Source organism: Phalangium opilio, unplaced genomic scaffold (genome assembly GCF_054372755.1).
Source record: "Phalangium opilio isolate 3A_F unplaced genomic scaffold, DU_Popi_V2 ptg000040l_1, whole genome shotgun sequence".
In the NCBI taxonomy this organism is placed as follows: domain Eukaryota; kingdom Metazoa; phylum Arthropoda; class Arachnida; order Opiliones; family Phalangiidae; genus Phalangium; species Phalangium opilio.
In genome coordinates this window covers 2054779-2126867 of record NW_028324164.1, presented here as the reverse complement: position 1 = coordinate 2126867, position 72089 = coordinate 2054779, and the positions used below count along the sequence as shown (strand labels likewise).

Here is a 72089-nt window from a genome sequence, read left to right as displayed (position 1 = left end):
TACATGGCTTAAAATACTAGACGATCAATGTGCAAAAAGGTGTCGACGGGTCATGAACATTATATTGACGAAAACATAAAACCCTTTCTTGTCCTTATAGATTGAGAGTTCACGACTGAATTATGTTTAGCAGCCGGAAGTTGTATCATGTGTTCCGGCATCTCGGAGGCCGTTTCTATCTGTTGTCCTGGTTTCGAATTCTTGTTGATAGTTATAGAATTTCGATGCAGCTGCAGTGCAGTGCCCCATTAAAGAAATCTGTGGAAATATGGGTTGTCAAGGCTCGCAGTTAGACTGTTAGAGACAACCGGTGCCTTCAAAAACCAAAGCTATACTTTGAAAAGAAGTATTTTGAGTCCCTTCTCATATTTTAAAAATATTTCCAGGTTTGGTTTATGCTACTCTTGGTATCACAGACACTTGTTTTTATGTATGCTTTAATCGGTTGCTTTCAAATTCAAAAATTTAAAGTCTCAATCGAAGTTATGGATGCTTATATGAGTTTTTAGCGCCTTTGGTTGGCAGTTGTGAGTTTCATTTGTCATAATTTAATCCTTTTTCATTAATTTGTATTTTAAATGAAGGCTATCCTGAGATGCCAAATAAACGCTTTAGCCAGAAATGCATTTTGACGTTTTGGAAACTCGGATCACGATTTTTAAGCTTGGCTATTTCCACTGTTTTACTATCGTTTTTAATTGTCTCCAAACCTGGCAATTTCATCAAAAGCTTCAGTGACTTTGACACGTTTCCTGATTCGATACCGTTGTTTGAAAAAGGATCCAATACAATCAATATGTTTGAGGTAGTAAGCCTTTTAATTCTTATCAACGTATGGTTAAAATCTGGGGTGTTCCCAAACTTGTGGTACGTCCGAAGTACAATGAGTTCTATCGGCATTTTTAAGTAGAAAATATTCCATGACATTTTCCCCTAAGGCCATTGCTTGAAAGATTTGAATAGAATTATTTACGGATGACCCCTTAAATTTAACTTATAATTTAATTAACGTATAATCAGTAAAATACACTAATCATATCTTATGAGCAGTGGTCTTACGGCACAAAGTCAGAAACATTTTCGACTCAAAATTGCCCATCGAACTCTCTTAACTTCGCTCATATCATATCAAGATATATCAACCTGCCCATCTCGTTTAGAAGTATTAGACTATTTCTATAGCCTTACGCTCTTGAACAATTATCTAGCAGAAGAGTCCTATTATATGAGTAGAAGTGACACCACTGTGCGAATATTCCTTGTTTTAGGGACCAAAGTTTGGGAGCACATATCTTCATAACTAAATGCTTTAGGCCCCTTACTTCTAACACTTTCCATTCAGTTTGACCATAAGAACACGGCCATTGATTTATGGCAGACTTATCAGAAACACCTTGCGTATATAAAATCTAATGTTTCATTGTTTATCTCGTTTGCATTCCTAAATCATTCAACCGTCTGCGATAAAACTTATGAGTGGTTTTGCGCACGCCCGCGAAGCTTTTCGAAGTAATTTAGTTGAGTTACTCAAATTGGGGTCCGCGAAAGGCCACCTTCTCTAAAAGATTCCTGTATTTCAAAACTCGTGTCCCATTAAACACAATACCATAGGGTAGAATCCAGTTCGACTTAAAAAAATGGCTCAGAAATTAACTCCCGCAGAACAAAAGTACAAAAGTGACACTTTCCAAAAGTTATAGAAATGAAATTTCTATTGAACTGAACAGCAAAAGAAGGAATTACCTAGTGCATAGAGCCTGGCATTATCTATGAATTATCCACGTCATTTTACCTTTACCCATACTCGAAAATTGTCCTTAGAACTTATGTGTTAAATCGTATTATATTCACAACTTTGATTATCCACTAATTTGTTGATAATGGATAGAAAATGCCAAGCTCTAATTCATTTAACGGTCAAGGACAATAGTTATTATTCCATTATCTTTTGATCATATAATTTGGACAAAGGTGAAAACAAATTCTGTGGGCGTATATTTTGGAAAAAGTGTCCAATAATTGACTTGAGAACGTTCAAATAAAGAATTTGGCTGTAGTGCTATATCGTAGATTTTCCAGACAAATCCCAAATAACTGACATCAAAGAAAAATGAGTGAGAATTCGTGTTGATTTTCAAATAATACTGTTAGCCTTACTTCATTTAAAGTACGGCGAATCATCAGTTAATCAAAAGATCTGGAAACGTGTGCAAGAAAATCCGACTCATTCACTGGTACCATACCAGAATTTACACTCTAATGAATATTTGTCACGTATATTGCTACAAAGGGAATATTTCGCTATCATCGACTACACAACAGGAGTAACTCTTCTGAATAATAGATTCATTGAAAAATTGGAATGCGGGTTTCACTTGACTGAACAATTAGAATATGGGAATGCAGCTGCAATTGCATTAAATAAATTTTTACCTGCAAAAACTAGAGAAGGTCTCACTTACTTGTAAGTGTGGTTATATTTCATCTTATCTATTTAAAGTTTTGCGACTTATATCGGTATAGTCCCATTGGACCGAATCCCATTCGACCGAAACCGCTTTTTGGTTTTTTATGGAGAATATATTTAAATTTCCAGCCCAATGGCGGGCTTCTGCTGAATGGGAATTTATTTGAAAGAATTAGTTAATAAAATGTCTGTGAGGATTTCGAATCACCGCAGCAGCATGGTAGAATATCAGGCTTTTAATTCAGAGGCTCGGGTTCAAACCGCGAGAAGGAAATTGTAAGATTGGTTAGGTTAGTAATATTTTATAAATCATTTAACTATTGTACGCCTTTTCCAAAATATTCATGTTTAGTTTCATTGACTTCTCAAATAATATGCCTTTTCCAAAACATTACTGTTATGTTAGGTTAGGTTTGGGTTGGTTAGTTAGGTTAGTATTATTTTATATATCATTAAACTATGGTACGCCTTTTCCAAAATATTTATGTTTAGCTTCATTGACTTCTCAAATAATATGCATTTTCCAAAACATTACTGTTATGTTTGGGTTGGTTATGTTAGGTTAGTAATATTTTATAAATCTTTAACTATGGTACGCCTTTTCCAAAATATTCATGTTTAGCTTCATTGACTTCTCAAATAATATGCCTTTTCCAAAACATTACTGTTATGTTATGTTAGGTTAGGTTAGGTTTGGTTTGGTTAAGTTAGGTTAATAATATTTTATAAATCATTTAACTATGGTACGCCTTTTCCAAAATATTTATGTTTAGCTTCATTGACTTCTCAAATAATATGCATTTTCCAAAACATTACTGTTATGTTACGTTAGGTTTGGGTTGGTTAAGTTAGGTTAGTAATATTTTATAAATCTTTAACTATGGTACGCCTTTTCCAAAATATTCATGTTTAGCTTCATTGACTTCTCAAATAATATGCCTTTTCCAAAACATTACTGTTATGTTATGTTATGTTAGGTTAGGTTTGGTTTGGTTAAGTTAGGTTAATAATATTTTATAAATCATTTAACTATGGTACGCCTTTTCCAAAATATTGATGTTTAGCTTCATTGACTTCTAAAGTAATATGCCTTTTCCAAAACATTATTGTTATGTTAGGTTAGGTTTCGGTTGGTTAAGTTAGGTTAGTAATATTTTATAAATCATTTAACTAATGTACGCCTTTTCCAAAATATTCATTTTTAGCTTCATGGTCTTCTCAAATAATATGCCTTTTCCAAAACATTACTGTTATGTTATGTTATGTTAGGCTTGGTTTGGTTAAGTTAGGTTAATAATATTTTATAAATCATTTAACTATTCTACGCCTTTTCCAAAATATTTATGTTTAGCTTCATTGACTTCTCAAATAATATTCCTTTTAAAAAACATTACTGTTATGCTAGGTTAGGTTAGGTTTGGTTAAGTTAGTTAGTAATATCTTATAAATCATTTAACAATGTTACGCCTTTTCCAAAATATTGATGTTTTATAGCTTCAATGACTTCTCAAATAATATGCCTTTTTCAAAACATTACTGTTATATTAGGTTAGGTTTGGGTTGGTTATATTAGGTCAGGTTTGGCTTGGTTAAGTTAGGTTAGTAATATTTTATCAATCATTTAACTATGGTACGCCTTTTCCAAAATATTTTTAATGTAAAGAAAGCCGCCTTTATTAGCAATTCTCTCCATTATCAATCACTCTTAAAATTAAATTTTGCATTTCAAAAATCAATATATATATATACAACGAAAACTGTAGGGTAAAATAAATTCCTTAAAAAAAGTGAACACGTTTGCTTTTTAAATTTTGATATATATTTTCCCAAAACCGCACATTTGGGCTGTTTTCGGTTTATTGGGAAACGCGTTCGGTCGAATGGGATTCGCTCGAATGGCACACAAGGCTTATATCCAGGATGCTCCAAAAATAGTCGTAGGTTCAAAGTACAATTTAAAAAATTTGATTAGTGTTTTACGTATGACCCCTTAAATTTAAATAAGAAACTGAAAGACAACGCTACATTTTCTTAGGGAAGTTAGGGGTCAGTGGTTAAACTCCCCAATCATAATTTTTAAACGGTGTTCCTTTGTACAAAATGTCATACTATTTAAGTCGAGAAGATTCTATGACAGTCATTAAACAAACAGTATATTTGAGAAAGTGACTTGCATTTTCTTCATGCACAGACACAATTAGTTTCCGAATTGGACCAAATTGCATGGTTTATTTCTGTAAAACTAGAAGAAGTTTTGATTTGCTCAAAACTCTATAGCCATTATCCAATTAATATTGCCCTCTTATCCACCCGTAACAGTCTAGTTCTATAATTAGGCGCAGTTATTTGATACAAGTAGGACAAAATAATGTTGGTCCTAGTGACTGTCTAGAAACTGTACCAGTCCCTCAAACCCGGGTGGCCTAGGTAGTGAAATATCATATTACTATTACCTCTTTAATTAAATTTCTTTCTTCGTGGTTCCCCCCCCCCTCGACACAAGTGAAGAGGGTAAATTTTTATAGAAAAGCTGGGGTTCTATTCTAAGGCGTTCGTTACGCCGTATACCGAACACATATTTTCGTTATGAGAGAAATTCTTCGGATTGGGGAATAGTAGCGATTCTGAGGCGTTCGGTATGAATATATTTCGGAATACCTCATCAAAAACATTCGGAATCATAACGAAAGGGTTTTAAGTGTCGTTTAAGCTCTCTTTACGAACGTAAGTTTCAGAATGATTTAAAATGGCGGCAAATCTTCTTCAACGCGAGATCTTGCGGCTTGCAATACTCGCGGAGGATCTAGGTCCTAGAGACTTAAGAAGACAAAGGGTATTTAGAGACCGATCACAAGCGTTTGAGCTTGATGATTATAGATTTAAGAGGTTGTTTCGGATTAGTAAGGCATTGGCTTTCACATTATGTGATAGACTTGAGGAGCGTTTATCCGGTCAAAATGCTTTGGGAATTCCTCCAAACATAAAGGTAAGATTTAATTGAAAGTTTTTTTTTATTATATCGCTTTTAACAATGCTTCATCTACATATAGATATTAGTAGCTCTGCGATTTTACGCTGTTGGCTCGTATCAAATGGCAGTGGGACAAGACTTATTTCTTTCGGTTAGTCAGTCCACAGTAAGTAGATGTGTTGCTAGAGTGAGTCAAGCGATTTTGGATGTTTTTACTCGTGAGGTCATAAAATTCCCTGTGACGCCTGACGCAACATTAGCCAATAAAATTGGGTATGTATCATATTAATTGAAGTTTGATAAATTATTTAGAAACACGTGTCCTTCCAAGATTTAGCAGAATAGCAGGATTTCCTGGTGTAATTGGGGCCATTGATGGCACTCAAATTGCCATAGTGGCGCCATCAGTTAATGACGAAGAATACCGAGAGTACCTTTATGTTAATCGTAAAGGATTCCATTCAATCAATGCTCAAATTGTAGGAAATTTTACCTTGTTTATTGGTATACTTGTTTGTCTATTAAATATATTGAAATTAGGTTTGTGACCACGAAATGAGAATAATAAACTGTAATGCAAAATTCCCGGGTTCAGCCCACGACTCTCATGTTTTCCGGATGTCGTCGGTGTCAGAACACCTAGAAAGAGCGTATATTGCAGGAAGAAAAGATTGTTGGCTTATTGGTATAGACTTTCATTATTGATAACATATTTAGTAATTTATGAATTTCTTTTATCCAGGTGACAGTGGATACCCTCTAAAGCCTTGGCTTATGACGCCAATCACACACACTGCAGTTGGATCACCTGAATTTAGATATGATAAAGCCCTCACTCAAACCCGCCAAATAGTTGAATGCACCATTCGGTTATTGAAACAAGTTTTCTGATGCCTGCTTTTACACCGTACCCTCCACTACCATCCAACTGCAGCTGGTTTAATATTTTATGCTTGCTGTACATTGCACTACATGCGTAGAGACGCGGCGCATCGTCCTGAAGACGACTTGTTTACAGAAACCGAATCAAGTGATAGTGAGGACAATGAAATAGATGTGGGAAGGCAATTGCGATTACGGAGACGGCAAATTAGGCGAGAACGACGGGCTCTAGTTATCGATGTTCCAGAATATGAAGCTGGCCCAAATGAAAATTGGCTTCGCGGAGGTCAAGGAGTAAGAGGTCATATCATAAGGCGATTTCGTTGAGCATTAGGAACCATCAATTACTCCAAAATTAATACATATCTTTTTGATGTTTTAAAAATGATGAGAAGAAATGTCTTTGCACACCATTTGTGATGCAATAGACCAACTATGCTAAAATAAGTATTTGTGTCTCTTTTTGAAGTGTTCAATTCGTGTAAAGAATGAAATTTCTACAATTTCTTAGCTATACGAAAGTTAGTACTCTTTAATTAAAGTCTGTTTCAAAAACAAATTGAAAAATACACTTGACATTTATTTTTTAACATTCACAGCTTGCATGCATTGCACAAAGGTCCTCATAGTTTTTGCCATTTCAGAAAACGTGGCAGCTATTTTATCCACAGACTGACTTTTCTCATTCTCGATTACAATCTTCTCTCTTTCAATTTCGTTTCTCTCTCTTTCAATTTCGTTTCTTGCCCTCGCAATTTCGTTTCTCTCTTCTAACGCAGTTTTAATTCCATTGAAAACGAAGTTCTTTTCCTCCTCCATTCCCTTTAAAACCGCAGTGGCTTGTTCAAAATTTTCGGTATTGGAAGTTCGGATATTCTTTCCTAAATTTTAACAAAAAAAAACATCTGTTAAATACATTTGCTATTCATTGATATTTTATTTACGTCTGTTTCGTCTTGTCCTTGTAGCCTCTTCATTGTCATCGGTGGGCTTCTCCTCATTTTGTCCATTTTTGTCAAAAAATAGTTTTCCAAAATGATACAACAAGATTCTTTGTTTAAAAACATTTTATACTCTCACCATTTTCATCGACATTTAAATTAATAGGAACTTGTTCGTGAGATCCATCGTCAACGGTATTTGGCGACATTACCTCAAAGTGAAATAGTCCACTAGGGTCTTCATGAACACTAATTTCCTCTAATGGCGTGGCTTCAATAATATTATGCCTAACATTTGGGTTGGGGGGCTCTTGCACTTCTATTTCCTGTGTCTTAATATTATATTAGTATTTGTGCAAAATTAAAACACTGAACACGTAAATATTGTAGGTTAAAATATAATGTTTAGTCTGTGTTTTTCTTAAAAAATGCTAACTCACGCTTTGAAGTGGAAATCCAATTTCAGGAATTGCGGCATTTCCCTCAACGCAAAGTGTACCAATTATAGCCAACAATCGATGTTCTAATTTGGTTTTTTCTCCACCTCCTGTGCCACTTTGGGCTTTTTTATAGCAGCTGCCTTACCTTTGGTTTCTGACTTCCAGTCAGCCCATGACTAATTAATGAAAGTTAATCAATACAAAAATATGTCAGTCAGACTTAAACAGTAAATTACAAACCTTCCTCCACTTTTTCACATCTTTCATTGCGCCTGTTCCCTCGGCATTTAACTTATCAACTAGCTCAACCCACAGCCTGTCTTGAGTTATTTTCGTGAATTCCGCCGTGAATTTCCCAGACACTAACTCCGGATGCAATTCCATAAACTCCAACATGACCAATCTTTGGTCACGCGATGTTTTTTGGCCGCGAGGAGCCATTCTTTCGCCTAGAAAAGATAGCGTTGTGAATTTCTACACTGACAATTAAAATTGGCCAAGGCTTACTAAAAACTAATGCTTTTAAGGTTCTATTTACCTCATGTATTGAGACAAATACGTAGAGAAACGGATTTTGTAAAAACACTAAAGATAAAAAATATTAAGTCACGAAAATTATACAGAGACTCGATATAATACCGTCAAATGTGGCTTTTAATAAACAACCGACTCACCGAGTGGACTCAACTTCAATAATCTACTTGAAATCGTCTGCTAGATAAAGCAGCGTAAAATGATTGGTCTAAGGAACACTCGCGATAGCCGCCACGTGACATAAACCTCTAAAAAAAACTAGGATGAAAAAAAAACCCCGTCACCCTATACCGAAGCGTTTATCCCCCTACGTCTTATAACGAAGGGGTACCGAACGTTCTTAAAAACAACCATTGAATACGAACTTTAGTTTCCGAAGCACAGCTTTCGGTATGGGCCGTTCGGAATCGCGTTCGGAAATTTTTTTTCGTAAAGCTGAGCGAACGCCTTAGAATAGAACCCCAGGAGAAGTCAAAACGAGTTTTACCGCCGGAATCGACCGAAGAGTCCAATTAAAATTGCTCATTTTGGTGTTATCATTATCCTTAATAGTGTTTCGACACCAGTTAGTTAAAACGTTCATTTCTAGTCACGAAAACAGACTTGGATTAACAGCGCCAAACGAGGAGCTCGTCACCCTCAGATTACCCCTCCACCTATTAAAGCATAGCGCGTTATAATTCTAGCGCTGCCAAGAGTAGGCTTTAAAAGATTAGATGTAATCATTTTTGTAAAAAAATAACGAGGGTGCAGACTTGTTCACTGATTACGCCGAGTGGCTGGCCCCTCGACGGCAAGTTGAAATAATTACTTTTTGAAATGATGGCATACGCGACAAGCAATCACGGAGTGTTATTAAAGTCGTCTAAAAGTCCACTTTGTTTTGCACGCACATTTGCGAAATCGAAACTCGACAGCGTTACGACGCCATGAAGTTAAAATGTTCATTTCTAAAGGCCCGTTTTCAATCAAGACTTTTTTGATAAGAAGATAAGTCTTTGCGTCTAAAGTAATGTTTAGTCAAAAGCGGAAACACAAATTGTAGATGGTTTTCAAACAAGCTTCAAATTTAGTTCAAGAAGCGGATATCTAAAAGAGTTAAGACATTTGTTTCTCATTTTCCTTAAGTTTCAACCGCTCAAAATGAAAGTAATTTAGTTACGCCATCTTTAGTCAATTTTATTCATTTGATGCTTGTTTGAAAACGATCTGAGTTGCGGCTTTTCGATTTCGTTTTCTTTTGTGTTCGAAAACGCGTCAAAAGTTCGAAAGAAAAGGTCAAAGGCAAGAGCTAGTAAAACGTTGATTGAAAATGGCCCTTAATTTAAAGTCAGGGATAACATCTCAGTTAATACAGGCGAAAAGCTGCGATAATGGCTTCGGTAATGATGGTTCTATATTAGGAAAATTAGCTAGCATATCGGTAATTAAAAATTCGATTGCTTAGACAATTGATCTTACTGGGGGGAAAAATCAGACCGGAATACGGTGGAAGGAAGTTCGACCGAAATATTTCACGCCAATTGCATGACGGAATTGCCCTTCAGTTTGACAGAACGAGTTTGATATTTTTCGGTAGAACTTGGCGTAAATTCTGGGTATTCCACCAATGAACAAACGTTTTGGAAATGGTCTTTGAGCTAAAAGAAACAAGTTGGGAAACCAAACTTCATACTGGTTTTAATGTACAAGGAACATTTTTTGATTGGATATAACTTTTTTGTATCGTATTAACTGTTTTGAAACACTTCCACAGAACTACAATTCGGCCCTCATTATATGGTTAAAATTTCAAAGAGATACATTTAATAGTTTATTTCATAAAAAATAAAGTTGCTAAGGGTGGTTTTCACTTCAATAAATATAGTCAGACATTTTGACGAAAAACTCGAAATTTGTATGATTTTAAGGTATCTCCATGTATGCTTATGTCATACTAAAGAACCAGTTTTAATTGCGATAAGGTTTACGTAGTTTATTGAAAATTAAGCCATGGGGTCATTATTTCCATTTTCGACAAACGTCGCTGCTCACTAGTGGCGGATTTTAATGAAACTTTTTTTGTGGGTAGATATACCTACAAAATGAAGTTACCCAAAGTTATTCGCTTCAAATCATATAAATTTGAAAGTTATGTTATTTTGAAATTTATCGTATTTTGTCTAAAATTTGCGGTCTTTTCCCACATTTCTTTTGATATCTTGACCGGTAATAGTTTTAAAAATATAAAAATTGGTATCCCTCGTCAAAATGAGGTCCAGAGTTGGAATTGGAAACCTATTTGGCGCCATCGATTCAAACTTTTGATTTAGGAACCAATTTGTGGGTGTCACTCAACATTTTATTGACAAAAAGGACCACCTTGAAATTCCATGAAAAAATAGGTGTATCATCGTTGTATACATGCAAATGAACCGCTAAAATATGGTGTTTGAGAAATCATTTTTTCTATCAAAAATAAATAATTTTGTTTTCGGCATTTTTTCAATTATTTTTAAATTTTTCTTCCTAATTGCGTCATTTTTCATTAGAAAAAGTATCTTTGAAAACATAGCCTTAAAAAGTAAAAGATAAGTGGTGAAAAGTACCAAATAATTGACATTATTTGGTTATGACTTCATTTCTGAAATGCTGTTCTTCTATTCGTGGATATTGGTGAACCAGAGGTTTCGATAGACTTTAAAAATAGGATTTTTGGAAAAATTGAGCTGAAAAGGTTACATTTTAACATTTGAAAATCTAAAATATTTAGAAAAAGCAGAGAGAATTTAGAAGGGGAGTGGAAGGCCCCCCCTTTGACTCTATTAAACGTGATGACGCCCAAACAAGATGTCGCGTTGAGCTTTTTGGGGTAGGCGAGTTTCCGGTCACGTGTTCTAAAATCTATCTACTACAAACGCATCATAAAGGAAATCGACCTGCCTAGATAACGTTTAGCAGACGACGTTGCGCTACATTCCAAACCACCCCTTCCACTCCCCTTCTAAATTCTCTCTGGAAAAAGGAAAACAAAATGGGCCTTTCCAGGAGACAGAGAGGTGTACCGTCGGATTCGGTATGACTAGGGTTTTTTGATCGATTCTTATATTTTCGAGGGTGCTGATGACGAATCTGCCGGGTGCCAGGTCGAGAAACCTGAGCATTTTCAGTTATGACGTCATCAAGATGGCCGCCGGTCAACTACCCTAAAATTTGTATTACCTCAATAATTATTTGTCATAAAAATGTGTTTTTGGTATCGTTTTATAGATTTTGGCCATATCAACAACAAAATATTTTTAAACTAACAATATCTGACACTAGAGGGCGCTGTCATAAGTTTCAATCCATCATAGGCTTAATACAACATTTAATATCATTTCATGATTTTATTTTAATAAAACTGTGTATTTATGACCTTAGCTTAATAATTAATGAAAGCTTACGCACCAATGTTTCTAATTAGGCGTGTGTATGAAACGCTCGATAATAAACGGGCATCAGGCTTTAGATGCATTTAGCAAAATAAACCAATTTAAACTTTCTTCAGGACACACTTAGTAATAACAACTTCAATTATTATAAGTTAATTCGAATAATATTTTTTATTCATCATCACCTTCATCCTCATCAAATTCTTTAACGGGGTTGCTCGTTGAATTTGGATTTTTACAGTTATCACTGCCTTCACATTGCAGTATGATGTACACGATAAACCTGAGAAATTACCGGTGCATCGTTTTCCTTCACACATATTATTAGAGTGGCAAGAGCAAGCAACTACTTTATGTAATCCTTCAGGGGCTACTTAAATTGTTATTCGGGGGCTACGTGACATAGTTATTTTGGAATTTTGTAATGGGGGTGTTTTGACAGGTTTTAAAATGTAAAGGTGAATTATTATGAAAAGCGGTAAAAATTATGAGCTAGGCATCCGCCAAGATATTTATTGTTTAGTTAGTTGTGTAATTTACTAACCCAGTTACTGGGTCAAGAGGCCTTAGAGTACGACTTCCAATTTTAGATGGTACCGTAATATTACAATCATCGGCCACTGACTCACTGTCACTAAGTTGTCCCAGATCGTTAGCTTTGAGAATAAAAGTACTCCTTTTATTATATGGTTTTAATTGTTAAACATGATAAGTACCCCGAAGTCGTTTCTTGTTCAATGTTTCCAACCTATACGTTAATTTTGATATTTTTTGGGCAATTTTAAAAGGACCGTCAAATTTCGGAGCTAGCTTTCGCGAAAAATTTTCAGTGGCATCTGAAAGGTAGTGAGTGGCTCGAAGGACCAAATGACCTTCTTCATATTCAAAATCTCTATGACCTTTGTCATAGTAATATTTTGTGTAATCTGAGCTTCTTTAATATTACTCTGCGCTTTCGCTATGGCTTTGTGCACCTTTCGAATTAATTGCACAGCATATTGTTTAGAAGCATCAGGGGGCTGATAGGCATCTGGCATTTTATCGGGTATTACACTAGTAGCAGTTCTTATATTTCTACCAAACATCAAATATGCAGGTGTTAACCCGGTTGATTCTTGAACCGCGGTGCGCATAGCCATCGCGTATTGTTGTAAGCCTAAGTCCCAATCTTGATGATCGTCTGAAAATTATGATGCGGTCATCTGGCCTGTAGTTTTATTGAAGTTTTCTGTTAAATTTCCCTGGGGACTATACAGGGATGTGAATCGTTGTTTTAGTTTTAATTGTTCCATTGTTTGTTTAAAAATCTTACTGACAAATTGTCCTCCGTTATCGGAGACAATGCAAGACGGTAACCCAAAACGAGTAAACACGTCGTCTATTAAATGTTTTAGAATGGGTTTAGTGGTTGTCTTACGTAAAGGAAAATTTTCAACCCATTTTGTTAAATAGTCGGAAACGACTAATATATAACGGAAACCTCGTTTACTTCTGGGATATGGCCCCTTCAAATCTATTGAGATTACCTCAAAGGGTTTTCCAACATTACTGGATTCCATTAACCCTGCTGGTTTTTGGGGAGACTTCTTATGTCTTTGACATATCTCACATGACTTACAGTATTTTAATACGTCAACTGGCATTCCAGACCAGATAAACTGACTCTGGATTCTTTTAAGAGTCTTTTTCACCCCAAAATGCCCAGCAGAGGGTATATCATGGCATATATGGAGAATTCTCCCTTTTAATGGATCTGGTATAATTATTTTTAAACTATCCCAACCATGTTCCGACTTTCCGGTATCTTGGTATAATAGGTTATTTCTAACCTCACAAAGAGGAGTCATTTTGATCACGTATGATTTTATATTGGCATCTTTAATATCTTCAAATTTGTAAATTCTTATTTAGACACTCTATCAAAGGACCAAGTTGATTATCTTCAGTTTGATATTTTTCTATTTCCTCTTTATCATAAAGCACACAGGAGGGGCGATCTACTGGGGTAGATCTTATTGTTTCTAAAACCCCTTCTGTCGCTTCAGTTGTATACCCTGGGTCTTGTTCGGATATTAGCGAAAGGGCGTCCGCGACTTGATTTTCTTTACCGGGTATATGGGTGATTATCATATCAAATGCCTGTAATTTTGCGTTCCACCTAGCAAATTTACCGGTGGGATCTGGCGCGGTGTAAAGCCAACGCAAGGCACTAAGATCTGAATATACCTCAAACCTGGTTCCTTCGATATATGGTCGAAACTTTTCTACTGCCCATACTACCGCCATACTTTCTATCTCTGTTGTTGAATATTTGCGCTCGGTAGCGCTGAGCGATTTACTCGCGTATTGTACGAAGTGCTTTTTTCCATTTATTCTTTGGGATAATACAGCACCGAGTCCAACGTTAGAAGCATCGGTATGTATTATAAATGGAAAATTATTATCGGGTGAAGTTAACACCGGGGCAGTAGATAATTGATCTTTTAAGTTTAAAAATGCCATTTGTTGTTTATCAGACCATTTCCACGGGGTATCATTTCTTAGTAGTTCATTTAAGGGACTAGCAATTTTGGAAAAATCTTTCACGAAACGTCGATAGTACGACGCCATCCCTAGGAAACATCTTAATTGTTTTATATTAGTTGGTGTTGGAAATTCTCTTATCACAAGGGTTTTTTTCTCGGTCTACCTTAATTCCTTCTTTTGATACTATATGACCTAATATTTTACTTTCAAGGCGACAAAAATGAGTTTTAGAAGCTTTGATGGTTAAGCCAGCGTTCATTAGTCTATTAAATACATCTTTTAGGGTTGCGATATGTTCCCTAAAAGTGGAAGATGCTACTATTAGATCATCAAGGTAGGAACATACCCCTTTATTTGTTAGGTCGGCGAATAGTTTATTAACAAGTCTCTGAAAGGTAGCAGGGGCGTTTGTAAGCCCAAACATTAATACCTTCGGCCTAAATAAGCCTCTGTGGCAGACAAATGCTGCGTAATCTCTGTGAGGTTCGTATAATGGGACTTGCCAATAAGCTGATCTCATATCTAAGTTTGTAATGAACTGGGGTTTATTGAATGAGTCCAAGGTATCATCGACACGTGGCATGGGGTATGAATCTTTTCTAGTTATTTTATTTAAATTTCTGTAGTCAATGCACAGCCGCCAATCTTCTTTTTGTTCTTGAATATTAAAGGGTTTTGGTACCAATAATGTGGGAGAGGCCCACGGTGAAAAACACTGTTCGATGAGATCTTGGTCTAACATTTCGTCTATCTGTGAGGAGAAAATCTATATGGGGGTCGCGAAATAGGTCGGCTATCCCCAACATCAATATAATGCTCTATGAGCGAGGTTCAACCTGGGGTTTTCGTAAGAATAGTCTGATATTTCCTAACTAACTGTTCCAACACACGTTTATCCGTTAATTGTAAAGGGGCTTCATTTAAAGCCATTTTAATTCCTTCTTCGTCAATCACAGGAGTGACGGGCGATTTTAAATTATTCAATTTGGGTTCAGAGTTCATATTTCGAGAGATATCTGATATGAATGAATATTTAGTATGTATATTTTCTGGTAAAGAAAATTCATTTTTACCGTAATCTATGAGCATTCCCACATGTTTTAAACTATCTTTTCCTAGGATACAATCATATCCTATACCACTTACATAGGTGGCCTCGAATTCGATTTGTTTTCGCGGTAACCCAAACTGAAGTTTTACTGCACCGTCAGTAGCGATTAATGAATTATCTGGTTGCCTTAATGCAACACATTTTTCTAAAGTTTTAAATCCCCAAGTTTCGATTAACGTTTTAAGACTACTTTTAATAACGGTATGTGTGGAACCTGAATCTTTTAAAGCTAAGCATGGAAGGTTCCCTAGGTAAATTTCTACAAAGTCCTGTCCTAGTTGAAGAGTTTTAGATTTTATTATATCTTTTCCTTCCACGCTTTTCTCGGGGTTTTTTGTTACTGATTGGATACGGCCCGACTCTCCCCGCTTGAGTTTGGCCTTTCTTCGTTTCCCGATGACGAAGGATCATTATTATTAGGACAAAAAGGACTCGCTTTTCTTTTCATTTCTTTCACATCTCTCTACTCCAATGGCGCAATCTACCAAATCGCCAACATTATCAAACGATTTGACTACCAATTTCTTTTTAATACTGTCTCTTAAATTTCTACGAATCTGATTTAATTGTTCCTCCAAGGGCATTGGATTATTTAATTGTGCAAAAACTTTTTGCATTTGAGTGACGTACTCACTTACACTTTCTTGAGGCTTTTGATATCTTTGATATATTTTATCTTTAACAATTTCATCATTGGAGGTACGTTCAAAGGCCGATTTTAATCTTTGTTCAAAATCGTTAAAATTTAAAAATGGGGGTTGGTTACAAAACCAATCAAAAGCTGGTCCCTGTAAAACACCAGGGATCCACCTCTGAATGAACATTTGTTCATCCATGCCATTACAAACCAACATCTGCCTCGCCCTACGCAAGAAATCCTTTGGACCAGGATCTACAGGATTTCCAGAAAAATTAGGTACTGATATGGGAGCTTGCCAAAAATGGGTAGGGATGAAAGGAGTTATATTAGAATTAGCGGCTGCTATATTAGTTGGGGGTTATTTGAAATGGTCGGATTGGTCATAACATTACTGACAGGGTAATTACTAGGATAAAAACCGGTTTTAGTTACAGTATTTTGAGAGTTACGAGTTGGAGATGGCATTAAAATAGATGCGTATATAGGCGCAGGGTTATGAAATCTACTTTCTTGTCTTTTCTGATTTGTATCTAATTCATTGAGTCGTCTTAAAATGTCCTGTAATATGTCAGCAGGAACAGGGACAATATTATTTGCAGCCGCAGTTGATTGATTACCTTCAACTGCATTTTCAGCGTTAGTTTCAATGGCATGTTCCTCCTTGTTTTCATTTATATTAGAATCCCTATCAAGAGCCTCACTATAATTTTCAGTATCGGTATCATAGTGTAAGTTGTCGCTCAATTCAGAATTTTCTTCTATCTCATCCATTTCAAAACTTAAGTTATTGATATTATTGATATTATTTATATCATATTATCATCAAATACTCTAGGTTAAGTTTTCAAAATTTTATATTTTTGCAATTGTTAGAATGTTAAATTTTCTCAGTTTTAAAATTTAAGAGTTAACGTTTTAATATATTTTTTTGCTAATTGCTAATTTATTTTTGAACAAACGGAGCGCTAAAGGAATCCCGGCTGGGCCCCCACTTTTGCAAAGAAGTCGGTATATTAAATGTTATATTTTTGGTTTTAGATATGACTTCCCATGCAAAAAGAATATCTCTTTTTGGGTTCGATTCCTTTGGCTCACTATTGTATGAGATTTTGTGTCTAGGGGAATTATTATTGATATTTTAGATATTGGGATTTTAAATTAGCAATTCCATTTTTAAAATAAAAACAGAAACATTTATTTTCTCGAGATTTTACTTAAACTAAATTAAATTGAACATAAAAAAATTATATAGAAAAGGTTGATGGGTGGTTAGTACTTATGTTCATGACTCTTCTTCTTCTTTCGTTGTCGTTGCACGCACGCACCATCTTGATTTAAATCGTAATATTATTTTATTTCTATTTTAATTTTATTGGATACGGATTACGGATGTTATTTCTACGTTACTCAGGTTGCGCGCCTATCCGATGACTTTTTTTATGAACGCGAAGTACCCATCGGGTAAGACTCCGAACCGTCCGTCTTTTGCCGTTGATGGTTTTTCGACTCCAACCTCTTTTTGGGGTTCACCCCTATTTATTAGTTTTTACCTCTCCGAGTGACGTATGTCAGGGAGAGGTTCTAATTTCGACGTGTCTATCTGTCTGTATGTGTATGTGTGTGTGTCTGTCTGTTGTTTTTGACTTACACCCCAGGGGATCGCGTTCGCAGTTTTCAAATCGGAGCAAACGTTTTCCCAAATTCCTGACAGCATTTACAATTCTCGGAAATTTGGAAAATTGTATTCCACTTACCATAGCTATTATCCATTACCTGTCTAACCCCACCGTCCTCTGGCCATTTGGCCATCTCATATGGACACCAGTCTTTTCCTACTGGCTTCTATAGTCCACCATCCTTGGGGCTCCTTTTCCAATACGAGGTTACTAACCCGCACCCCGCGAGAGCGCTCGGCATTCGAGGGATCAGGCAACTAGCGTATTACGCTTCTCATCGTACACGCTCAGATAGACTTTATTACGGAGCGGCTTTCCCCTCGACAACTAGAAACGCACGACGCCATTCGAGGGATCAGGCACTGGCGTATTCCCCCGGTATTACCTTTTTGGTGGCTTTATTGCCGTAAATTCGGGAGATATGCCTTTAATCCGTTCTAATATATAAATAAAACTATAAAAAGTAATCCCTAGTGTATTTCCGCGTTAAACGGCGTAATACGCTTCCCATCTTACACCCTCAGAAAGACTTTATTACAGAGTGGCTTCTCCCTCGTCAATTGCCCCGTATAGAGAATAACATTTTTGCTCCGCCACTAGATGGCGTGTGCAAAAATAAAAATCCAATAATATCCGATAATATCTCAACAATTTACTGTAGCATACTTTTTACCCTAAATTAAATATAAATTGGTGTTTACAAACATTTTACAATAATATCAATGGAAATGTTACGGATTATTGCGTATTTCACCTTTCCCTTATATTTACATAAAACTTCTAATCGTTTGAAAATTTAATTCCTTGTAACGCCATTACTATCGGAGAAAAATGATAATGATCACTTTCGTCAAGTGCAGTCCTCGCAAGCTATTTATCTCTTTTCGTAAAACGCCCAAAGTGCAAGAGTTCGATCTAATAGAATCACCTCCTTTTGATTCCGGTGAATTGGGAATTCGGTCCATTGGAAAGGAATCAACACAAATTAAAGGGGATATAATGGTCCGCTAAACTATTAAAAACTACCACCTTAATTATGCCAATTTGTCACTAAAGCCATTCATAACTGTCACTATAAGCTTTCCAAATTGTCATTTCAACCATTCAAAATTGACACATTATGTCTGCCAAATTGTCAACTATACTGTTCAATTTTGCATCTTTAAGAAGAAATCCTACTACTTACAATGTTTGTTCAACCATGAAAATGTGCTCAACGTAGCACACAGTTTTCGTGTTCTATATTGGTACCTGTATTTACTGTTCAAAACTAAACGCAAATGTGTGCTCCCAGTGTGTTGAGGCTTTGCACAATTATTTGTTCAGGTTGGAACAAATATTTCTTAGAGTGTACTGGCGTTGTTTTGTGTCCTCTTTGAGGAGGCCTTAACGGTTCACAGTGAGATAAATATTAAATACACATAAATTAATAATGTCAGCGTCCTTAAAAAGACTGAAGAAGACAAAAAATAGAGGAGCAGACAGTCTAGGCAAAAGGAAGAAAGAGGACTTGGCTGGAGTGTTCTCGCATTGAAAATTTACCGCTAAACTTCCTGTGTGCGCGCATACTTTTCTCTGCCTTGTTATTGGTCGAAAACGGTGAACCGGATATTTGGAGGGCAATATAGCAAACAAATAAATAAATAAGAAAAGCGAGAACTCAAAAAATCCCTGCCAAAACCGCTAGCTTCAACTCTTCCTCTTTATAACCTCTTTGATATAATTTATCTTAAGCATGAAGGAACGTTGACAGTCATGATATATAACTAAAAATATTGTTGAGGTGTAACATAAGTGCTTACGGGCCAATCAAGTGGTCAATGGAACTCTTAACAACGCTTCAAGAATTCATTGTTTAAAATATAAGGCCTGTAGTGATTATTAACAAGAAGTTATATCAGTATCTCAGAGAGAAGATATAAATTCGCCAGATTTCCAGCTTTATCTACAGTCCTAACGTAGGTCCGCAGTCAATCCCCGTCTCTAAATTACAACCAGCATCTCATTGGTTCTTGAAAACTCACGTCAGCGCGACGACGCGAGTGAGGAAAATTTCCGACTGACGAGAGCGAAATAGCCCGGCGCCTCCTTTTACGTCCCCCCTTGTATTTTGAAAGGGGGACTGGGACTATGGCGCGCGAATACAAAGGCATCTTATATCTTCTCTCTGAGATACTGATATAACTTCTTGTTATTAATAAATAGCAATAGTTGCATATTCAGAAAATTAATTAGGTAGTCTCGACTCGGAGACGTTTAATTTGGTTTCCCAACTTGTTAAAGATGGAATAGCGGAAGTAACACAACAAGATGAACAATTCGTTTTAACAGCTGCACGGGAAAGTAGAATCTAAAATCAAAAAAATATTATCAAATAAACAGCTATAACTTCACAAAAGAAGTTGATCAAGCGAGAAATGTATTTTGGGGAAATCACGAAGAAAGACATTCTCTACTTACTAAGCCGCTAGAGCTACGAGATCGTAAGAGCTCATATACTCTAATGCCATGGGAAAACAATAGAACCCACTTCTTTTTATTAAAATACATCATTACATTTTTGGACGGTTTTCCAAGACGCACATGGGCGTATTATATGAAAAACAAATTTGAACTGATTAATGAAGAAACGGAAACACAGCTCGGATTCAAAACAAGCACCAACATGACCAGAGTAAAGAAACGGAAACACAGCTCAGATTCAAAACAAGCACCAACATGACCTGAGTAAGTGCTAAGTGTTGAGAGAGGAACAGACTTACCTAATTAGCTATTCATTATTGTATATCGAAGTTGTTACCTCACGATGAACAATGAAACTCTCTTCGATATTGAGTTACTTTTTCTAACGCGAGTTGGCAGTCTCTCTCTAACCGTTTAACTATAGACACATGTCAACCTTTAGCTCAAAAAATTCCTTTCTAATCTATATCTATATAAATCAAAGTCCTGACCGACTGACTGACTGACAGACTGACAATCAACGCCCAGCCCGAACCGCTTGCCCTAGAAGGCTGAAAATTTGCAGGAACGTTACTCATAAGTAGTAGGCGCGTACTAAGAAAGATATTTCCAATCCGCCGCTATCTTCAAAAATGGCGCCCAGAAATGTAAACACTCTTCTCTATGCAACAAAGTCCGCGCGTTTCAACTGATTTCACAGTTATTTAGTACACGAGTTTCCTTTAACCTATAGACGGACTGAATGGTCTTTTGGGTTCGATTTGTTGCCATCTTTTTAAATGGCGGCCAAAAACTAGAAAAGCCTTCTTTATTGACTAATGTCCGCGTGAAAAGTAATAAAAAATGTCCCGACGGGCTAACGGAAAACGCCGAGTGCCTTCTCTCCTAGAGTGTTACAAAAATATTAGTCATCAGTAAAATCTACTCATTCTTTGTATCATTTTGATGGAAGTTCTTATTACACGCGAGCGACGCCGCGGGTAACAGCTAGTAGATGTATAATCTCGTCACATTTGTAGATTAATTTAATTGGGATAAGGTTAGCGCTCTGTAGACTACTATTAACAGTAAATGAAATACGCTGCTATATATGTTGAGTATATTACAATGCGAAATAATTTACTAAAGTGTATACAATCGCGCTCCTTTTTCAATCAAAGAACCTATGAGCCACCAGTTTATGACACAATTTTCTGTAGTCAACATGTTTTACCAGTTACGAGAAAGAACAGTTGCCCATTGGTGTACAATGGATCTTTCAAACAAACATGTTCTAAACTTTTACACATAGAATAATACGAAATGATTTTTTGACAATTTGGCGACAAAAAAATTGCTGTAATATGTATTTTCGTTGCTGTAAAGCATAAACGTACCTCTAGAGTGAATGCCCAAATACAGTGTGGAAGAGATCTACCTACCTTTGTGGAAAACCCCCAAAACCTCTGACGGACTACTTCACTGCAGTACATTTTCGAGCTCGTATACAGGGTGTGACTTGTGTCATTGTATGCAAATGAGAACGTGCAACAAGTATCATAGTGAATATCGTTTAATGATACGCACTTTGAAACGTTAAAGACCTACGATTAAGCTTAGGAACTATGGCATCACACTACAAATTAAAGGGCTTTTTGGTAAACCCATCAGCGTAAATGTTCGATGTGCCTACCGTCGTGGTGTAGGCACTCTTCAAGACGATTGTCCATGCCTTGTATTACGTTTTCTAGCATTTGAGGAGTGATTCGTTCAATTGCGCTTCGAATTCTGGCCTTCAAGTCGTCTACACATAAAGGTTCTGTTGCAAACACCTTCCCCTTAACATATCCCCATAAGAAGAAATCAAGTGGGGTTAAATCAGGGGATCTTGCTGGCCACGGAATTGGTCCACCTCTACCGATCCAACGGTTTGGAAAGTGCTCAGTTAGCCATTGGCGAACATTGACCGCCCAATGTGGTGGCGCATCATCCTGCTGGAACCACAGGTCCCGCATCACTGCTAATGGTAATGCGTCTATCGCATCACTAAACTCGTGGCTTTGGCCTACTTAGATAAGGAATCCATACGAGGTTACGAAGGTCAGAATTTTCTGCGGCACTGAGAATTCGGCACATTATTCAATCAAACGTACGCGTCGTTACTAGCAGCTTAGTTCGTATAAACGTTGTAAGTCCTGTTTCGTAGACGAATGGCAGCCTACTCCAACCGAGAAAAATTGGACATGACGTTTATTTTGGGTGAATGTCGCGGTAACGTTCAACAAGCGGCATTGCTTTATGCCGAACGCTTCCCAAACCGACGAAGGCCGGTTCGAAGAACCTTCACGAACATTAGAGACAACCTACGAGATTTCGGGAGTTTCGTCGTGCAAGACCGTCAACGTAGAAGAGACCGTATAATTGGTAATCATGATACACTCTAAGAAAAAAAGGTTCTACTTTGCCGAGAAAAGGGTTCTTAACGCTTGTCCCCTATTTTAAACCCTTTTTTGATCTACATAGAACCCTTTGATATGAGTTCTCTATAAAGCCCTAAGGAGTTCATCTACGATCCGAGCTGGGATTTTTCTTTGAACCAAGTTAGTTTCTTTTGGAACCGTATTAGGTTCCTACCTGAATCATGTGGCGTGTGCTTCAAAACCTTGTTCAGTTGTAATCGGAACCATGTGTAGTTTGACTGAGAACCGTGTTGAGTTCGACTCTGAACCTGGTTTAGTTGACTCTGAACCTGGTTTAGTTCGACTCTGAACCCCACTTCGTACGGTTAAGAACCATATTGCGTTAAAGCCAGAACCCGGTTTATTCGACTCAGAACCCTGTTTAGTTCGACCCAGAACCCTGTTTAGCTCGACCCAGAACCCTGTTTAGCTCGACCCAGAACCCGGCTTAGTTCGACCCAGAACCCTGTTTAGTTATAATCCGAACTCTGAATCATGTCGAGTTTGGCTCAGAACCCTGTCGAGTTAGCCTAAGAACCCTGTTTCGTACGGCTAAGAACCGTATTGAGTTAGACCCAGAACTCCATGTAGTTTGACTCTGAACCGTGTTGAGATCGCCTAAGAACCGCGTTGCAATCAACCCAGAACCAGTGTAGCTCGACTCTGAACCCGGTTTAGTTCAAATCAGACACTGATTTATTTTGACTCAGAGCCCTCGTTTGTTTCAACTCCGTTGGAATTATATTATATCATATGACCACCTTATAGAGGTTCTTATTTCAACAGTGTTAGGTTGCAATCATAACAATGATTTTCAATTTTTCTCTCTTGGTGACTTTTTTAAAACTCTTCACCGTGAAGTATAAGTTTACACTATATATAAATGTAGTAAAGCTGAATTAAGGAGTAAACACCAAATTTGAAATATTAATATAAAAATAATTTCTTGGAATATTGAAATGAAACAGAACTTTGTAGCTACAAAACTACAAAAGGAATCGTAATGCCAAAACATATTTAACATATTTTCATTTAATATTCAGCAATAAAAAAATGTTTTGATTTTGTAAGAGATCATTTCATCCTACTCGCTTTATATTAACCTTGTGTTTCTATTCATATGCAATCTTCATTACTCGTTCTATATAAACTTGCACTTGTGTCGTTCCGTAGAAAAGAAGATTATCTTAAATAATTAAACAAATATAACTGATATAAATTTTTTTAATCGTCAGTATTATCCCTTAATTCTAGTTAAGCCGTTTTAAGAAACGTTATTCTTAAAATGAATTTATACATAGCTATTTTTGACGTTTGACTTCTAGCGTACACCGTTTTCACAACTTTTGAAAATTTAGGGTATATAAGGCGATTCATTCGCAAATGATAAGAATAAGCGCAATTGCGTGAGCATTTGGTGGATGCCCTGTCATTGGGAAGCTAAACGTTTCTCGTAACCGTAGCCGATCGCGCGTGCATCTTAACCCCAACGATGATAAAGAAGTAGAAGCCAATGTTGCAGATTGGCGAGTATGTGGTATATGATAGACAAGTGTGGAGATAGCGTAATGAAGTAGAATTTTCCTAATTTCTGTTAACTGCGAACGCGGTCCGGGAATTGTGAACACGGTTGCTCCGATTTGCCAAATGCGAACGTGGTGACAAACACACACACACAGAAACGTCCAGTGTTATACCTCTTCGTGACGTCATCGTCACTCGGAGAGGTAAAAACCGGTGTTAAGGGAAAATTCAAGTGATTTTTATGAATTCCTCTAATTCCAAGACATTCCAGCATATTGAACTCTCCGATTATTATTTCCCAATGATTGAAAAATCAAAATAAGTATGAATCCCCGAAGGATTATAATTTTTTTTTTTGATTTTTAAAAGCTTGGGGTTTTTAAGGATGTTTCACTATACAGGGAGAACTAGTGGATGATTTCTCTCTTCACCCCTCACGCTCTAAGCTCTTATCAAAAAACCTTTAATTTAAAAATACACCATATGAGGTAAAAAAGTGTTAAGTAAAGCCCAAAGGTGTTTATCCGCACCGTTCAAACAGTTTTATATTAAACAACAATGCGATTCGGAATTGGTTCGATTATAAACGGTTGTGTTTACACGTGGTTTCAAATCGTTTCCAATGCGTTGGCAACGGTTTGTGCAAGCTCGTGCAAACGCGGCTTGTATTTCCGTTTAAAAATATTTGAATAAGGGTCAATTATCACCCTGCCGTTTTCCTAAGCACCCATTGATAGAACACCTTCCAACTGAAACAAAAACACCCTTCAGATTAAAGCACACCAGGAAGAGTTAATGCAAGTTGGGAAACCAAAATAAACTTCTCCGAGCCGAGACGATTTTACTTTTTAAACACAGGTCCACCAACCAATTAAAAACCGGAATTACATAGTTCAAATTGGCGAGATATTGCCAATGTCATTTGTGAAGGTTAAAGTGCTTAATAATTCCCTGTGTATCCTCAATAAATCTAATGAGGACCTAATATCCATCACTTAAATGTGTGCTTAACTTTCGTCTCACTCTGAACCGTTAAGACCTATAAGAAGACACGAAACAAGGTCAATTCTGGTTTAAATCTAGGGTATCTTATTTCAAGACCCAATAGCTTCAACACTTGTGGAAAGATGAAGTATTAATATCCATATTATAGTATAAAGATAAAAGTTACGTTTACACTATATATAAATGTAGTAAAGCTGAATTGAAAAATAAACACCAAATTTGAAATATTAATATCAAAAGATGTTCTTCGAATATTGAGATGAAACAGAGCTTTATAGCTACACAACTACTAAAAGAATCGTAATGCCGAAAAATATTTAAAATATTCCCATTTAATATTCTGCAAAAAGAAAATAATATCGTTTAGTAAGTGATCTTTTCATCCTACTCGCTTTATATTAACTTTGACATGCGTGTAGTGTTTCGATTCAGATGCAATCTTCATTACTCGTTCTATATAAACTCTCTCTTGTGTCATTACATAGAAAGAAATTTATCTTAAATAATTAAATAAATATAACTGATATTAATTATTTTAATCGTCAGTATTTTACGTTAATTATAGTTAAGTTGGTTTCAGAAACTTAATTCCTAAAATAATTTTAAACATAGCTATCTTTAACGTTATACTTCTAGGGAACACCTTTATCAGAACTTTTGAAAATTTAGAGTATATAAGGCGATTGATTCACACCAAGGGATAAGAAAATGCGCAATTGCGTGAACCTTTGGTGGAAGCCCTGCCATTGGGAGGCCAGACGTTTCTCGTAATACTAGCCGCTCGCCGCGTACATCTTAAGACTAACGACGATGATGGAGTAGAAGCCAATGTTACAGATTGGTGTATATGTTTTATAAACGAAAGACCAGTAGATGGTGGTGTTAGAAGCCATTAAGAACAGATTAGTGTGTATGTGGTGTACACGCAAGACTAGTGCATGGTGTTGTTTTTAGAAGCCATTAAATACCGGTTGGTATTGGGTGAAAAAATTGGCGGTTAGACAGCAGATGAAGGTGTAACGGTTAGTTAATGATTGGCGTCAAATAAGATGGATAGAGCAATGAAGTAAAATTTTCCAAATTCTTGTGTACCGCGAACGCGGTCCGGAAATTGCGAACACGTTTGCTCCGATTTGCCAACTGCGAACGCGGTGACAGACACACACACAGACACGTCCAGTGTAAAACCTCTCCGTGACGTCATCGTCACTCGGAGAGGTAAAAACCTAAAGGTGTTTCTACGTACCAGTGAATCGCCATTTCCTTTATAAAATACCTAAAAAGAGTCAACTAGCACCTTTTTACGGAGAAAACACCATCTCAGTTACAAAACACTCTAAATAGAGTATATAACACCTCAAGGTATTTCCAAACACCCACGAAACACCTTTTTTTCTAACAGTGTTCTTTCACGAACCTTTGAGGATCTTTCAAGAACCCGTATTTTTTTCATGAACCCTCAAGTATCTATCGAGAACCGAAATGTTCTTTCACAAACCCTCAAGGATCTATCGAGAACCGAAATGTTCTTTCACAAACCCTCAAGGATCTATCGAGAACTTGAATGTTCTTTCACGAACCGTGAAGGCTCTCGCAAGAACCCAAATGTTCTTTCAAGAACGTTCAAGGATCTTTCAAGAACCCGAATGTTCTTTCAAGAACCTTCAAGGATCTTTCAAGAACCCGAATGTTCTTTCAAGAACCTTCAAGAATCTTTCAAGAACCCGAATGTTCTTTCAAGAACCATCAAGGATCTTTCAAGAACCCGAATGTTCTTTCAAGAACCTTCAAGGATCTATTAAAACCCCACACGTTATTACAAGAACCCTTTTAATTAGATACGATCTGCTAAGAACCTTCAAGGATCTATTAAAACCCCACACGTTATTACAAGAACCCTTTTAATTAGATACGATCTGCTAAGAACCTTCCTGTTCTACTGTGAACCTTCATCCACCTCTGGGAACCTTTAGCGTTCCAACAAGAACGTAAGAGTTCTATTGAAAACCCTCGAAGAACCCTTTTTTTTACAGTGTAGGGAAGTCGACATTCTAGCTCGTTTTGAAGCCAATCATCATACTAGTAGTAGAGCGGTCGGAGAAGAGGTTGGTCTAAGCCATTCAACCGTTCTTGCCATTTTACATCGGCATCACTACCGGCCCTATCATATCCACCTCCATCAAGCCTTAACGCACGATGACTGCCTAAGACGTCAAGACTACTGTCTTACCATGCGCGAGCTAATTGAAGCCGATCCATTGTTCTTAAGAAGGGTTCTTTTTTCTGATGAGGCGACATTTCAAAGGGATGGTACGGTAAACCGACATAACTTATATTACTGGACCCAACGAAATCCATACTGGTTACGGCAACATTACCATCAAATTCGATGGAAGATAAATGTTTGGTGTGGCATTCTGGGGAACAGAATCATCTGACGTTTCTTCTTCGAGGACAACATTACTGGTGACAGGTATTTGCACTTCCTGCGCTACGAGTTTAGTGATGCGATAGACGCATTACCATTAGCAGTGATGCGGGATCTGTGGTTTCAGCTAGAATGTCGACTTCCCTATCATGATTACCAATTATACGGTCTCTTCTACGTTGACGGTCTTGCACGACGAAACTCCCGAAATCTCGTAGGTTGTCTCTAATGTTCGTGAAGGTTCTTCGAACGGGCCTTCGTTGGTTTGGGAAGCGTTCGGCATAAAGCAATGCCGCTTGTTGAACGTTACCGCGACATTCACCCAAAATAAACGTCATGTCCAATTTTTCTCGGTTGGAGTAGGCTGCCATTCGTCTACGAAACAGGACTTACAACGTTTATACGAACTAAGCTGCTAGTAACGACGCGTACGTTTGATTGAATAATGTGCTGAATTCTCAGTGCCGCGGAAAATTCTGACCTTCGTAACCTCGTATGGATTCCTTATCTAAGTAGGCCAAAGCCACGAGTTTAGTGATGCGATAGACGCATTACCATTAGCAGTGATGCGGGATCTGTGGTTCCAGCAGGATGGTGCGCCACCACATTGGGCGGTCAATGTTCGCCAATGGCTAACTGAGCACTTTCCAAACCGTTGGATCGGTAGAGGTGGACCAATTCCGTGGCCAGCAAGATCCCCTGACCTAACCCCACTTGATTTCTTCTTATGGGGATATGTTAAGGGGAAGGTGTTTGCAACAGAACCTTTATGTGTAGACGACTTGAAGGCCAGAATTCGAAGCGCAATTGAACGAATCACTCCTCAAATGCTAGAAAACGTAATACAAGGCATGGACAATCGTCTTGAAGAGTGCCTACACCACGACGGTAGGCACATCGAACATTTACGCTGATGGGTTTACCAAACAGCCCTTTAATTTGTAGTGTGATGCCTTAGTTCCTAAGCTTAATCGTAGGTCTTTAACGTTTCAAAGTGCGTATCATTAAACGATATTCACTATGATACTTGTTGCACGTTCTCATTTGCATACAATGACAGATGTCACACTCTGTATACAAGCTCGAAAATGTACTGCAGTGAAGTAGTCCGTCAGGGGTTTTGGGGGTTTTCCACAAAGGTAGGTGTTACTCTGATCTTTTCCACACTGTATAAGAAAGAGCCATTTTTAGTTTTTTGGGGGCTGATATGTAGGTAAGGTAAGCGTGCGTTCAATTTTGTGAAAGACACCGAACGCTCGGTTTGCTTCCGATAAAAGCGTGGTTTAATCTTGATATTGAAGATCATAGAGCGTACCATAATACTGCGGGTGTACCCAAAAACTTTCACTTCCTCTAGCTTTATAACTAACGTATAGCTACGTACAACGTTAGTGACGTGACGCCCCACTACATGATTATTTCGCTAAGGGATGGGTTTTTGTTAGAAAATTGGAACGTGCAAAATCCCCTTTATATATATATATATATATTATATATATATATATATATTATATATATATATATATTATATATATATATTATATATATATATAAAGAAACCATTAAAAATACCGCCACGAATCATCCGGTATGGTTTAAAAAGAAAAGTTGTTTGGCGAGATTTCATCGAATTAACTAACCTGCATTGTTATTAAGCGGTGCACATTCTTCACAAAATATCCCTTCCTGATTGGTATGGGTGCGGTATTTTTGTAAAGGGGATTATTATTAGTAAATTGAACTGAACTGCATCACACGAAACCAAAAAAGAAACCCAAAGAAAAACTAATGTTCTACCAGGATAGATTTAATTTTAGAAGTAGGAATGGTGAACAGAGTAATGTGGGCGCGCGTCAAAGTCCCGGACCCCCTTCCACGGAACGGAGTAAAATGAAAGAAGAGGCGGGTCATAGCGACAGAGGTAAAAGGAATTACGTATTTTTCGCCGCTCCCGTCAGCAACGTCATCAAAACGTAGTTTAAGTGAGCCAATAAGGTAATTTAAACTTTTCGTTACGTGTTGGAGGGAGGGGCTCTATGCTGGGCTGAAGTAAATACTAACCGTTCTCCATTCCTACTTCTAAAATTACATCTATCCCTGGTTCTACTAAGATTGAGGTATCAACTCAAGAGAATCTCCACCAGAACCATTTATTTTTACCTATAGGAACTATTTATAGTTCCATAATTTATATTTTGTTCAACTATTAGCACAGCTAAGAGCACAGTGATTTTGTTACCTATAGTTTAAGATAAAGGCAAATAAGCCCAACAATTTAGTCGTCCAAAAGTAGACGACTGATTGGACGTCCAAATAAGCTATAAAGAAAAGGTGCATGCGGGCGGAACTTCACGTCGTAAACATAATCAAATTGAGCTCAATATACTGCATACGGAGGAAGTATTTTATCACGCCCTTGAGATACTTTGCCTTATAAATTTTAAAATTAAGTCCTTAGATCATAAGCCGATGTAATGAACAAACTAAGCGTATAAACCCTTATGACATATATAGACAAAAAAAGCGCAATCTACCCAGTCCCAGACAGCATTCATTATACAACACGCGAGTTTCCTCTTGGTAGTTGACAAAGAAGATCGAAAAAAGAACTAGACAGCGACAAAAAATTTCCGAGAGTTAAGAATCGAGAATTCCTATCCATTACGTGTTTTTTCTTCTTGCTCTTTCGTATATACAGGGTGTAGCTTGTAAGTCTGCCTTAAGTTAAGGCAAGAAGCGATATCTAGTTTACTAGGGAGAAAGTATGAACTCGCCACATTTCCAGCTTTATCTCCAGTCCAAACGTAGGTCCGGAGTTAATCCCCGCCTCTAAATTACAACCAGCATCTCATTGGTTCTTGAAAACTCACGTCAGCGCGACGCGAATGACGGAAATTACGTATTTTCCGACTGAGGATATGCGAAATAGCCCGGCCTCCTTTTACGTCCCCCCTTGTATTTTGAAAGGGGGACTGGGACTATGGCTCGCGCGAATACTTAGGCATCTTATACCTTCTCCCTAATAAACTAGATATCGCTTCTTGGTTAATGGAGATGTTCTTTTACACGATTTTGAGTCAAAAATGTTACTTCTATCTCCAAGGGACATTGTTTTCAAATTAAGATTCAAAGAGTATTTTACGTATGACCCCATAAATTTAATTAAGAAACTGAATAAGACAATTATTTCTAATTTAATTAAGGGGCCATCCCTAAAACACTCCAGCAAATCATAACTCGAAAACTGTGTCCCATTTGGGCAAAATGGATATAGAAGATACATTTTCAACTCAAAATCGCCCGAATGGCAAACTTATCAAAAACACCCTAAATACAGGCCTTTTTCCGTGCCAGTCTAGGGGCGGTAGCTAAAAGCTTTTAATAGACTCCTGGGTTCTATTATTTCGGGGTTACACACTGTAGAGACAGGCTATAATTGGTATTATAACACCACTGGACCTTACAACGAAAGTGCATTAAACTAAAGCTATTCTCGTGGAACCTTTGTGATAATGCAATTAAACGTGAAGGAAAATTAGAATTAATAATGAAAGACGCGTTAAACGTGAAGGAAAATTAGAATTAATAATGAAAGACAGGCCCTGGTTCAACCACGCTTTTGATGCCAAATTCCTACGGGTAAAGGATAGGTATAATAATTACCTACTTAAGGGGATGTACAAAGTGTTGTTCATAGTGGGCGTGACCTATATCAGGCTTATCATATAACAAATAGAACATGAGTGTTCATTGGGAATGGGAATCATCCTTTCCGTTGAATGATCTATCCGCCGAGTCGTTCTAGCAGACGACATAAGAGTCACGTGATATTACCCATTGACAATGTTACAGGGAATAGTAACACTACTACTTCAAAATATAGTTCTTGAACTCGTATCTTTCTAGGTTTTATAAGGTCTCTTAAATTGATTTAATCGCAATCCTTTGTAACTTTGATTGATATTTAATTGTAAATTAATTTGAATCATCGCTAAAACTTGAATGATGTTTAGTATAGACAAGTGTTTCAACACACTTTATCTCCAAAAATGTAAGGAATATAATAATAACTTTAGGTTTGATCTAATTCGGTGGCGAAGCAAGTTGCAAGTAGGCAACTTTTTTGTCCGTAGAGAAAAGAAAACACATATCTTTCATCCTCCAGAACAAACTTCTTTCCTTCCACATGACTAGAGTCGTATACTGGAGATGGTGGTGGTACCGTACCATCCTTTTCTATATCTAGCAGCTAACTAAAGCAGAAAGCCCTCCCTTTTGAGTCAGCTACAAAAACACTTCCGATAGATTAAAAGTCTGTGGAAGAAAGAGTCTGGTGTGACTCTTCCCCAAGTGGACATTGGACAAATTCCTAATGTATTTTTTTCTTCTACTGCACTTTCAATGACAAAACTCAAAAGTTAAAGGTCTAGTTGTAAATCAAAAGGCTGAAAATTGGGTTATTTCTGGTGATAATAACCCTAGATTCATTAGATTGTGTTGTAATTAATCTTCGAAGGAGTTGAATTTTACATAGTTATAATAAAAATAAAAAAATATATCCAGTTTAAAAAAATTATAAAAAATGTATTAAGGGAAAGAATGCTTACAGGGGAAACCTTCATAATGGATTTTCCATAGAACGCCTGTAAATGTGTTTTACCTTGCAATACATTTGTGTAGGAAAGATCTAAATATTAATATTATAATATTATTTTTAATCAAATAATCATATAAAACTATAACATTTTAAACCAATTATACATGCATTTTTAAAGACGATTAAGTTAAGTTAATTTCTCATATCATCTTTAATTATTGTAGGTAGAATTTATCCTTTCTAATGAAAAAATAAAAACATTCCAGCAAGGCCCTATAATAAAGCGACTAAAAATCAAAATATCAGTGACAAAATCAATTTGAATATCATATCTGACTGTAAAAAAGTAGAAATTAATAAAAAAAACTCCTCTAAGGTAGTCGCTCTACTTGGTCCTTCTTTTTCCTCATTCTTTTCTTTTTAAGTCCTTGAAGCAGACAATACCGATCGAGCCTTAGACGATGGCTCAAATAAAACCCGTCAAAGAATAAAAAAAGCCTTCTGGAAAAAGGAAGCGTTGACAGCCGATGACGCAATTGCGTCAAGACATTCTATATACTTTTATCGCTCGCTAAGCTAAGCCTAACTCTCTTTCTTGGAACCCTAGAAATGTTCGAAGAAGCTATAGTGTAGAAGTGTAGTGGGATTGGCGCAATTTTTTAACGTCGTCTTTAAAAAAAATTTCTTTTTTATTTTACAAGTAACGGAAGTGAATGTGATACATCCTTCGAGGGGTCTAACAGTTGTGAAAATTTATAAAAATATTCAAACGATTTACGGGTGTAAACGAAGATAGTAAATATTTTGGTGAAAATATGTACAACGCAGGGACACTTAGGTAATTAATTATTGAGCCGACTTTTATCTAAGATAGTGACAATTAATACAAAATTAGTTTGAGCATCAGAGGAAAAACGGGATCTGTTGGGACCAGTCAGTTTGCGATTGCATTTAACAAAGATACAGAAAGATTTCAAAATAATAGCGGTTATTTTTCTTTACTTGGTCCTTTTGTTGGGCATAGAGAAGTTTTGTCGGAAAGTTTCGAACCCCTCATGAATTGAAATGTAAGAGGAGCTTTGCACTCTACTTTAAGCCCACGTTAAACGGAAGCATCTATATAGCTACAGCTTTTACGGATGACCAGGCTACAAAAATTGTCCAAGTCCCCCCCTGTGATCGCACGATGGTATTTTGATGGTACTGCATTCTAGGGTTGATTATGACCATGCACCTAGTTTACGTTTAAGCCCCGCTCTATTTACGAACGTTTCAAGTTGAGTGTTCCACACAATATGGACTTTCGACCAGGGCTTAAACACTGCAAAACCAAATTAAGGAATTCGTTTACGGGCTGAGTGACAAGGTTGACAATGAAGGATTATGTACGAATTTATATCACAAAAGGGCCAGGGAGTGGTGAAAGAATATCTTCCCTCCAAAAATAAAATGAAAAAGTTCGCGCCATTTTTGTATTTTTATTTATGTACACCCCAATGTGTCACGTGTCATATTTATAGATTACAAGTTGGGAAAACCAAAATATTACATCTCCGAGCCAAGACGAATTTACTTTCTAATCTAAACACAGGTCCACCAGCCAGTGAGAAAACCGGAAATACGTAGTTCAAATTGGCGGGATGTTGCGATTTGCGAAGGTCATTTGTAAAGGTTTAATCGTTTAACATTTGCCTGTGTATCCTCATAATTCTAATGAGCACCTAATATCTATCACTTATGTGTGTATTTAACTTTCCGCTCACTATGAACCGTTAAAACCTCTTGTAAGAGGAAACGAAACAAGATCAATTCTGGTTTAAATCTAGGGTATCTTATTTCAAGACCCAATAGCTTCAACACTTATAGAGAGCCGAAGTATAAAAACCCATATTATGTACAGGGATGCCAGATTGAAAACCTTCAACCCGCCAAAATCAAATTGGAAACAAGCCCAAAAAACCGCCAATCGGTGTTTCGAAAAGAAGCCCAAAAACTGCCTAAGATATAAATTATCCAGCCCAAAAACAAGCCAAACATTTATCGTGAAAATTTGAAATTAGTTTTTTTTTTAGAAATTTTAATGCAAATTCAATACTGACACCATTTTTAAAACGCAAAACAAAATGAAATCATTTTATTTAATCATGAATTATAAGCCGCTCAAAAGGTTTGACAGCACCATTTGACAGTTTTTTGGGCATTCTAATGATCTTCCCCTATTGGCGGTATTTTAAGTACAGAAAGCCAAACAAAAACCCCGACAAGCCCAATTTCCAGCCAACAGCCAACCCTTTTATTTCAAGCCAATATTTTTGAGAAGAAGCCCAATTGGCGGCTTTCCAGCCCAATATGGCAACCCTGATTATGTATTGAAGTTAAAAGTTGTGTTTACACTATATATATAAATGTAGTAAAGCTGAATTAAAAAGTATACACCAAATTGGAAATGTTAATATAAAAGATGATCTTGGAATATTGAGATGAAACAGAGCTTTTTAGCTACACAACTGCTAAAAGAATCGTAATGCCGAAAAATATTTAAAATATTTCCATTTAATATTCTGCAAAAAGGAAATGTTATCGTTTTGTAAGAGATCTTATCATCCTACTCGCTTATTATTAACTTTGATAAGCGTGTAGTGTTTCGATTCGGATGCAATCTTCATTACTCGTTCTATATAAACTCTCACTTGTGTCATTACAGAAAAATAAGTTTATCTTAAATAATTAATTAAATATAACTGATATTAATTATTTTAATCGTCAGTATTTTACGTTAATTATAGTAAGTCGGTTTAAGAAATTTAATTCTTAAATAATTTTAAACATTGCTATATTTAACGTTATACTTCTAGGGAATACCTATATCAGAACTTTTGTAAATTTAGGGTATATAATGCGATTGATTCACATTAAGTGGTAGAAAATGCTCAATTGCGTGAACCTTTGGTGGCGATCCCACCTTAGGGAGGCTAGACGTTTCTCGTAACCCTAGCCGGTCGCCGCGTACATCTTAAGCCTAACGACGATGATGGAGTAGAAGCCAATGTTACAGATTGGTGTCTATGTGGTATAGACGAATGACCAGTAGATGGTGGTGTTAGAAACAAATAACGATAGCTTGGTGTGTATGTGGTATACACAAAAGACTAGTGTTGTTGTTAGAAGCTAATAAATACCGATTGGTATTGAGTGAAAGAATAGGCGGTTAGCCAGCAGTTGAAGGTGTAACGAATAGTTAATGACTGGCGATAAAGAAGATGGATTAAGTAATGAAGTAAAGATTTCGGAATTTATGTGTACTGCAAACGCGGTCCGGAAATTGCGAACACGTTTGCTCCGATTTGCCAACTGCGAACGCGGTGACAGACACACATCCACACACATCCCCACACACACCCATGCCTGTCGATTTTAGAACCTCTCCGTGACATACGTCACTCGGAGAGGTAAAAACTAGTTCAAGTAACATAACAGCGAGGCTCCGACGAGAATCGAGCTCATGATCTCCTGTTTACGAGACAGGCGCTTTAAGCACTAAGGCACGGAGCCCTTGCTTTGAAGCGATAAGAATTCTGAATATTGCAGTAAAATAACTCATCGGAACTTTTACCCTATTGTTTTAATTTTTCTAAATTTAATAGCTACGAAAACTAGTTCAAGTAACATAACAGCGAGGCTCCGACGAGAATCGAACTCATGATCTTCTGTTTACGAGACAGGCGCTTTAACCACTAAGCCACAGAGCCCTTGCTTTGAAGCGATATGAATTCTGAACATTTCAGTAAATTAACTCATCGGAACTTTTACCCCATTGTTTTAATTTTTCAAAATTTAATAGCTACGAAAACTAGTTCATGTAAAATAACAGCGAGGCTCTGACAAGAATCGAACTCATGATCTCCTGTTTACGAGACGGGCGCTTTAACCACTAAGCCACGGAGCCCTTGCTTTGAAGCGAAATGAATGCTGAATATTTCAGAAAATTAAATCACCGGAACTTTTACCCCATTGTTTTAATTTTTCAAAATTTAATAGCTACGAAAACTAGTTCAAGTAACATAACAGCGTGGCTCCAACGAGAATCGAACTCATGACCTTCTGTTTACGAGACAGGCGCTATAACCACTAAGCCACGAAGCCCTTGCTTTGAAGCGAAATGAATGCTGAATATTTCTGTAAATTAACTAAGCGGAACTTTTACCCCATTGTTTTAATTTTTCAAAATTTAATAGCTACGAAAACTAGTTCATGTAAAATAACAGCGAGGCTCTGACAAGAATCGAACTCATGATCTCCTGTTTACGAGACGGGCGCTTTAACCACTAAGCCACGAAGCCCTTGCTTTGAAGCGAAATGAATTCTGAACATTTCAGTAAATTAACTAATCGGAACTTTTACCCAATTGTTTTAATTTTTCAAAATTTAATAGCTACGAAAACTAGTTCAAGTAACATAACAGCGAGGCTCCGACGAGAATCGAACTCATGATCTCCTGTGTACTAGACAGGCGCTTTAACCACTAAGCCACAGGGCCCTTGCTTTGAAGCGATATGAATGCTGAATATTTCTGTAAATTAACTCATCGGAATTTTAACCCAATTGTTTTAATTTTTCAAAATTTAATAGCTACGAAAACTAGTTCAAGTAACATAACAGCGAGGCTCCGACGAGAATCGAACTCATGATCTCCTGTGTACTAGACAGGCGCTTTAACCACTAAGCCACGGAGCCCTGGCTTTGAAGCGATATGAATGCTGCATATTTCAGTAAATTAACTCATCGGAACTTCTACCCTATCGTTTTAATTTTTCAAAATTTAATAGCTACGAAAACTAGTTCAAGTAACATAACAGCGAGACTCCGACGAGAATCGAACTCATGATCTCCTGTTTACGAGACAGGCGCTTTTACCACTAAGCCACGGAGCCCTGGCTTTGAAGCGATATGAATGCTGCATATTTCAGTAAATTAACTCATCGGAACTTTCACCCAATTGTTTTAATTTTTCAAAAATTAATAGCTACGTAAAGTAGTTCAAGTAACATAACAGCGAGGCGCCGACGAGAATCGAACTCATGATCTCCTGTTTACGAGACAGGCGCTTTAACCACTAAGCCACAGAGCCCTTGCTTTGAAGCCATATGAATGCTGCATATTTCAGTAAATTAACTCATCGGAACTTTCACCCAATTGTTTTAATTTTTCAAAATTTAATAGCTAGGAAAACTAGTTCAAGTAACATAACAGCGAGGCTCCGACGAGAATCGAACTCATGATCTCCTGTTTACTTGACAGGCGCTTTAACCACTAAGCCATGGAGCCCTTGCTTTGAAGCGATAAGAATTCTGAATATTTCAGTAAATTAACTCATCGGAACTTTTACCCCATTGTTTTAATTTTTCAAAATTTAAATTTCTAGTTTCTGGCCCTTTGTGGGTTTGAAAAAGTGTCGCGGATTGTGTATAAATGCAGTTTTTTAAGGACTGCGAAGAAAAACTCGTTCTTGTATAATATCTGGTCTTTTTTGGGGAGAAAAGTCATTTGGGAATCCCTTAGTGGCTAAACTTTACTTTAGCTCGCAATTTCAAAATACAGTTTTTTCAATAAATATCATTTATTCAAGGTTAATTATAGGATAATTTGTTAAAATTATAGTGCGGAAATTAATTAAAATATGTATTTTCCATGTTTTTTAAATTTTACCCTTCATATTATAGGTAAGGGAAACACTTTACTTTAGCTCGCGCATTATAAATACATTTTTTCAACAAATATCATTTCTTGGAGGTTAATCATATGATAATTAAATACATTTGAAAGGCGGAAACTATTTTAATCAATGTTTTCATGGCTTTCATCATCCATATCATAAGAGTTTATCGGAAGGACTTCTGTGTTAGGGTTAAGCTTATTATAAAGTTCCCCAGCCATTTTAAAAAACGTTATGATTGGGTCTAATGATTTGGTCCTACACATCTTCATGAACATATATTTCGCCAAATATGATGGGAAATAATTTTTATTTCTAATGGACAAAAAACAAAATGAGTTAACGATATTATAAGGACGTGACCAATATCCATCCACTGTAAAGTTATAAAATAGCCTTGTTCCTGGATCCATTGAAGCCTTGGCGGCTCTTCACGAGGACTCAATGCTGTTAGTATGGATTTTTGTTGCATCGACAACATCAACAAATTGCACCGAATGGTTAACCTTCAAGTGTTTATTACCTTCAGTTTCGAGGCTATCATAAGCTTTCCAAAAATCGGAAACAATAGTTGTTCCGGGTAATATACATTCCTTTATAACGGTACTATCCCATAGATCCGAATTCCCAATGGATCGAATTCCAATTTGACCGAAAACTGCCAAATTAGAAAAGAAAGAAGCGGAATGGCGGTTTTCGAATATTAAGATCGAAGTAGTGTTATTTCATTCTCTTTAAAAAAATTGTTTGAAATTTTTGCGTTGTAATTTCACAATATTTTTATAAAATTAATTTCTGTTGTTCTGCTATTCTTGTTAATGTAGGCTGGGTTGGGTTAGGTTAGGTTGGGTTTGGTTAGGATAGGTTGGGTTGGGTTAGGTTAGGTTAGGTTAGGTTAGGTTGGGTTAGGTTGGGTTGGGTTAGGTTGGGTTAGGTTGGGTTAGGTTGGGTTGGGTTGGGTTGGGTTGGGTTGGGTTAGGTTAGGTTAGGTTAGGTTAGGTTGGGTTGGGTTTGGTTGGGTTAGGTTAGGTTGGGTTGGGTTTGGTTGGGTTAGGTTAGGTTGGGTTGGGTTTGGTTGGGTTAGGTCTTGGTATCGTTTAGACCCGCGGATTCAAATTTTAAGCAATGTACCTTTAATAGTAGACGTTTCAGTATATTCATATCCAATAAATAATTTAGATTAATTTCGTATTTTTCGATATAAATATAAATTTTTTATCGTTGACAGCGTTTGAAAATAAAAAAAAATTGCTGATGTTGTTTTTTATAGGTACTATATTAAGTAAGGAAATCAATTTCGGGGTTCATTTTAAAATTAAATTTCTTCAGGCTACAATGGAACGAATTGTAAATAGAGGTGGATTTGTTTATGTTAAAAACGGCAATTTATTCAATCTGAACAAAGTCAAGGATAAGTCTTGTTATTATGTATGTAGGAACAAAAATTGCAACCTAAAGACTACCCCTAATGAAGGAATTATAACTTCTAAAGTTCCGTAAGCCCATCCAAGTCATGGACCAGATACTCAATTGGTGTTGCAGTTGAAAGCCAAAGCAAAGATTGTGTCTGAAGTATTGCTGATCAGTCAGCGAAACGTATACGAAAAGTATATTCAAACCAGCAGTCTTCTCTGTAGTTATCAGTGTCCGGTACCCCAAAGAGCAGCGCATTATTTTTGTGATTAGTGACATCAAGCAATATGGGCTTTGAAACATCTGTATGCCTCTCAGTAGCTTGAGGTTGACTTGAAAAGCTGGAGGAGAGGGCCACATCATGGGAGCTCCGTACCATAGAGGGAGAATTATTTTGCTCCTGAGGCTGATGAAGGCTTGCTTTTAGAGAGGAAATCTCGTCACTCTGGGCCTCAACTTGTTCAGTAAGAATGGTGGAGAAAGATTTAAGGGAGTCAATTTCTTCCATGATTGAACTAAGAGATGGTGTAGTTATTAGCGAGGACATATCAGCTCGGAGACAGTTAAGTTGACCCTCAAGCTCTTGAAAATCAGAACGACAAGGAACTGAGTCCTTGAGGGTTTGTAGGGCCTCCTGTAGGTGGTGTGATGTTATGCCGAGTAACGAGGAAGGGTAATGTTCATCCATTGAGTTTTGGTTGGAGTCGAAAGTAAGGTTGCCAAGTTTAGTAGCCAGAGTAGATAAAGTGGCAAGTTCTTGGTTGGTGGAGACGAGTTTGGCAGAAAGTTCATCTATGAAGGCAAGTTTTTGAATGATGAATTCATTCTGGGCTTGCAGTGGTGGTAAGTCTATCGTTTTGATTTGGTGAGAATAATGAGTAAGGTTAATTAGGGCAGTATTCAGGGTAGTGTAGTCCGCTGATAAGGTGGTTAGTTCTGGTTTAGTGAAGACGAGTGTGTCAGAGATAGAAGAGAGCGTTCGTATCACTGTAGGGCCAGTTGAAATGCAAACATTACAGAAGAACACAAGGTTGTCACATGGGTGGCTTCGTCCCTAAGAAGCACATTTCCTTGTTCTACGATAAAGGGATGTTTATTTCACTATTGTCAAGCGATATGGAGAGCTGCAAATACCAAAGGATTGTCAGAGCTGTATAAATCGGATATCTCTGTGCGTAAAATGATTCGACGTGTAATGGCTTTCGCTTTGATTCCAGTTTATGAACATTCGGAGGTTTGGTTGGAAATTCAAAATGATTTTCCTACCGGCAACGCTAGCGTTTCTACTTTCTTGGATTATTTTGTAAATACATGGCTTGAAAGTTCGCTTCATCCACCAGAATTGTGGAACCATTTCGGAAATTACGCGTACCGTACCAACAACCATTTGGAAGGATTCCACTGCAAGTTAAACTCCCGCTTAAGCAACAAACCTCACTTTTTTAGATTCGTAGAAATAATTCAATCTTTATATTCTGATCACCGCGATCATAAAATAAATCTTGATGTTGGAAAGAGCCAAGTTGTAATTGATAAAAAGTACTTAAAACTCGAAAAAAACCGAAATGATCGAGCAATAAAAAATGCTGTATCTCTACTCGATGGCGTAGCCGTTAACTTGTGTTATGCGTAACAAATAAATTTTGCAAAATATAATTTCGTCTTACTTTTTGTTTTCTGAAGACACTAATTTCACTAAAAATTATTAAAAAATAAACCACAAAAACAGTTACCTTTAAGCATAGATTTTAGTCCCATTGGACAGAATTCAAAATCCGCCAAAGTGCGATATTTTTCGGTCGAATGGGACGGTTTCGGTCGAATGGGAATTCGGTCGTATGGGAGACAAGATTTATAACAGCCAAAAGTGTTTCAGCATCCCTTTTCTCTTCAGGGACCATAAAAACCCGACCAGTTCCTTCTTTCATAGCCACCAAATACCTTAAAATTTCTAAAAATATATAACCTAACCTAACCTAACCTAACCTAACCTAATCTAGCCTTAAAGGAATGACATTACCCACTGGCCGTTGACTTTATGCCCGCGATGGTACTTTCGTTTGCCAAACTTTGACTCATCAATATGCACTACAATACCTTCGCCTCCAATTTTCTCTTAAGAATCATCGAATCGTATACAACTTCTCTACAAAACGATGACCAATCTATCATAGTTCTAGAAGAACTAATGCCAACTTGTTTCCCTGAAAATATAACCTTGCAGCGGTTTCGCCTGGGCATTCTGTTGCAAACTTAAATGACTACCTAACCAAACCTAACCTAACCTAACCCAACCTAAAAAAACCCGTGGCCATATTCTGCTCAATCAAATAACTTGCAGCAGAATACAGCCACAGGCCAAATCTAATGTGGATCTACTCTGAAACTATTCTACCTATAATATGAGTTGCCACCTTATCTACCCAGAGATTAACAAATCCTAAGATTTGAAATAGTGTCAAATGAGAACCAGCGAAAAATGTGCCTTTTCTTATAGAAATGTCAGTGTGACATCTTGTCGCTTTTTGTTTGTTTTTGGACATATTAGCATTGCAAGTCCAAACATAGCCATCAGCAAATGAACTGTTCGGATCGATAATTTATTTAAAGGCTATAATGATGTTATCATGAATAGCATATTTACCCTTTGGACCTTTGCTTTAATTTGAGGGCATTGGAACATTTAGGACAATTAAAATGCGGTTCCTCTGGAATAAGGCCCCATGACTGGAGTTGAGTCATGAAATTCTCACTTCGCGATATATCTTAAATTTTTATCAAATTTAATGACTCGGTCATTTTCGCGTTTGGGTTTGTTCCTTATATCAGTGAAAATTAGGCTTAACTAATTCAAATTACGCGCGGACTTTTTCATAATGGATTGGTTCAGTTCAGTTTCATAATAATTCGGCAAATCTGGGAACTGGGATACTTCTTCACGTTCGTCAGCCACCACCATGAAAATATTGATTATAATAGTTTCCGCAAACCTAACATTTCTTGGAGTTGACAATAAACAAGCAACAATTATTTGCAAAAGGACCAATATTTTGAGGTAAAAAAACAGACAAAATTTAGTAATATTTTGGAAAAAGGGATATTCATGCAGTTGATAAGCCTCGACAATAACAAAAACAGGCGCACATTTAGCCGCTCATGGAATAAGGGAACAAAAGGGAATAAATTACAAAAAACATGGAAAATATTGATTTAAGTTAGTTTCCGCACCTTAAAATTAATTAATTTTTTGTCACGTGCAGTGGTGGCGCGCGGTCGCATTTTCTTTTCTCCCGCGCGTTTTTAAATATTGTTTTTCAAACTCAAAAATTTTAAAAGCCAAGGCTTAGTTCGAATTTCTTTAAATTTCTTTTATACACGTTTCGCTATTATGGATGACCCCGAAACTCCTACTGCAAGTCTAAATCCCTCTGGACCTGCGTTCTCCCCTTAGAGCATTCTTTCAGTGCCGAGTACTATCTTATTCCAACCACAAAGTGCTACTACAAGCCCGAAGAATAGAAAAGAAAAGGGGACGACCTAAGGCATCTGTTTCTATATCCTGCAAACGTACTCGTGCCACAAAGCAATCTGAGAAGGGAAACCTCGCCACCTGCTCGTCCTGCTTGCTAACTGTTGACGACGCTCATATTGCATGTGTTAATGTGTCTGAGGCGTTATTTGACCTATGTAGCCACCCATGTGACAACCTTGTGTTCTTCTGTAATGTTTGCATTTCAACTGGCCCTACAGTGATACGAACGCTCTCTTCTATCTCTGACACACTCGTCTTCACTAAACCAGAACTAACCACCTTATCAGCGGACTACACTACCCTGAATACTGCCCTAATTAACCTTACTCATTATTCTCACCAAATCAAAACGATAGACTTACCACCACTGCAAGCCCAGAATGAATTCATCATTCAAAAACTTGCCTTCATAGATGAACTTTCTGCCAAACTCGTCTCCACCAACCAAGAACTTGCCACTTTATCTACTCTGGCTACTAAACTTGGCAACCTTACTTTCGACTCCAACCAAAACTCAATGGATGAACATTACCCTTCCTCGTTACTCGGCATAACATCACACCACCTACAGGAGGCCCTACAAACCCTCAAGGACTCAGTTCCTTGTCGTTCTGATTTTCAAGAGCTTGAGGGTCAACTTAACTGTCTCCGAGCTGATATGTCCTCGCTAATAACTACACCATCTCTTAGTTCAATCATGGAAGAAATTGACTCCCTTAAATCTTTCTCCACCATTCTTACTGAACAAGTTGAGGCCCAGAGTGACGAGATTTCCTCTCTAAAAGCAAGCCTTCATCAGCCTCAGGAGCAAAATAATTCTCCCTCTATGGTACGGAGCTCCCATGATGTGGCCCTCTCCTCCAGCTTTTCAAGTCAACCTCAAGCTACTGAGAGGCATACAGATGTTTCAAAGCCCATATTGCTTGATGTCACTAATCACAAAAATAATGCGCTGCTCTTTGGGGTACCGGACACTGATAACTACAGAGAAGACTGCTGGTTCTCTTATAGCATTCTCCAAGACTTAGAATTTTCTCAATGCGAACGCATTCTGGTCACGCGTCTAGGTCGCTATCGCCAGGGCTACAACCGTCCATTGCGTCTCAAGTTACAATCTGTCTCCCATCGCTAGTATTTTGTGAGAGGCGTTAAAAATTGGAGACAAGATGATGATTTTGCTTATACCGTAACCCCTGATCGTACTGCTGAACAACGTGAGGCTCATCGACGCTTGGTTGCTGAACTCCGTGAGCGCCGTACTCACGGGGAAGTTGGTTTGTTTATCCGTCAGGGCCAAATAGTGAAACCTGACTTCGACTCCATGCATCCGCAGCCCACGCCACCTCTCGTCACTGTTTTACAAGCATCTTTATCGTCCCCGCACAGCCCATGCATCACCTACCCGAACAATTTCTACCGGCTTTCTCTTCACCTCCAAAAAACCAGTTCCAGCATCTCTCAATTCCCCTAAACTCCTCCGGAACCTCTCAGCCTCGAATCTCAAAATTACTTTATTTAACGCCCAAAGTCTTTATGGTAAACGAAATGAACTTTTAGCTCTCTCAAAAGTATGGGATGCTGACTGCATCTGCATCACCGAAACTTGGGCTAAAGCGCACCTTGATGATGCAGTTTATAACCTACCTGAATATGCTTCTCTTCGTCAAGATAGAACTGACGGTAACGGGGGTGGAATTATTATCTATCTACGTACCTCCCTCAATTACCACAAACTTAGTATTGCAACATCTTACGATGAATCTTTATGGGTTGAACTAACTCACCCTTGCACCTCGTCCTGGATTGTGCTTGGATGTATATATCGCCCGCCTAACTGCTCCCTTGCATCTACTCAGCAGCATTTTACGGATCTTAGGACCATTTCAAGCCGCCATGAAGAATTAATAATTACTTCAATCTTACGTCCATTTGCTGGAATTCCCTAACCACAGTTCATGGCTCCTCCCCGCCCCACTGTGAATTTTTGGACCTACTACATAACTGTGGCTTGGAACAACACGTGACCTTCCCTACTCGTTTCGGCCAAACCCGTAATATAAGGTGTGCAACTCTTGATCTCTTCATTACCAAAGCAAATATCAACCCTGAAATAACTGACACCCCCCCCGGTTGGTGGCAGTGACCACATCACGCTCCATGCAAAATATCCGCTTGCTGTTAACTTCACGGTCCCTCGACGCTTCAAGCGTGATTACAACTACTGCGAGGGTGACTACGTCCTGCTAAACACCCTTCTTTCCAACATTGACTGGTCCCCTCTCTCTGGCTCTACCACGGAGGATGCATGGACTTTCTTCAAATCAACCCTTTTTGACTGTATATCTAAATCAGTGCCGCTTTATGATCCGGCTACTAAACGCCCATCGCGGTTGTGGATTCCCGTCGCGACGAAACGTGCAATCCGTAAAAAAGAACGTCTCTGGAGAAAGCTTAAACTTGCCAACCGTACTAGTGATCAGTCGCTCTCTGATCACTACCAGCCCCTCTACAAGGCCCAGGTGAAACTCGTGAAGACGCTCCTTTCCAATGCTACGCTCCGTTAAAACAAATCCTCGAGCATTCTATCGTTTTGTAAGGAAGCAGATACGTAGTCTACCTGTTCGACTAAATATCAAGATACCGGATGGTACAAAAACTGACTCTACTCTACTTGTGGCCAACTTTTTAAATACAACCCTTGTTAAAAACTTTAATTACTCCCCTGCTGACCTAACAAGTTTACCTCAACCCCAAGTGCCTGTGACGTTGGATTTCTCTCCTACAATTCGTGATATTCACTTAATTCTAAATAACTTAGATATTAAAAGCGCCTCTGGTCCTGATGACATTCCCAACAGCCTCCTAAGGAATTGTGCTTCAACCCTTTCCCGCCCACTGCACATTCTATTTACAACCTCTCTTACTGAAGGTGCTCTTCCCTCTGACCTCGGCGATATGTAAGGTCTTAGAAAAATGTATCCATTCCGCCCTTTTACTACACGTGAATCTCTACCTTAGTCCAGTTCAACATGGCTTCTTAAACAATAGATCGGTTGAAATCAATCTTTTGTCCGCTTTTTCTACCTGGCTAGAAGCCTTTGATCGCGGTTGTCGGGTAGATGTTATTTATCTTGACCTAGCCAAGGCGTTCGACTCTGTTCCCCACCATCGCCTCTTGGCCAAGTTGCGCGCTTTTGGAATAGACAATAACATCTACCATTGGATCGAGTCCTACCTTCTCCACCGTACCCAGGCGGTTAGGGTGGAGGAATCATTAAGTGATTTCCTTCCTGTTGTCAGTGGGGTTCCTCAAAGGAGTGTCCTGGGTCTGTTGTTATTTCTACTTTACATTAATGATCTACCTGATGTACTCTCCTCTCAGCTGTGTTTGTTTGCTGATGATCTTAAGATCTTTCGTCCGATTCGATCCTATGATGATGTGCTTTGTCTTCAATCCGATCTTAAAAAGCTTGCGACTTGGTCAGAACTCAATGGTTTATAATTTAATGAACGAAAATCTATGGTTTTAACAATACTGAAAAGCAAATCTGACCCCCAATCTCCGTCCCCGTACTATCTTTCAGGACATAACATTCAACGAGTAAATGAGTGCCGGGACCTCGGCATTCAAGTTTCACATGACCTTAAATTTCATTCACACATCAATAAAAACATGCGGTCGTGCAAATGGCCTACTGGCAACTATTGAAGCCAACTTTCCGGAAATTTCTAGCACCCTCCTCTCTCGCCTCTTCGCGTGTTATGTCCGTCCCATACTAGAATTTGGTAGTCAGATTTAGAATCCCTACATGGCCTAAGATATACATCTCCTTAACAATGTCAAAGGTCGTGCTTCTTGCATCCCATCAACCTTGCAACACCTCTCGCGTCAGGCAAGACTTGATTCTTTAGGCTGGTCTTCCCTTTCGCTTCGCTGGACCTATCTAGACCTCACTTGCCTCTTTAAAACCCTAAACCGCCAAGGTCAGACCTACTTTACTACTGCCCCCAAAGCCCATATGACTCGAGGGCACGTTCATAAACTTTTTCTACGTCAATCCCACTAAGACCCTATGAAGCATTCCTTTTTCAGGAGGACTATTCCCATCTGGAACTCCCTTCCTACCGAAGTGGTCTCCCAACCCACTCTTCCCCTCTTTAAATTCAAACTACGCAAGTTTCTTAAAATTTAACTCGAATGAAGGGAAAGTAATCCACAACTCCCTATCTATTCTTTATTATCGGTGTACTATTTGTTACTTTATGTTCGTTAGATTGGAGCTGTAAGGCGTCATAGCCCTAGCTCGACAATTAAATGTAGCAAAAAAATCATATAATTAACCTCTCAGAAAAGATATTTATTGAAAAAACTGTATTTAAAATGCGCGAGCTAAAGTAAAGTTTAGCCTAGGTAAGGTTTGGTTTTTTTACGTTAGGTTAGGTTATATTTTTCGATATTTTATGGTATTTGGTGGCTAAGAAGAAGGAACTGGTCGGGTTTTTATGGTCATGAAAATATTGATTAAAATAGTTTCCGTGACTTAAATGTAATTAATTATCAGGTAATTAACCTCCAAGAAATGATATTTATCGGAAAAACTGAATTTTGAAAGTGCGAGCTAAAATTTTTCCAAATTAGTTCTGGAATAGTTAAACTCAACCGTCCAATTTATTAACACTAATTATATTGTATTTCACTAAATCGTAACTTACCTATGGAAATTAGAATGGTCAATGCACTGTGTAAAAACACACTATGCTAAATATTCGTTGAAACCATGTGAAAATTATAAAAATTCACCAACTATTTCTTTATGATCATTTAACCTTAGGCTTAGAAAGACAAAAATTAGGCCCAATACGTTTTGAAAAATCACGTGAACTTAATTAGAGAATCAAAATGGTGAAATTAAGCGCGAGATTTGAATTGAAACTTTTATTGAAATGCAGCGCGTGTTTTAAAAATATTTATTTTGAAACCGATGCAAAAAGGCCAAGTTTACCTTATACTACGAGAAATGAGATACTATACCTTTTCAGCCTTTGCTACTGCTGTAAAGTTGGGCTTTGAAAAAAGTGTACCCCCTTGGTCGCGAAACCTTGGGTCTAAGTCGCAAAAATTTTTCAACATCATAATGTTAAGCTCCATAGAGTTTAACATTATGATCTCGGATTAAAAATACAAATAATACTAATAAAAAAACTGAATAGGCCTATACTAAATAATAAAACCAAAACACTAATGCTAAAAAAAAAAAAATACTAATAAAAACTAAGTTAAAATGAAAATATTAAAACACTTAGTTAAAATGAAAATACTAAAACACTTAGTTAAAATGAAAACACTAAAACACTTACATAAAAATGAAATATTAAAAAAATTAGTTAAAAATACTAAAGCACTAAGATAACAAGTTGGGAAAACCAAAATATTACCTCTCCGTGTCGAGAACATTATATAACCTTAAGTATCCAATGAAAACGTCGACCTTTTTGCACTCATCCTTTCCCGCGCTTTGCGCTTGCACATTTCATCCTTGCGCTCAACATTATCTTCCTCCATTTTACATACAAAAACCAAATACTCACAAAAGAAGCGGCAAAAACCTGCTGGCTCTTTACAACGACTTAATTTGACTTAATAGAGTTATGGCACCTACTTGCCTTTGACTGTATTAAGCTCTATGGGTAGTTAACATGGAGTGCCACTACTCTATATCACACTTCCAAACACAAATATTTACTGGTAGATAAATTGACAACCTAAAAGCAAAGAACAATTCTCAAGAATGGCTCCCGCAAATTTTAAAGGTCTGTTTTCAACAAGTCCTACTAGTTTGCACACCTGGCGCCTGCAAACTGATTATGCAAACCTTGCACACTTTTCAAAAATTCTACTAGATTGCACACCTGGCACCAGCAAACTGATTTTGCAAACCTTGCACAACTTTCAAACCTCCTACTAGTTTGCACACCTGGCGCATGCAAACTGATTACGCAAACCTTGCACACCTTTCAACAACACCCCACCCCACCCCATACTACTTTGCACAGCTTTATAAGCAAACCTTGCACACCATCCTCATTCTCCCTACTAGTTTGCACACCTGGCGTATGCAAACTTTGCACACCTTTCAGCAACACCCCACCGCACCCCATACCACTTTGCACAACATTATAAGCAAACCAATTAAGCAAACCTTGCACACCATCCTCCTTCTCCCTACTAGTTTGAATACGCCAGGTATGCAAACTAGTAGGGAGAACCTTGCACACCTTTAAAGAACACCCCCCTTACCCCATACTACTTTGCACAACTTATAAGCAAACCAATTAAACAAACCTTGCACACCATCCTCATTCTCACTACTTGTTTGCACACCTGTCACATTGCAAACCTTGCACACCGTTCAAGAACACGCAACCCTATTCCATATTACTTTGCATAACTTTATATGCAAAACTTGCGCACGTTTCGAGAAGTCGTTACCCTACCCTACCCCATACTACTTTTCACAGCTTTATATGCAAACCTTGCACACCTTTATATTTTTCCGCAAACCCTGCTCACCTTTATATTTTTCCGCAAACCCTGCTCAAAATAGCACATATACTTTTAAAAAGCTCCCCTTTTAATTTTAAAACCACTATCTAACCATTTTTCTTAAATTTAAAAGGTTTTCACAGGTTTTTCGTCTTGCACACCTTTACGGTTTTCCGCAAACCCTGCTCAAAATAGCAAATATACTTTAAAAAACTCCCCTTTTAATTTTTAAACCATCTAACCATTTTTCTTAAATTTTAAAAGGTTTGCACAGGTTTTTCGTCTTGCACACCTTTATGGTTTTCCGCAAACCCTGCTCAAAATAGCACATATCGAGTAAAAAGCTTCACTTTTAAATTTAAAACTAGTATCTAACCATTTTTCTTATTTTAAAAGGTTTGCACAGGTTTTTTGGTCTTGCACACCCTTATGGTTTTCCGCAAACCCTGCTCAAAATAACACATATCGAATAAACAGCTCACGTTATATTTTTTAAAAACTACTATCTAAGCATTTATTACAGTTTATCATGGTTTCACTGGTTTTTCGTCTTGCAGACGTTTCTCGTTTGCAACTTTACCTCATAGTACAACATATAGAATAGAAACATATTCATGTATTTTTAAACCTACCAACATTTTTACTAAAGTTTTATCACTGTTTGCACAAATTACAACATATAGAATATAAAGCTACCTTAAAACTACCATCTTACGACAATACTAAAGTTCTAATATGGTTCGCACTGCTCTTTCGTCTTGCACACCTTTCAATAAGAGCCGAATAAGAGCTTTTACCATTTTGCAGTTACTTCGACTTACTTTACACAACCTTCTCGTCTTGCATATGTTTTAATATGCCGGGAGAATTTTCGTAGTCAAACCAGCAATCGTGTTTAAACTTTCAATTTTGATTAATATAATTGTCCAATACATTTTACGACGATCTTCAACTTTATGTTTTTAATTCCGTATGGTGTAAAACTGGATTCGAAACAATGTATGAAGGAACTTATCAAACTGAAAAGGTTGGATCTAATAAGATAGTCTATCGCACTAATAAATAAGAAATAGCCTATGCCTATTTCTGTATTTGAAAGTATTTTCCAGAGCTTAAAAGTTCATATCTTTTCGGTCCCTAAAAATCAAGCAGTGTCTTATGTTATTTTTACATGCCTTCACGGTTCGTGTTTCGTATTTGGCGGGTTATAATCATTATTATTTTTTTGGGTTAATAATATACACTTTCATATGCCTTTGCGACAGACTACCATTTTAACATCATCGGGAGTCCGCGTCAGCGTAGCAAATAATGCGGTAGCACAGGGCAAATCACCAGATTAAAAATTAAATCCGTGGCGGGTCAGTGGTCCACGGGACCATTTATGAAATTCAAGGGTAACCAGAGTTCAAATATTATTTCAAATATTTTAATTATCAAATTCTTTAGTTTAGCAGACGACGTGCCCTGGTTAATGGTCATGGACAAGTTTATTCATTCCAGCCCAGGGGGAGTGGCTTGCCTAATGTCCAGTTTCAAAAAAATCCTTATTTCCCACCCTGGTCGATGATCAGTCTGGGAAATAGCACACTTCCTCTGGTCGAAAACCATTTTATTCATTGCTTGGACTAGTTTTTAATTTAAGAAGTGGGAGTTACTGGTCCTCGGGACCAGTTTGTTAAAGCAAATCTATAGGAGAACAAAGGTTGGGACCAACCGTGGACCAGTTTATTATTTCGGACACTAGGGGGGTCACTGGTCCCAAGTGTTTCGTTTTGTTATATAATTTACTAACGAATGTTCGATCTAATTAATAAAGACAAATGCTTCGCTAAGTCATACTAGTAACTGTAACAAGATAACAACAGTTCTCTCTTTAATACTTTCTTTACAAGGATACACTCTATTACAAGGATTTATATATTAGGCGAGAATGATACATTCATAAGCGGGAGATTCAAATACGAAACATCCCCTTTTTTAAGGAAAAAAATTAAAGTTTAAATTGGAGTCTTAAGTCAAAAAGTCTTGCAATCGGATGGGGGGTTTCACTTGGCGTCCACTTCTTGTTTGACGTACTGGGTTCACGGAGGGGGTTGTTGGTTGCGGTGTTGAAGTTGAAGTTGAAGGTATAGTTGGTGAAGTGGTATGCGGAGTGTATGGTAGTTGGCGAGGACTCGGTGTTTTAGGAATCGCTGGAGATCCCGAGTGTTGGACGGATGGAACATCCTTTGGAGATTGTAGTGAAGGGATGTCGTTGTGTGCGTATCGATGACGTGGCAACTCTTCAGTAGTGCGGGGTGGAGTTATGACTTGAGGTGGTAATCTTGGTTTGATGTGAATTCTGTTTCGGCGATACTTGACACCATCAATCTCGACTATATATGAGCGAGAGGAAACTTTCGAGACGATTGTTCCGATGTGCCAACGTTTATGCCGGAAAGTGCTGGTATCTTGCACCCATACTGGTTCACTAGGGTTTAAGTCACGTAATGGACGGACATGTTGGTCAAAGTTGGTTTTGCTCGCTATTCGTCGCTGACGTTGGTTTTGAACGACGTTCGGGACGACCTTGGGACGAAGTTGCGAGTGCGAATACGGTAAAGCAGAGCGTAGACGGCGTGACATTAGTCGTTGGGCTGGACTGGAATTAATGCCTTCAGTGGGAGTGTTCCTCCAATCTAATAATGCCATATGTAAATCTTCCTTTGACCGTGCATATTTTTGAAGCATAATCTTGGCTATCTTCACGGCAGATTCAGCCTTGCCATTGCCCTGAGCATGGAATGGCGATGATGTGTCATGTCTAAATCCATATAGTGCAGCGAATTCTTTGAATGCTCGACTATTGAACGGGGGTCCATTATCAGAGATAATGACTTCGGGAATCCCGAATCGACTAAAATGTCGCTTACAGCATTCGACAACGGTTTCGCCCGTGGAGTCGGGTAGACGATCGACTTCCCAATAGTCAGAATAGGTATCCACAAGGACTAGATATTTGTGCGTATCAGTTTGGATGGTAAACAGATCCATCGCAACTTGTTGCCATGGTAGTGTGGCAAGCGGAATAGATAGTAAAGGTTCTTTGGCTTGAGACGCACTAAATTCCTGACAAAGTGAGCATTGTTGGAGAGCAGTACGGATTTGGTTTGTAATCCCGGGCCAATAAACGACTTCTCTGGCCTTTCGTAGACAAGCCTGGACACCACAATGACTAGAGTGTAAGATGTTAATCATTTCGGGACGCATCTTTTTTGGGATTATAACTCTACAGCCTTTGTAAAGTAGACCATCATCAACGGTAAGTTCTTCTCGAAAATTCCAGTAGTCCCGTATTGGTGCAGGTGTGAGAGACTTTGCTGCTGGCCAGCCTGTAGCAATAGTGCGAGATAGTAGTTGAAGGTCGGGATCTTCCAAAGTTTGGTGGCGAATTGCGGCTATACGTGAATTGGACATCCGTAAATAATCACTATGTTGAATATCCTCAAAATACGTAGTGACGTGTTTGTCGCGGGTTAGTTGGAAGACAACAGCCTCCTTGGTTGACTTGGTCGAGGGTAGTAACGGTAGCGGGACTCTTGAGAGACAGTCCGCAATGTACATTTCCGAACCTTTTTTGTATTGGACTTTAAGATTGTAATTCTGCAATTTAAGCAGCATACTCTGGAGACGTTTTGGAGCAGTCAACAGCGGTTTTTTCCAAATCGTTTCCAAAGGTTTATGATCTGTTTCGACCAGAATATTGCTGCGGCCAAGTAAATACTGGTAGAATCTGTGGCAGGCGAATACAATGGCCAAACATTCTTTTTCGATTTGAGCATAGTTGCGTTCTGTGGCAGTGAGTGACTTTGAGGCAAACGCAACTGGTTGTCCATTCTGTAATAATGTAGCTCCTAAGCCAAATTCGCTGGCATCACATTGTATTGTGACGGGTTCTGCTACATCATAATAGCGTAGTACTGGTACACAGCTAGCTAGAGTTTTGACGGCTTGAACAGCTTCTGTATGTTGGGGTTCCCATTTCCAAGGAGTGCCCTTGCGAGTTAACTGTCGAAGTGGTTCGGTAAAATTGGATAACTTCGGCAGAAATTTGGCGAGATAGGTTACAAATCCAATGAAACTCTGTAGAGATGTCACATCATGAGGGAGTGGCATATCGTGTATAGCCCTTACTTTTTCAGGGTCTGGTCGTACTCCTTGAGAGGTTAGTAAGTGGCCAATGTAAGGAACTTCTGTCATCCGGAGTTTCATCTTGGACTTATTCAGTTTTAAGTTGCATTGGCGAGCACGGTCGAATAGTGCAAGTAAATTCCGATCATGGTCTTGAATAGCCTCGGCTTCCGTGTCGCCACAGCCAATACAGAGAATATCATCCGTGATATTTTCGATTCCGTTTAAACCTTCCAAGACTTCGTTTATGCGACGTTGGTATTCCTCAGGAGAGACTGAGAGACCAAAAGGCATGCGTTTCCATCTATAGCGACCAAATGGAGTCCAACAAGTGGTCAAGTAGCTACTTTTGTCATCCAAGCGGACCTGCCAAAACCCATTTTTGGCGTCTAAGACGGAGAAAACTTTCGCATTTGCGATTCGAGGGAGAATCTCTTCGATTGTTGGTAATGGATACTTCGGACGTTTAAGCGCAACATTGAGATCCAGTGGATCTATGCAGATTCGCATCGGTCGTGAGGGACGGCTTACTACAACCATGCTAGAGATCCAATCAGTAGGAGTTGTTACTTTTGCAAGAACGTCCATCTTCTCCAGTTCGTCAATTCTTGTCTTAAGAGAGTCTCTGAGCGCAACTGGAACCTTGCGTGGGCGATGCTGGACGGGAGTTACGGTTTTATCTACTTCCAAGTGACAAAATCCCGGTAAGCAACCAAGACCATCAAAGATGTCAGCATACTCTTCCAGTATCTTTTCTTTAGTTAAGGGGCTTGCAAGAGAAGGTTCTTTAAGCGATTGCGGTGCAGTAGTAGAGTTTGGAGATACTGTGAAGATTGTATCCACGGCCGTATGATTAAACTTAATGAGTCCCAACTGTTCACACGTAACGCCTGACAGTAACGGAGTTTTGTCATGTTTTACTACTTGAAATTCCAGAGGAAATTCCTTATCCCTAAAGGTGAATCGAATGGTTGCTACGCCAATGACTTCTAAGACTGAGTCATTATAGCAATGGAGTTGAGTTGTGTCCTTTTCAAGTTGCTTGTGTGTGTCTGGTAAGGAATCATAGAGTTTCTTACTTAAGACATTACAAGTCGATCCACAATCCAGCTGAAATTTAACTTTTGTAGTAGTTCTTCTTTCGCTGCTAGGGATATGTAGGACGGTATAATATTTGTTTCCACTCGTAGCTGGTCCAATGGCATAACAAGAGGTGTTTTACCAAACGCGGGACATGCTTGTCTATCTTGAATATGCATGCCTCCACAATAAGAACAATTGTTTTTGAGCATTGGTGGTTTTTTCTTCGCTTTTGGTTTGCCTGTATGCTTCGAGGTTTTCTGTACAAGATGTACATTAAGTGGTTCTCCAGGAACCTCACCCAGATTCTTGACTTGAGTACTAGTCAGTTCATTGGTTCGACACATGTCGAGTGCTTTAGCCAATGTAAGTTTCGGTTTGTTTAAGAGTTGAGGACGAAATTTAGTGTCTTGCATTCCAAGGACGAGACGATCACGTATGAATTCTTCGACATGGGCGGCAGCATAACCACAAGTTTTAGCGAGTTTCTTTAGACGCTGTACGTACTGGTCTATCGATTCAGATGATAGCTGCGATGCGGTGTTAAAGATGTACCGTTCATAGATTTCATTTTTTAGAGGTTCAAAATGTTTTTCTAGTTCAGTTTGTATTAGAGCCACTGTTGCAGACTGGGCTGGCGTTAAAGAAAGATCCTGGTAAATTTGAAAGCAAGGTGTTCCCATTACCGTTAAAAACGTAGCCTTCTGAATGTCTGCAGACTGTGTAGAAAGTCCCGTAGCCTTTTCGTAGTTGTCCCATTGGGCTTTAAATAACTTCCAGTTCGCAAACACATCCCCTTCCAGAGAAACAGCGGAAGGCGGAGGAATATGAGCAACGGGAGGCGACGACATCGGGGAGACGTATACCCGAGGCGTAAACACAAAGAACTACGTAGTACGGAGACGATAGTTAAGCCTCGGCGCGGAGAAAACTCAAACTGAGGGAAGACGCGAAGGGTAACGAAGCAAAAATAAAAAAATTGAGCGGGAGAACAGGTCCACTCACTTCTGGCACCATGTTTCGTTTTGTTATATAATTTACTAACGAATGTTCGATCTAATTAATAAAGACAAATGCTTCGCTAAGTCATACTAGTAACTGTAACAAGATAACAACAGTTCTCTCTTTAATACTTTCTTTACAAGGATACACTCTATTACAAGGATTTATATATTAGGCGAGAATGATACATTCATAAGCGGGAGATTCAAATACGAAACACCAAGGACTGATTTAAAGATTATGCTTCTTTCCCAGCCCGTGACGATGACGAAATTCCATTCGTTACACTAAAACACTCAGGGCTGGAAATAAGCACAGGACACTGGACATTGTCCAATAATTTTTCTTAAAACTAAGGCGGGTCACTGGACATTTTGACCAACAAATTTTCTGAAGTTATTATAGCTTATCTATGAAGATGCGATACTATTTTTGCACACTCCAGTGAACAATGTCCTATAAAATATCTAGTCAGAGTGGGGGTCACTGGACACATGTCCTATAAGAAATTCTCCTTATTTCCGTCCCTGAAAATAATCTTACCAGAAATAGTAGCAGACGAACTTGAGAAGAACAAATTTTTTTTAAAGTTGTGCCACAGCTCACTCGATCACCCAAACACTGTCTCGAAAGGACAGTGCGCAAGGAGACTTAAAACGCAACACGATTCAATTAATACATCACTAGTTATGCTAAACTAATTGAATTTTTTATGTGTACGAATGGTAAGAAAACTCAGGTAAGCAATAGTTTTACTTATTCTAGTTTGGTATTGAATTTTATTTGCCAATGGCTTCTATCTACCATATTCGTAAGCTTGTGGCTGCAACATCCAAGGCTTGGGGATTTTGAGTAATAGATCGGGTACTTGACGTTGCGTGGTCCGTAATACGGTTTTTCTTTTAAAACTACTTTTTAAGCCTCAACTATTGCATTGGGAATCAAGTTTTAAAGTATATTCTATACTATAATTGAACTATTGCGGCTATTTCTTTCCAACGGATTGGCGACGGAAATAAACCTATGAAAATTCACACACGTCTAAAAACGACAATTACTTTTTTCCAATATTTGAAATTACTTATTTCGAAAATATTAACAAATGCACCATGTTAATATTTGGTAATATTTAAGAATAGACCAATAATCAAACTTGAAGTAAAGCAACCCGAGACGTAAACTAAACTGACCTTTTTCAGTTCGAATAAATTTATGAATGCTTTTCTTTGAACATTCTTTTGGAAAATACAATATACAGGGTGTTTCTGATAAGTCTGCCATAAATCAAGGGGCGTGTTCTTTGGGTCAAACTGAGTGGAAAGTGTCAAAGAACATGGGGTGTACAAGAATTTGCAACGAAGATATGGCCCCCCAAACATTGGCCCCTAAAACAAGAAAATATTCGAAAATGTAGACTAAAACAAATTCAGCCTTATCAACTTGTTTAGAAATAATGAGACAATTTCAATAGTTTCCCTCTAATATCGTTATTGAACTTTCACCTGGCAGAAGTGTATTAAATGAGTAGAAGTATGCCTACTCTAGTAAAGTAAATTCAAAGTATCATGGTACCTTTCGGTTGGTATTACTTTTATTCTTAACAAGTTAACATGGACGTTACAGGTATTGTTCAAAATGTCCACCAACGGCGTTAAGACAAACATGAACCCGTCTTTCGAAAGATTCTTGGACATGTTGGAAGATTCCTGGCATGTTCCTGATTGGTTGACAACCTTCAATAATTCGTCTTCGCAAGTCTTCCTCATCACGGACTTCATTCTTGTACACGATGTCTTTGAGATGACCCCAAAGATAGAAATCGCACGGATTTAAATCCGGAGATCTGGCTGGCCACGCAACTGGTCCTCCACGCCCAATCCACCTCAAATTAAACGTAGCATTAAGATGTTCTCTAACTGCACGGCTGAAATGTGGGGGTGCCCCGTCGTGCATAAACCACATGTCACGAAGTAATGCTAACGGTATGTCCTCGAGTAGTTCAGGTAAAGTGTCTCTTAAGAACGTGAGATATGCTTCACCATTTAGTCTGGGTGGAAGAAAATGCGGACCTAGTAAATGATTACCGACAATGCCGCACCATACGTTTAAAGAAAATTGCTGTTGGTGACTTCTAACACTAGTTGCGTGTGGGTTTAATTGGCGCCATTCGTGGTGGTTGTGATAGTTCAGAATTCCATCCCGGGAAAAATGTGCCTCGTCGGTTACTAAAAGGACCCGTGGAAATTGATTGTCCTCTACTCTGGCCAAAAACCACTCGCAAAAGTCGATGCGTCTTGGATAATCTACCGGGTTAAGAGCTTGCACCTTTTGAATATGATACGGGTGAAACTGATGTCCGCGGAGAATTCGCCAGACCAAAACGTGATTAACATGTAATTGTCGTCCAACTTGTCTGGTACTTGTCGAGGGGTCCTCATCGAACATGGCAAGGACGTCTTCCTCGATTTCCTCCATGTCTTCTGGAATGTCTCGCTCTCGAACGTTGTTGGGTTGTACTTGTCCGATGTCCCTCAAGCGCCTGTCAACAGCCTCGAACGTACGACGATTTGGTATGCGTCGTTGCGGAAATTGTTCCTGGTATCGCCGCTGTGCTTCCACTGAATTGCCCTGCGCCAGTCCATACATGAGATGCATGTCTGCATATTCTGCATTGGTATACGCCATACTGTACTACCACACGTTCGTTCGAAGTGATACTGTGACGTTATCAACAACATCGCGTTACTTTATAGCAAACCACCGTTTAGTTTTTACGTTTGCGTCATGACTGTCAGCATTGTTTTTTATTCACAAACGTAAACAATAAACGGTGGTTTGCTAAAAAGTCTTTGGGGTCATCTCAAAGATTTTTTTGACATCGTGTACAAGAATGAAGTCCGTGAATAAAAAACAATACTGACAGTCATGACGCAAACGTAAAAACTAAACGGTGGTTTGCTATAAAGTAACGCGATGTTGTTGATAACGTCACAGTATCACTTCGAACGAACGTGTGGTAGTACAGTATGGTGTATACCAATGCAGAATATGCAGACATGCATCTCATGTATGGACTGGCGCAGGGCAATTCAGTGGAAGCACAGCGGCGATACCAGGAACAATTGCCGCAACGACGCATACCAAATCGTCGTACGTTCGAGGCTGTTGACAGGCGCTTGAGGGACATCGGACAAGTACAACCCAACAACGTTCGAGAGCGAGACATTCCAGAAGACATGGAGGAAATCGAGGAAGACGTCCTTGCCATGTTCGATGAGGACCCCTCGACAAGTACCAGACAAGTTGGACGACAATTACATGTTAATCACGTTTTGGTCTGGCGAATTCTCCGCGGACATCAGTTTCACCCGTATCATATTCAAAAAGTGCAAGCTCTTAACCCGGCAGATTATCCAAGACGCATCGACTTTTGCGAGTGGTTTTTGGCCAGAGTAGAGGACAATCAATTTCCACGGGTCCTTTTAGTAACCGACGAGGCACATTTTTCCCGGGATGGAATTCTGAACTATCACAACCACCACGAATGGCGCCAATTAAACCCACACGCAACTAGTGTTAGAAGTCACCAACAGCAATTTTCTTTAAACGTATGGTGCGGCATTGTCGGTAATCATTTACTAGGTCCGCATTTTCTTCCACCCAGACTAAATGGTGAAGCATATCTCACGTTCTTAAGAGACACTTTACCTGAACTACTCGAGGACATACCGTTAGCATTACTTCGTGACATGTGGTTTATGCATGACGGGGCACCCCCACATTTCAGCCGTGCAGTTAGAGAACATCTTAATGCTACGTTTAATTTGAGGTGAATTGGGCGTGGAGGACCAGTTGCGTGGCCAGCCAGATCTCCGGATTTAAATCCGTGCGATTTCTATCTTTGGGGTCATCTCAAAGACATCGTGTACAAGAAAGAAGTCCGTGATGAGGAAGACTTGCGAAGACGAATTATTGAAGGTTGTCAAACAATCAGGAACATGCTAGGAATCTTCCAACATGTCCAAGAATCTTTCGAAAGACGGGTTCATGTTTGTCTTAACGCCGTTGGTGGACATTTTGAACAATACCTGTAACGTCCATGTTAACTTGTTAAGAATAAAAGTAATACCAACCGAAAGGTACCATGATACTTTGAATTTACTTTACTAGAGTAGGCATACTTCTACTCATTTAATACACTTCTGCCAGGTGAAAGTTCAATAACGATGTTAGAGGGAAACTATTGAAATTGTCTCATATTTCTAAACAAGTTGATAAGGCTGAATTTGTTTTAGTCTACATTTTCGAATATTTTCCTGTTTTAGGGGCCAATGTTTGGGGGGCCATATCTTCGTTGCAAATTCTTGTACACCCCATGTTCTTTGACACTTTCCACTCAGTTTGACCCAAAGAACACGCCCCTTGATTTATGGCAGACTTATCAGAAACACCCTGTATATTATGAGAATTTTCACATTTTTAATATAAGTAGTTTATATTAAATCTTGTACACGCTAATTAACTGTGGGTTGCATTAACGAATGTTTTTATGAAAGATTACTAAATGACAATTAATCTGGCAATTTATTGGAAAAATAGTTAAATAGGAATATTTGTGTTACATTATTGATGAAGAAATTGTTATCTTCCCAATAATTTTGCGTCTGTTCCTAAATATCGCTGTTTGCATTTAGATCCTTCCCAGATAATTTTACGCCTTTTCATACTCGAATAATTTGATACCTTTTCCAAAAATAGTTATATTTTCTATTAGTTCATTTTTCGTTAGTGCCGTAAGAAAAAAGAGAAGTAGACGGTTTCCGTTAGTGTTTTAATTGTACAGGTATATTTTTGGCGTGAATCCGTTCTATGTAGCACTGCTCTCTTTACATTTTTGAGAATTCCATTAATTAAATCAATGTAAATCCTACTCGTTAGGGTTGTGACTGCGCATAGCCACATATTTCTGTCTTATCTCAGTGTTTTTTAGATTATGTATTTTATAAATTTTTGCAGGTTACATGCACATAAGACGTTGGAGCAATATGACTTTTCCGCATAATAAAGAAATTTGTCAAGTTGAACTCATACTAGCCAAGAAGAATTTGATAAAATAAAAAAATTCCCAGATGAAGAGCGAAGCCTTTTCGTTTTAAAGAAAGATTTTTTGTACCTAGTATTGAACCATTGGTGTGAACAAATGACTGAACGCGCAGATGACCGTGCATTCAATCAGAAAGCTCAATTTGTAAATCCGAGGCTAGACGACGAACTGGTGTTTTCGTTGAACAAATGGCTAGAACAAAAAGACATAATTAATGTATTGGATCAGCACGGCCCGTTACTGCACATGATAATTTACAAAGAAGAAGACTTTTTAATATATGTATGCAGCTTTTTCCATGTTCTCGTTCGAGAATATGCTCAAGAAACTGGAATTTACCCGAATCCTTTGTGCTACAGGCAATTTATAGACAATAAAACTTTGAGCACAATCGCACACAATTTTAAGGATAAACGTCAACAATATGAAACTACTTATGAGCATCAGGGAGATGATGTTGAAATTGATTGGCTATGTTTTGCTCATCAATGGATGTTGGAAGAGGAACACTTTGACGAAACCAAAAGTAAAATAGCAAAACTTCAAAGAGAGTTCATGGAAGTTGTAGATCCCTCTAAAGTAAAACTGATTGACATGACGAAGAACAAGAAAGACATTGCTGTATATTGCGGAGCATTTCAAAAATATCGTGAAAAGAAATTAGGCAACGACTTAGTCCAAAGTATAATACAATCTGCTCTGGATGGCAAGCTCACAGAGAACGTTCATAGTAGCCTTCCGCTTGAAATCAAACCCGAAGGTGGAGACTTATTTGTATTTTGCATTCCTAAAGAGTTACAGAAAAAATGCACCGATTCAGATCGCATTTATTGGAGGCATTTCGTTACAAAAAATAAACATCAAAAAATTATGCGCACATATTTTTATCTTAAAATTGATAAGACTTCTAAATTTGACAATAGATCTTCAAAAACAATCCATGCTGAAAAACCATCCAGACGAAAATAGAGTGGCATTTGTAGTCCAGTATGTCGGGGATGAGAACTTAGTTAAAAATCTAAAGCCAGTTTTGCGGGACTATAAACTACTGAAGATAAAAACCAATATTCAGGATGAACAAAATTTAACTGCAAAAGTCACTGAGTGTGATAATGACGCTGCAAACGACAATTGTAAACCTGCATGTGACAATAGTGAACCTGCAAAAATTACAAATGAAATAATCTCGCATTCTACCTTCACTAAACTAATAGCATCCGCTTTAGGACCTCTGAAACTGGTTATAGCCAAAGTTCTCTATTACAAGGGGCAGTTTATTGTTATATTTGGGCATTCCGAAGCCCTCAAACTAGTTAAATATCTTAGCAAAACTGGTTCCCATGGGAATTCCATATTGTTTTATGGAACAATGTGCAAATTCGACAAATTCATGATATCAGGAATATACACGGATAATTATGAAATTAATGGGCAACTAGGATTTCCGGTTATTTTTATGCTTCATAGCCACATTTGTGTTGAAACGGATAAGTTCTTCTTTCACGCGCTAAAATTTTAGAAATTCCAAAAAAATATTAATATTTTTTTGTCAAAGAGACGAACTCCATTTTAGTCTTTCAAAAACATTTAAATTAGAAAACGAAATTAAACGAAAATTTCAGTTAGATCAAAATTTTCAATCCGATCCATATGCGTCACATGATTTACTTAAAGAAGACGGCGTTATTCTATGCTGTGTACTCTACCAAAGAAGACGGCGTTATTCTATGCTGTGTACTCTACCAAAGAAGTGTTTTAAAGAACTTTGATGAACTTCACCGCTGCTAGAAAGTTCCGAGCATGAAACTGCAAATTCGAGATAACGATTTCTTTCCTCATGATAACATTGTCGAATTTGTTTGCTCATCCACCATACCAAAACATTTCGAAAATATAAACGCATTTAAAAATTTGAATACTAACGATAGAGCTGCGTTTTGTGTTCAAAACGAATTAGTTAGTTTTGATTCAACCAATGATTGCTATTTAGTTAAAGACCCTATAACATTTAGAGTTTCGTTGTTGAAACTAGACGAGAAATACTGCTCATGCGGGTATCCCTATCGATGCTACCATTTTAAATCGGCCATTCTGTTTTATGGCAAAAAAATTTATTCAACTCCTTTATCTTCTAATAAAAAACCAATTCATTACCAACTCGGAACGCTAATCACTAAAAGGAAGAAAAGGAACATAACTGAAGCAACTACTTTTCACGTGAAGAGGGCAAAATCTAAACGTGAACTGCTTTCAAATAGCAATATGTGAAACATCCTAGAAAAAAATTCTTCAAAGTCATCAAATTTCATCTTGGAAAGCAACTCGACAAAAACTGACTCCATTCTGAAACCTGTTATCGACAAACCGAAGGACCGTTCTCTGAGAAAAAACACCATTTGAAATTGAGTCTGACCAGGAATATATAGATTTCTTCTTCTTGGAATCTTTATGAGGCCATACACCCCATACTTATTACTGATTGATTGTAAAGGGTAGTGCTTAAAAATTTGTTTAACAGCCCGCGCCTCCCACCTTGCGTTTCATTGGCTGTTCACATGTATTGGAACAAAAAAATTAAGAAAACCACAGGAAAAAATGACACTTAATCAATCAAACAACAAAATAAATCCTCCTCTCACAACGAGCCAACGACTCTAAATAACTCACATCTTGCCATTAAAAACCAAAAAAAAAAATAATAAAAAAGTAGCTCAGACAAAAAAGTTAGACATTTACTTAAGGCGAATCTCAACTACAACTCCAAAAATTAAAATTTAAAAAATATCTATGCTATGTCAATACCACGTGATTTGTAAGTTCAAATGTATGATGCATGACGTCAGGGGTGACGATTTTTACAGAAAGACCCAGAAAATGGCCTGTTAAAGATTCCAAGTAGAAAAATCGATGTATTCCTGGTCTGACTCACAGGTGAAAAAAGACCTTTTTCAGGGTAATGAACAAGAATCGAACGAAAGAAGAATGCGTTTTGAGATAGAAAAGTTCCGGTGCAATCACATGTGCGAAAAATATTTTATGAGTGGGAACCCTTAGGAGTCGCTAGAAATGAACAAAAAGGTGTCTGATAAATTGATCGTGAAAGCCATGTAGTACAGTCATTTTAGCCCAAAAATAGAGGAAACCCGCAACAAATTGAAACAAAGCTGAAAATTTCAGATCTTATAGATTTTTGGGCGCTCTTTAACGTGGTGTGGTCTCCCACACTCTCCCATTGGAGGAATTTCCGCCATATTGGAAAATGGCGGACAAAATGGAGAAAACGTTTAATAACTCCGGTTCTACTTAACCGATTAACACGTAATTAGGCTTCAATTGTAGATTACCTTCAAACACATAATTCATCTCTTTAGATATTTTGCCCTACAACTAACCGGAAGTTCACAATTTGACCCTGAAGATTAGCCTTATATAAAAATGAGGATTTAATGTTTTTATGGTTTCTATATTCACAATACATTTCCAAAATCGAGAAAAAGTTTAATAATTCTGGTTCTACTAACCCGATTAACAAGTTATTAGGCTTCAAATGTAGATTACTTTCAAACACATAATTCATCCTATAAGATAATTGGTCCTGCAGCTAACCGGAAGTTCACAATTTGACCCTGAAGGTTAGCCTTATACAAAAAAATGGAGATTTAAAGTTTTTATGGTTTCTATTTTCAGAATACATTTCCAAAATTAAGCATATTGTACCTATTACTGACAAATTTTGTTTCTTTTCTGACCGGAGCTATAATGTATAGTACGGGAGAGGGTAAAACAGCCTTTGTACCATCATAAAACTTAATGTTTTAATATATACCATTGTTCGCCCACACTTGTCAATACGGCTAAAGTTGAATTCAAGCGTGTGAAACGAAGTTGACACAACCAAGTGTATACTTTAAATGAAGATTATAGAATTGAGCTTTTGAATTAGCTTCTCTTCCACCAACAAGTGCGGAAGCAAATCAGCATTCAAAAAGAGTTTGTCACCAAGTACAAACGTGGCTTGGAAGCAGCCTAAATGCTAGGGGTTGGAGACAGGTATAGGATCTGAACTCAAACCAATCGTTACCACTCTACAACCTGCTCCAGATGAGCACTTGCAGATGATCTCTCGTAAATGCAAGGAAGTCTGTGACTTGAAATGTGAATGTCGTAAAACTGGTCCAGTCTGTTCTTCAATTTGTAGACACTGCAATGGAGTATCTTGTTCAAATGAACATAGAGATTTTGAGGCTCAACCTCAAGAAGAGGACTATGATTAATCTTAAGCTTAACCAATATTGATAAATATACTAATATAAGTTGGTAAACTGTTCCGATCGGAAAAAATGATATTACATAAAAAAGATACCAATTTTGTAAACCTATTTTTTATCGTTTGTTTGTTAGTCTACATTTTTAGAATTAATTTTTTGTTCGTACTATATAATCAGATAACTTAATATCAAAAGTAGGATTGGTTTTGTAGTCGCCGTCCGGGCACTTCGCTTAGTTTTTACCATTAGTTAAATAAATTGTTTATGTTTAGTTAACCAAGTTCGCTTTCTTGTCGTCAGACACCACAACCGCGTCCAGGCTAATTATAACCTTTTACCGTGTCAAGTTGTCCGGTAGGCCTATTCGACTAGTTCATGATACCAACCAGCAACTCAAATGCCTTACGATCGATCGTGGATGCGGCGATGGAATGTACCAGAGCTCTCGACACTCTTCCGATAGCGAATAAATGGGATGCCGTTCTGGTGTTCCTTCTAACCCAGAAGTTAGATCCGTCCTCTAAGGAGCAATGGGAACTTAGTCTCAAGAACACAGAGATACCAAAATCAAGCGATCTGCTGGAATTTATTGAACAAAGAGCGCGCTCCTTGGCGGCATCATCATCCGGTCGCAATCCTCACGTCACGAGGAACCCAGTGACCTTGCACACCAGAACTGGAGCATCGTCCTCAGATGGTAAATGTACGTTCTGTTCCGCCAATCATTTCAATTTCCGATGCCCAAGACTGTCCGCTATGAAGGTCCACGAAAGGCGATCATTAGTACAGCAATCGAACCTTTGTTTCAACTGCCTTCGGACGGGACATAGAGTGAAAGAATGTCCACTGGAAAAATACTGCAAGACCTGCGATAAAAAGCATCACTCCCTTCTTCACGTGGAAGTTGAGAAACCAGACAAAGAGTCAAGTAGTCAACCATCCAATACAAAAGAGTCCGATAGACAACAAAATAAACCTCTCCGATTCGAGACGCAATTAATAGGTTATTCTTAAATAATTAAGAAAATATAATTGATATTATTTACTTTAGTCGTCAGTAGTTTTAACGTAATTCTACTGACGTCGTTTTAAAAAACTTAATCCCTAAAATAATTTTAAACATAGATATTGTTGACGTTTGAATTCTAGCGTAAGCCTCTTTAACAATTTTTGGAAGTTTCGGGTATATATGGCGATTGATTCGCAATAAATGATAAGAAATCCGCAATTGCATGAACCTTTGGTTGAAGCCCTGCAATTGGGAGGCTAGACGTTTCTCGTAAAACTAGCCGAACGCCACGCACTTCTTGATTCTAACGTTGGGAGTAGAAGCCAAAAATTACTAACTGCGAACTGGGTGACCGACACACACACCCAGACAGACACCCCCCCACACACACGTCCAGTATAATACCTCTCCGTGATGTCATCGTCACTTAAAGAGGTAAAAATATAATGGGAATAATATATTTTAGGTTTAAAACCCTCTTTGCATTTATTTCGCTTGAAAGCGTTTCGAAATACTCAAAATTAGATTTGCCTTACCTTCCGGGCTGGATTATGGACTTCCGGTTAGTTGTAGGACAAATTATCTTATAGGATGAATTATGAGTTTGAAAGTAATCTACAATTGAAGCCTAATAACTTGTTAATCGGGTTAGTAGAACCAGAATTATTAAACTTTTTCTCGATTTTGGAAACGTATTCTGAATATAGAAACCATAAAAACATTTTTTATATGAGGCTAATCTTCAGGGTCAAATTGTGAACTTCCGGTTAGTTGTAGGGCAAAATATCTTAAGAGATGAATTATGTGTTCGAAGGTATTCTACAATTGAAGCCTAATAACGTGTTAATCGGTTCAGTAGAACCGGAGTTATTAAACGTTTTCTCCATTTTGTCCGCCATTTTCCAATATGGCGGAACTTCCTCCAATGGGAGAGTGTGGGAGACCACACCACGTTAAAGAGCGCCCAAAAATCTATAAGATCTGAAATTTTCAGCTTTGTTTCAATTTGTTGCGGGTTAAAACCTATTTTTCCTGTACTAATGGGCACGTTATTGGATTTGTATGATACCGATAAGGCTTATATCCTTCTGACAACCTACTATTATCAAATATGGTTTACTTTTTTTGTGGAAATGAAAAACACCGTTAAGGAATTTCTAGAAGTTCATGGAAGGTTCCATTGTAACAAAAAATCCATCGTTGTTTTAATACCGAGGACGCCCGGCGCACATGATCATTGGATGCTGGGAATAATAAGAAGAAATTCGTTGTAAATTTATGATTCATTGCCAGGAGGAACCGACTCTCTTATTATGCAGAGACACTTTGAAGTAATGACTGAAATTGGCGGTTTCCATTTTGATGATTCGGATTTCAATCGATCATTAGGTTCAAAAAAACTCCCTAAACAACCCTCGGGAAATGACTGTGGCCTTTTTGTTCTATATTACCTTTTCAACATATTTAAAAAAATAGTTATCATAAGGAATACTTGACTGTCACAACTATTTTTCATTTATATTATTACCGTTTTATCAATATTGGTTTTGGAAAATAAAAAATAAAATATGACTGTAATAGCCTAATTTATGGAAAGGTTCTTTCTTTACGAGAAAATTCTAAGAGGACAAGCAGTTTTTACCTCTCCGAGTGACGATGACGTCACGGAGAGGTAATGCACTGACCGTGTCTGTGTGTGTGTGTGTGTCTGTCTGTCTGTCTGTCTGTCTGTCTGTCTGTCAGACCCCACGTGACCGCGTTCGCAGTTTACAAATCGGAGCAAACGTGTTCGCCATTTCCGAACTGCTTTCACAGTCACGGAAATGGCTCCTCTACTTGAGTTCTCACACCACCATCTTCTGGTCTTTGTCCATTCCACACGGACACCAGTCTGTACTTACCGGCTTCTAATCACCATCATCTTTTGATCTTCGTCCATTCCACATGGACACCAGTCTGTCCATACTGGCTTCTAATCACCACCATCTTCTGGTCTTTGTCCATCCCACTGGGACACCAATCTGTACATTCTGGCTTCTAAACACCACCATCTACTGGTCTTCCGTCTATTCCACATAGACACCAATCTGTCTCATGGGCTTCTACTCCATTATCATCGTTTGGTTTTAGGATATACGCGGCGATCAGCTAGGGTTACGAGAAACGTCTAGCCTCCCTAAGGTGGGATCGACCACCGAAGGTTTTCGCAATTGCGCTTTTTCCTTACTATTATAATGGAAACGAATCGTATATATACCCCAAAATTTGAAGAAAGCGGGAAGAGGGGTACCCTTCACTGTAAACGTCAATATTAGCAAAGTTTGAGAAGATAATAGGTATAACTTTATTTTAAACGATTTAACTATTATTAATGTTAATTATTGAAGATTAAAATAATTAAAAATAATTATATTTATTTAAATATTAAAGATAATCTTGTTTCTCAACTCAAAATTATTACGGAAAGAGTTAAAAAGCAGTCTATGTTTTTGTCTGTGTGTGTCCGTCCATTGTTACACTAGTGCGTCGTGTTAGCAGTTAGCCTTGTGTTGATGTGTTAAGAAATCATACAGAACCTTAATATTCCCTTTTTCCATAATATAAAGTGAATATGTGGAAGTATTTTTCGTAATTATGATGCATTTAGTACTTTTGTAGCTTTAAAGCTCTGTTTCATTTTGATATTCCAAAGATTTTTTTAATATTGTTATTTGAAATGGCTGTTTATATATTACTTAAGCTATACTACATCTGTATATACAATAATCCTTGGTTGAGTGATTTCATGAAGAAAACTAAGACCTAGACTCCGGCGGGTATATTAAGTATCATCCGCAATAGGCTTAGTGAAACAAAGAGTAAATAATTGAGGCCTGAGGTGAAGTAAACTTTGGGCTTTGATTTTCGTGTCTGAAATGAAGAGACATCAACGGTTCAGAGTGAGCCGAAAGTTAAATACACTGTTAAATAATCAGGTTAAGATTTTATAATAGAAGAAAAGATCATGGTGGCAATTAGAATAGTAAAAGGGCTAATGGTAAACGGGTAGTAGCTACAGACCTTTTATTCTCTTTATGGTGCGCATTGACTATCAGTGCGTCTAGCTACAATTTAGCTTTGGTGTTATTTAACGTTAACATTCATGTTGGCAAACTAAGAATATTGTTGAGGTGAGACAAAGAAGATACACGCCCCAGGAATGGTAAGTGTAGCTTCCTCTAGTGTAAATTTTTGTCTCTCCCCTCCTAGTACGCTCCAAAGGCAGGCTCGGTTGACCGAGGTATTTCCGGCTACATTGAAATTGCATAGACCGGAAGTTCCTTGGTCCACCCAACCCCGAGACATAGCTTCCATTCCCGGAGCGTATATTTTCTTTGGGTGAGACGAGACGATAGTGTTTACACTGCAAACCAGTTGTGAATGTAGCTATCAGAATATACGGTAAACAGCTGAAGCGTAGACTTCATTTCCTGATCTTTTCCCCATTGACTGATTTCCATGTGTCCAAGATTTATCCTTATTGGATGTAAAATGTCGTCTGCTATACTGTATTATTCGCTATGCTTGGAATACTGCTTCAATATTTCGTAAATTTTTACTTCAAAAAAGAGAAATAATTCCATATCTAGGTAAATAAGTTTGTAGTAGTAGACCTCTTGACTCGGAGAGGTAATATTTTGGTTTTCCCAACTTGTATTCATTTTATTCGATTTTCAGAGCCTAGTGTTACATAGTTTCAATTTAAAAACAGTTCTTCGTGCTGAAACAATTTGTTGACTTTTTAAACTTCACTTGACACATGTTTTTCTTCACATGTCGAACAAAAATAATAATTTATGTTAGTGCATGTTTTGTTGTTGTCGCAAGCGTCGTGATACCATTTTCTGCAATTAAGTTCAATACACATTCTGAAGTGTGTGTTTTTTCCAAGACCCGTGCAGGTGGTTTCGTCACATAAGGTTTTTTCTGGTGCCATGTATCTTTTGAGCCAAGTACTTGTTTGTCTTTCAGTTGCAGCATAATCACACTAAAGCTGCACTAATTGCAAAGCGGTACATTCTTTTTTCGCTAAGGAAAATCGCTGTTCATTTACGACATATTTTGACCTGCCTAGTTTCTTTTTGGGATCAAGTTTCTGCCTTCAAGGCTTGTTTCGGGTGTTTGACTTGGACGGCTTGTTAAAAGTTCGTGTAAAAAGTATAAAGTGTAAACTCCACAATCGTTTGATCCATGTCCTTGAGAAGGACAGTCGCTGCTAACTTCAAAGACCCATTCTTCTAATGCTATACGTACTTCAGCAGCGTGACAAGCGAGAATCGCAAAACTCATGAGTGTTTTAAAATGTCTTTGAAGTCCTATAGGATTTCTATGTAATCCATCAAGAACGCATATTTTTCTCTTTTCGAAATTAATTAGCCCTAAGAGCCAGTGATTTCCAGAAGATTCCGAAACTTCCGGAACTAAAATAGCTAAGATATCTTTATTAAGGGCTTCGTTTTTATCTAGGAATTCGAATACATCTTGAAAGGAGCGTTTGATTGCTTTGATATCTGTGATGCGTCCATGCATAGCCCCATGTAGCTTCATGAAAAATCCACTGTGTATAATTAGCATTTCACTTTTTTCCATGCATCGTATTATTGCAAAATTCATACATGCATTGCCGGGTTTAAAAGATCTCGTTTCTCTTGACCTTTCGAAGTTGTCGTTGTTAACGTGTTTAAGAGCTTCTTTGAACTCCAAATTCATCTTTATGTTGTTTTTAAAATGTTGGTGCTCATATGGTTTTTGCCCTTCCACCAAAAAGGTCCTCAAGATCGAATTTGCTTGAGGGATATTTGAAACGATGGATTTTTCTAATTTTGGCATTTGCGTTTTTTTGTCTGCTGAAGGAGACTCATTGTTTTGACATGATTCAGATTCTTGAAGCAATTTTTCAGCCCGAACTGAAGTCGACGTCAAAATTTGGTTTGTTTCAAACCTCTCGAGTAAACTATTATCTTCGATTATTTCCAGGTTTACATTTTCGTTTATTCCTAGATGATTCGTATTTTTAAATGTATCACTCGATGATGGAAAAATAGTTTCGACGTTCGGCGCTAAAAGATCAGGAAGCACAACGTCATCTAATTTAATATTGGTATTAGTGACAGTCGAAACGTCTAATTCTGATCTCATATTCATCGGGGTCAAAAAAGGTTCGAGAAGATCGAACTCATTTTCTAAGTCGTTATCACTGGATACGTCTACTGTTGATTCACTCATCACCAGAGAAAGGATAGATTCTTCACCGACGTATATAACGACATCTGATATTTTTTCGTCGACGACTTCTTTCTGTTTCCGACTATAGATTGAGGTTGGAGCTGCTGTGAAGGAATAGTCGTAGTGTCCCGTTCTAGGTTTTTTTCGTCCACTTGGAATTTTGGGTTTAAGTAATTTGGTCGAGGATATGGCATCTGCTGGTTTTTCGGGGTACAATTTTCTAACAAGATGGAGATGGAAACACCATTTACTTCCGCAGGTGCAGGTGCTCTTTTGCGCGTCCACAGCGAAACAAGATTCATCAAAAGGACTTTTGACAACAAAGCACTTATTTCTTGCTTCGTAACTGATGCGTTGATTCTCTATCGACAGAGCTGCTAAAGAATCAAAAACCAAGTTTACAGACTCTACGTGTTTTGAGATTGTTGACCGTTTCGTCTGCAGCTCCGAGATTATATCTCTGTTCGTGAATACTCTTTTTTTCGGCACTATTTGTAAGTTCAAATTCTTTGAACCATCTGTTTCTGGATCAATATATTCTGATTTTAAATTGTTCGTTCCAGCAACTCCACGATAACAACGGTTGAATTCGTTTGGTTTGTGCTTTTTATAGTTAATGATTTCAATCACGGCTTGATTAACCGACAGTTCTCTACCATCGATAAATCTTTTAAAATCACTATGCAGACTCTCGCTTAGATTATTAGTAGTAATGCAATCTCTAAATGCTGCGAAGCGATTTGTTACACCCTTTATGCACCTTGTGACTAAATCGGTTTTTAGGTAGGTATCAGCGTAATCTTTAAATTCAGGTGTCCATAGCATTTCAAACATTTTGTAAAGAGAATGGAATTCATCTACGCTTGCGGATTCAATCAAATCTCTTATGTTCTCTTTGTGTAGATTTTTGTCGTCACTGGAAGCACTCAA

The 72089-nt window shown here is 37.9% G+C and overlaps 1 protein-coding gene and 6 non-coding genes across 7 annotated transcripts; 1 reads left to right on the top strand and 6 right to left on the bottom strand.

Annotated features, from left to right (window-relative positions):
* Positions 1–35732: 35732 nt before the first annotated feature.
* On the bottom strand, positions 35733–35805 carry TRNAT-CGU (transfer RNA threonine (anticodon CGU)). The gene has a single exon. It is a non-coding gene; the product is annotated as a tRNA-Thr (tRNA).
* A 321-nt stretch (positions 35806–36126) lies between these two features.
* On the bottom strand, positions 36127–36199 carry TRNAT-CGU (transfer RNA threonine (anticodon CGU)). Its single transcript has one exon. It is a non-coding gene; the product is annotated as a tRNA-Thr (tRNA).
* Positions 36200–36520: 321 nt separating this feature from the next.
* On the bottom strand, positions 36521–36593 carry TRNAT-AGU (transfer RNA threonine (anticodon AGU)). The gene has a single exon. It is a non-coding gene; the product is annotated as a tRNA-Thr (tRNA).
* Positions 36594–36717: 124 nt separating this feature from the next.
* On the bottom strand, positions 36718–36790 carry TRNAT-AGU (transfer RNA threonine (anticodon AGU)). The gene has a single exon. It is a non-coding gene; the product is annotated as a tRNA-Thr (tRNA).
* Positions 36791–36914: 124 nt separating this feature from the next.
* Positions 36915–36987, bottom strand: TRNAT-CGU (transfer RNA threonine (anticodon CGU)). The gene has a single exon. It is a non-coding gene; the product is annotated as a tRNA-Thr (tRNA).
* A 124-nt stretch (positions 36988–37111) lies between these two features.
* TRNAT-CGU (transfer RNA threonine (anticodon CGU)) lies at positions 37112–37184 on the bottom strand. Its single transcript has one exon. It is a non-coding gene; the product is annotated as a tRNA-Thr (tRNA).
* Positions 37185–65260: 28076 nt separating this feature from the next.
* Positions 65261–66730, top strand: LOC149680065 (uncharacterized). The gene is made up of 2 exons (XM_089834746.1): positions 65261–65838; positions 66709–66730. Exons 1-2 carry the CDS (start codon positions 65261–65263, stop codon positions 66728–66730), a joined length of 600 nt encoding a protein of 199 aa, XP_089690872.1.
* Positions 66731–72089: the final 5359 nt, after the last annotated feature.

Excerpts from the sequence above, each read along its gene's own strand:
- LOC149680065 (XM_089834746.1), top strand. The coding sequence starts at position 65,261 with ATGATACCAACCAGCAACTCAAATGCCTTACGATCGATCGTGGATGCG. Across the intron at positions 65,839-66,708 it reads CAACCATCCAATACAAAAGA|GTATTCTACAATTGAAGCCT; the intron begins GTCCGATAGACA and ends ATGTGTTCGAAG.